We start from the raw sequence: 72,089 nt of genomic DNA on the forward strand, positions 1-72,089 counted from the left end.
TGTCTCAGGAAATTCCAACGTTAATGAAGCCGCCTGGGAAGGGAAGGGGAGGGTTCAGATAAATAGGAGAGAGTAGCACCCCGGAATATAGACAAAGTTACTTATCTTGCTTGGGATGACTGTTTTATCAGAGATTCCCCAGGGGCGCATCGACTGTGTGCACTGGCTGGGTAGAGATTGTCCCCCGAGGGTCAGGTCCGCATCCCGTGCTTGGGCTGTCTCAGAAGCCGTGGTTAGTTCCTCCGCTCCCAGTCCAAAGCCCAGCGCCAAGGTTCCCCGGCTGGGATGCCGCACTCCCGCCTCTAAAACCAGGTGCTGCCTCCCGGTGACTTTTCCTCCTGTCAGCAACATCTCTGCACTGTCTGCGTGCACTGGCTGGGCTTCCCCCAAGGTCACTTCTTGGGGCTAGGGCTGCGTCCCGTGTTTGCGCCATCAAAGGACACTGTGCTCAGCTCCCCTGCAACCAGTCCAAAGCCCGGCGCCAAGGTTTTCTGACTGGGATGCTGGCTCCAGGCTCCGAAAACAGTCGCTGCTTCCCCGTTGTTGTTTGTTCTCAGTCTCTGTCACTCAGGTCTACTCTTTAGATCTGTGTTTGATGGTCAGCGTTCGTAGATTGTCATGTATGTGATCAATTCACTTGTTTTTCCAAGTCTTTGTTGCAAGAGGGATCTGAGGTAGCTTCTACCTAGTCAGCCATCTTGGTCCCACCCCCACCCCCCGTAAGTAATGTATATACTTTTTGTGAATTTCAAAAGTTTTGTGAAGTTTAAGTTGTTCTAAATATTATCATCTAAAGATCATTTTCTATCAGTGTTTTGGGTATGTCATCAACACCTTTTTATTTCTCTAAATTTCTAGATAATTATGTGAAAAATGCAAACTCAAGCTTAGACCAGAACCGTCATATTTTCTAGGTCAAATCATGAAGAATAATTTCAAAATTTTTATGAAAATCTTATTCATATGAATCAATAAAGAATAAAAACTTGTCAGGCCAACAACCATTTAGAAAATATCTAATGAAGATTCAGAATTGTGCTGAATTTAGTTTTGAATTTTAACAGTACAAGACTCACCCCCTCATTCAAATAATGAATAATCTAGAAGATACTTGTATATTTAACTGCCTAGAAGACATGCATGTGTTTAATTTCTTGCTCTTAGTCTATCACCAGCAATAAAAATAATCACTTCTAAACAACTAAGAAATGGAGTAACTTGAACAAAATAGGTACCATAAAATAGTTATTTAGTCTGTTTTTAATATCAGTATAATTATGGACACCCATACCATGACTGATCAACTAAATTTAATGGCCTGCAAATGAAAGCTATATCTTAATATTTTCTAAAATCCCATATCATTTTTATAATCATACTTTGGTTATATTATACATGGAGTAGGCTTATATAGTGAGAAAGAATGAGAGCTATAGTAATAGAAGAAGAAAATATAGACAAGAATGAGGAAAGGCAGGAGTACAGGAAGGAAAGAGATCTAATCAGATAACAGGCAATGAATTAAATTTGGCTCTGGGATTTATTTTTCTTTTTCTTTTTTAAAATGTATTCTACTTTAGACAAAAGTTTACAGCTCAAGATAATTTCCCGTTAAAAAATTTTTACACATGTTTTGGGATCTTGGTTGGAATCCCCACAATGTGACAGCAGGCTCTTCCTTTCCACCATAGGTTCCCTGTGTCCATTCATATAGTTTCTGTTGCTTCCGGCCTTCTTATCTTGCTTTGGGGCAGGAGTTGCCCATTTGGTCTCATATATTTGATTGAACTAAGAAACACATTCCTTACATGTGCTATTGTTTGTTTTATGGGTCTGTCTAGTCTTTGAAAAGTAGGCTTCAGGAGTGGTTTCAGTTCTAAATTAGCAGTGTCCAGAGGCTACAGTCTCAGGGGTTCCTCCAGTCTCTGTCAGACCAGTAGGTCTGTTTTTTTTTTTTTTTTTTTTTTTTTGTAAATTTGAATTTTGTTCTATATTTTTCCCCTGCTCTGTCTGGGATTCTCTGTTGCTACCCCTGTCAGAGTGGTTGGTGGTGGTGGCCAGACACTATCTAGTTCTTCTGGGCTCAGGCTTGTAGAGGTTCTTGTTCATGTGGCTCCTTTAGTTCTTTGGGCTCATAGAAGGAAACCTTTAGTTTCCTTGTGTCTTTGGTTTTCTTCATTCTCCTTTGCTCCAGAACAGATAAGACAATTAGATGTATCTTAGTTGGCTGCTCACAAGATTTTAAGACCCTGGTCACTACTCACCAAATTGGAATGTAGAACATTTTCTTTATGAACTGTAATATTCCCGTTAACCTAGATGTCCCTGGAGACTGTTCCCTAGCTCTCAGCCCCAGCAACTGGGCCTCTCAAGGTATTTGGATATGTATAGGAAACTTCTATGCCTTTGCTTTCATCAAGTTGTGCTGACTTCTCCTATATTGTGTGTTGCCTTCCTCTTCACCAAAGTTGACACTTGTCTACTTTCTAGTTAGTGATTTCCTCTCCCCATCCCTCCAAACCCTTATAACCATCTAAGAATTTTTTTTTTCTGTGTGTAAACCTTTTCTTGAGTTCTTATAATAGTGGTCTCATACAGTATTTGTCCTTTCATGACTGTCTTATTTCATTCAGCATAATGTCCTCCAGATTTATCCATGTTGTGAGATGTTTCCAGGACTCATCATTGTTCTTTATTGTTTTGCAGTATTCCATTATATGCATGTACCATAATTTGTTTATCTATTTATCTGTTGATAGGCATTTAAAGGAAACCCTGGGGGCTTAGTGGTTAAGTGCTACAGTTGCTAACCAAAGGGTTAGCAGTTCAAATCTGCCAGGCACTCCTTGGAAGCTCTATGGGGCAGTTCTACTCTGTCCTATAGGGTCGCTATGAGTCGCAATCGACTTGACGGCACTGGGTTTGGTTTGGTTTGGTTTAGGCATTTAAGTTGTTTCCATCTTTTTGCTATTGTGGGTAGTGCTGCAACGAACATGGGTCTGTATATGTCTATTTGTGTGATGGCTCTTATTTCTCTAGAGTATATTCCTAGGAATAGAATTGCTGGATTGTGTGATATTTCCATTTCTAGCACCATGTCATTTACCAAAGTGGTTGTACCATTTTACATTTCCATTTTTAAATAGAGTAGGCCCAAGTAAACAGTAGGTCTACAGACACAAATAATATATGTAAGCATGCAGAAGACCCTTTCATGTAACCTGCTTTAATAGCCTCTCTGCCTCTCCTCTAATCACATCTACAGCTCAAAAGGGAATACTCCATGCCTCTGGTGGAGTCCTTGGATGGTGCAAAAGGTTGAGCATTCTGGTACTAACTGAAGGGCTGGAAGTTTGAATCCACTCAAAAGTGCTTTGAAAAAAAGTTCTGATGATCTCTTTCTGAAAAGTCACAACCATTGAAAACCCTATGGAGCACGGTACTACTTTGACACACCTGGTGTCTCCATGAGTTGGAATCAACTGAAGAGCAACAGTTTTTTTGTTTTTTAGTTAATACTAAAGGGATATATGTGGGCCTGTTTATGAAGAGTAATCTTCCTGGTATACTGAGACCTTTTGGAAGTTATTAGATACTGTATGTAGCCCTGTTAAGGAGTAGCCGAGAAGGACAATGATTAAAGAGAAAGCATCCTACTGGATAGCACCTTTGAAAAATGTATTTAATTTTCTAGTTTCAATGGAACAATAGATGATAAGAGATCACCATAGGCAGTAATTAGAGATTTGACAAGCTGGTCAGAGTCCCAGGTAAAGGCCAAAGTTACCCACAGGAGAAATGTTCTCAATAATCATGGTGATAAGTTAAATCTTCCTGTAGATTAAAGTTAGCCTTATTCCCAAACTAACTCATAATCTTCTAATGGGTGTATGTATAAGTGGCTAGGCAGATAGGATTTAGGCTACGTCTGGGCTAAACACTATTTTTTTTAGTTATGAATACTAATTTGGCTCTGGGTGCTATTGAGTGACCAATACTCCAACAGCAACAGACAACGCTAATTTTTTTTGGGGGGGTTTAAAACTTCAAGGGTTTAAGGGAGTTATGGACATAGTCATTGTTTTAATGACTTGAAATCTGAAGTTGCCTTCTGCTTATTGTTTGCTTCTCATGTCAATAAACTGATAGAGAAGGACGTCACTACATTAGTAGTAGTATTATTAGTAGTAGCAGTTGTAGTAGTAATAGTAGCAGCTGCAGTAGTAGTAGTGTTTGGATGTTGTCAAGTTGATTTCAACTCAGAACAACACTATATGACAGAATAGAACTGACCCATAGTCTTTTCTAGGCTGTAATCTTTAAGGAGCAGATCACTAAGTCTTTTCTCCTGTGGAGCCACTAGTGGGTTCAAACCACCAGCCTTTCGGTTAGCAGCTGAGCACTTAACCTGTCCAGGGATTCCAATTGTCAGTGGTTATTTGGATTGCTGTATCTGAATGAAGGCAGTGCAGGAGACTTGCCGGAGTGTTTCTTAGAAACCTCACGACCAGCAATATTATCCAATAAGAAAATGTGGAAATACAGGACCACTAATGAATTGGATCAGGTAGTTCACATCTTTGCACCAGGTTTAAAAAAAAATAATAAAATAAAACAATTGAGGTAGTGGTGGGTGTTGGGAAAAAAAAAGGAATGTAATGGGTGTACCCAATTTGGCCTCCTTAACATCTACAGATGAAGGGATTGTTGCAGTTCCTTCATGTTAATTGTATATCGTCCTCTCCTATGTCAAGTGCCTTATGTTAAGAGCAATAAGGGGAGCCAACATGGCACTATAGATGGAAACACCATGCCATCCCTCTGCAGCAAATACCTGAAAAACTAAGTAAAACAGAGACAAACATCAATCCTGGAACCCCAAGCATCACACAAAGAGATAAAGAACTCAGCCAAACACCAAATGGAACAAAAAACTGACAGAGAACAGAGAGCGAGGAAAGATAAGTGCGGAGGTCCCCATCAACTAATGCAGCATGGATTAGCCATGTTGAACTTCTGTCGGTGATTGACAGTCAGGGAGTATGGGAAAGCAGCTTCACGGAGCTCCCAGAAGGAGACGGAGCACCCCGTTAACAGCAATATATGCTTTCCTACCACCCATCCTTGTTCCCCCGCTGCTTGGCTTCTGCCAATTCCTAGCTGACTGCAGACTTTCAGCCGGCCAGGAACAGCAGGGTCCATGCCGCTTGAATTTTTCCCATCCACATTGGAGACCAGCAGACATAGAGTACAGCAAAGCAGCTTCACAGATCTCCCAGCAGGAGACAGAACACCCAATAAACAGTAATATATGCTTTCCCAACCCCCATCCTTCTCCCTCCTGCTCTACCTCTGCTGCTTGCCACCAGTCATAATCTTTTGGATGGGAGGATCTGGCTCTGTCCCCATGCCACTTGGATTCACCCCACCCAAACTGGCTGGCTCCATCACTGCCATTTGTTTTTTGCTGGTTTTTTTTTTTTTTTTGACTTGTTTTGGTTTCCTCCCTGCCTCTCACCACCTCCCCTCCTTTCTCTCGAATACCTGGCTCTGTGTGCCAGCTTTGCTTCTTCTTGAAAGGCTGTGAAGCACCACTCAGCAAGGGAACTGCTTCCCTGGACCGTGCCACCACACTGGTGGGATCCCTGGGGCCTTTTTTCTTTTGTTTTGTTTGTTTTATTTTCATTTTTGAGGCTTGGGGACCCCTTATAGCCAGGCTGTACTGCCCAGTTTGGGAGCCACGTCTCTGGTCTTTGCAGCCACACTGGTGGGACCTTTGGGAGGATTTCCTATTTTGTTGTTGATTTTTGTTTACTTTTTTTGTTTAGTTCTGTTTATTTTCTTTTTATTTTCATGGCTTAGAAGCCCCTTCTAGCCAGGCTGTACTGCTTTGCCTGGGAGCCACTTCCCTGGTCTTTGCAGTGGATCCCTGGGGACTTTTTTCTTTTCTTTTCTAATATTTATTTATTTTATTCTTTTTGTTTTTCTCGATTTCTCATCTTTCCACTCCAATGGCAAGCTCCATTAGCACTCTTTTTTTGTTTATTTGTTTTTGGCTCCTTTTTCTCTCTCCTCTCTCTATTATTTCCCATACCCATCTTAGCTCCACACATCACAAGCTCTACACATCACAAGCTCCCCCCTTCTTCCTGCCTATCTGCACTGTGTGCTGAACATCACAGCCTCAAGCAGCACTGGCATGGCCTACTGGAAACTGCCCTGCACTGATTCCCAGCCCACCCTGACGGCCCTAGTACATGCCACAAACAACTCATCCCAGTCGCTCCCCTCCAACTGGACCTACCCTGCTGCACCATAGCTGAGTGATGGGCCCTGTCCATTTCACAAGGAGGTGAAAAGTATTGTACCCACAGATAAGCAAACAACGAAGAACACAAAGCCTGCCTGCTCAGACATAACCAAATAAAACAAAAATGCAGGATTAAGCAAATTGGCAATCAATAAATGAAGAAAATAACTACTGAAGGTCCTAAAGACAGCAGACAATATCAAAACATGTTTAAAAAAAAAAAGGACAGGCTGGTTCCAGTAGGCATCCAAAATAAAACACCAGGTGAATTCTCAGTAGAAGAAAAGCCATTAGAACCACCTGATAGAGAGTTTAGATCTCCAATATTCAGTGCTAAGAGTTGAACCAAAAAGCAGACAAAAATGAGGAAAATATAAACAAATTTATGGAAAAGGCAGAGAAAGTAATGGAAAGACAAAAAAATGGAAGAATTCAGGGAAAAAAAATGCCAAAATAAATCCAAAACATACAAAAACAACAATTAGAAATCCAAAAGATAAACAAAATTTCAGAAATGGACAGTGTCATAAAAGGACTAAGGAGCAGGTTTGAAAACAGTGGACGACAGGATCAGTGAAATTGAAGACAAACATTTGAATATAACTTTGAGGAAAAATCATAAAAAAGAACAAAGAAAAGTGAAGAAACCCTGAGAATTATGTGGGATAAAATCAAAAACAAAAATTTACAAGTGATCAGAGTTCCAGAACAAGGGAAGGAAAAGGAAAACACAGAGAGGATCACTGAAGAATCATTAACAGAAAACTCCCTTAATATCATGAAAGATGAAAAGCTGACCATCCAAGAAGCTCAACAAACCGCATACAGGATAAACCCCAGATGAAAATCACCAAGGCATGTTATAATCACACTCGCTAAAACCGAAGACAAAGAAAGAATCCTGAGAGCAGCTGGAGTAAAATGAAAAGTCACATTTACAGAGGGGACACATAAGACTAATCTCTGATTACTCAGCAGAGACCATGCAGGCAAGAAGGCAATAGGATGACATATGTAAGACCTTGAAAGAAAAAAATTGCCAACCGAGAATAATATGTCCTACAAAACTCTTGTTCAAATAAAAAAATGATGGTGAAATTAGGACATTTCAAGGTAAACAAAAATTAAGAGACTATGTAAAAACCAAACAAAATTTACAAGAATTATTAAAGGGAGTCCTTTGTTTGAGAACAAACAACATCAGACCACAGCCTGAATCTAGGATGCAAGGTTGTACCAGTTAGATACTAATGTAGGGAATGAACATTCATCAACTATCCAAAACCAAAAGAATTACAACAGGGAACCAGAGAGGTTAATCTGTAAATGACAGCAACGTCAGAACACTAAAAGAGGGATTAATGGTGTAGGTACAGAACTTTCTAATGCAGAAAAAATCAAGGTGATATCAAGTAATAGTAGAGTGATTCGAACCTAGGACAATAAAGGTACATTTTGAGGTAACCACAAATAAACTTAACAAACATACTCATCGAAATAAAGAAAAACATAAAATCTCAGTAAAAAAATAATAATAATTATAATCCACAAAAACAAAAGAAATGAAAAAAAATCACGAACAAAAGAAATGCAGCACAGTAGAGTAAGAGGAATAAAGAAAACATCAGCTCCACACACACACACACACAAACACAAAAAATTACAAAATTACAGCAATAAACTCACACCTATCCTATCATAATTACACTGACTGTAAATGACCTAAATGCACCCATAAAGAGACACAGTGTGACAGAATGGATAAAAACAGGATCCATCAATATGCTGTCTACAAGAGACACACCTTAGAAATAAAGACAAAAATTTACTAAAAATCAAAGGATGGAAAAAAATATCAAGCAAACAGCTACCAAAAAAGAACAAGAGTGGCAATACTAATCTCAGATAAAAATGACTTTAAAATAAAACCCACCATAAAAGACAAAGAAGGGCACTATATAATGATTAAAAGGACAATCCATCACAGAGACATAACCATAATAAACATCTACACACCTGATGACAGGGCTCTAAAACACATAAAACAAACTCTAACAGCACTGAAAAGAGAAACTGACAGTTCCACAATAATAGTAGGAGACTTCACCACACTCTTGGTAAAAGACTGAACATCTAGAAAGAAACTCAACAAAGATACAGAAGAGCTAAATGGCACAATCAGCCAACTTGACATCATAAAAGTATACAGAACACTCCACCCAACAGCTACAAAGTACACATTCTTTTCCAATGCACATGGAATGTTCTCTAGAATAAACCACATCTTAGGCTGCAGAGCAATCCTTAACAAAATCCAAAACAGTGAGATAATACAAAGTATCTTCTCTGATCACAACGCCATCAAGATAGAAATTAACAACAGGAAGAACAAGGAAAAAAAAATCAATTACATGGAAACTGAATAACACCCTGTTTAAAAACCACTAGGGTAATCAAATGAGAATGAAAACCACTTGAATCAAATAAGAATGAAAACACACCATATCAAAACCTTTGGGACACAGCAAAGGCAGTCCTCAGAGGTCAATTTATAGCAATAGATGCACACATCAAAAAAGAAAGGGAAAAAATCAAAGCATTAGTTACACAACTCAAACAAATAGAAAGAGAACAGCAACAAACAAACAAACAAACAACAACAAAAAAAAAACCCATAGGCACCAGAAGAAAGGAAATAATAATGATCAGAGCAGAAATAAATGAAATAGAGAATAGAAAAAAAATAGAAAGAATCAACAAAACCAAAAGTTGGTTCTTTGAAAAAATCAACAAAATCAACAAACCACTGGCCAAATTGACAAAAGAATAGGAGAGGATGCAAATAACCCAAATAAGAAATGAAATGGAGGACATTACAACAGACCCAACTGAAATAAAAAGGATCATAATGGAATATTATGAAAAACTATATTCTAACAAATTTGAAAACCTAGAGGAAATGGACAAATTTCTGGAAACACGCTACCTACACAAACTAACACAAAATGATTTTGAAAATCTTAACAGGTCCATAAGGAGAGAAAAGATTGAAAAGGTAATTTAAAAAAAAAAAAAAAAAAAAAAACTCCCAAGAAAAAAATGCCCTGGCCCAGATGGCTTCACTGGAGAATTCTACCAAATATTCAGAGAAGAACTTAAACCAGTACTACCCAAACTCTTTCAGAACAAAGAAAAAGAAGGGATACTTCTGAATCCATTCCATGAAGCCAGCATAACCCTGATACCAAAACCAGGCAAAGACACCACAAAAAAAAGAAAATTACACACCAATATTTCCCATGAATATAGATGAAAAAATTCTCAACAATAGAATTCAGATCATAACAAAAAAATAATACAATACAACCAAATAGTATTCATACCAGGTATGCAAGGATGGTTCAACATTAGAAAATCAATCAATGTAATCTTCCACATTAATAAAAGGAAAGAAAAGAATCACATGATTATCTCAATCGGAGCAGATAAGGCATTTGACAAAGTCCAACACCCGTTCCTGATAAAAACTCTCAATAAAATAAGTATAGTAGGTAAATTTCTTAACATAATAAAGGGCATCTCACAAAACCAAGGGCTTGAAGCACTTACTAATGAAGATCGAAGACCACAGCCTTCAGTATCAATTACACCTCAACATAAAGAAAATAAAAATCCTCACAACTGGACCAATAAACAACATCATGATAAATGGAGAAAAGATTGAAGCTGTTAAAGATTTCATTTTACTTGGATCCACAATCAACACCCATGGAAGGAGCAGTCAAGAAATCAAAGGACACATTACATTGGGCAAATCTTCTGCAAAGGACCTCTTCAAAGTGTTGAAAAGCAAAGATGTCACCTTCAACACTAAGGTGCACCTAACCCAAGCCATGATATTTTCATTTGCATCATATGCATGTGAAAGCTGGACAATGAATAAGGAAGACCCAAAAAGAATTGATACCTTTGAATTGTGGTGTTGATGAAGAATATTGAATATACCATGGACTGCCAAAAGAATGAACAAATCTGTCTGGAAAGAAGTACAACCAGAATGCTTCTTAGAAGCAAGGATGGCGAGACTGTGTCTTACATACTTTGGACATGTTGTCAGGAGGGATCAGTCCCTGGAGAAGCACATCCTGCTTGGTAAAGTAAAGGGTCAGTGGAAAAGAGGAAGACCTTCAAGGAGGTGGATTGACACAGTGGCTGCAACAATGAGCTCAAGCATAACAATGATTGTGAGGATGGTGCAGAACCAGGCAATGTTTCATTCTGTTGTGTGTAGGGTCACTATGAGTCAGAACTGACTTGACAGCACCTAACAACAACAACATACAAAACCAATGGCCGACATCATCCTTAATGGTAATAGGCTGAAAACATTCCCCTTGAGAACAGGAACAAGACACCTGTGTTATCATCACTCCTATTTAACATTGTGCTGGAAGTTCTAGCTAGAGCAATAAGGCAAGAAAAAGAAATAAAGGGCATCCAAACTGGCAGAGAAGAAATTAAACTGTCCCTATTTGTAGATGACATGATACTATACACAAAAAACACAAAAGACTCCACAAAAAAACTACAGAAACTAATAGAAAGATTTGGCAGAGTCGCTGGATATAAGATAAACATACAAAAATCAGTTGGATTCCTATACACCAATAAGAACAATGAAAAGGAAATGAGGAAAACAATACTATTTATAATAGCCCATAAACTAATAAAATACTTAGGAATAAATCTAACCAGGGATGTAAAAGACCTACACAAAGAAAACTACCTAAAACTACTGCAACAATCAAAAAAAATCTACATAACTGGAAAAATATATCGTGCTCCTGAATAGGTAGATTCAACCTTGTGAAAATGACAATTCTACCCAAAGCAATTTACAAATAGTATGCAATCCCAATCTAAATACCAGCAACATTCTTTAAAGAGATGGAAAAACTAATCATTAACTTTACATGGAAAGGAAAAAAGCCCTGTATAAGTAAAACAATATTGAAGGAGAAGAATAAAGTAGAAGGACTGTCACTACCTGACCTCAGAACCTACTATACAGCTACAGAAGTCAAAACAGCCTGGTACTGGTATAATGACAGACACATTGACCAATGGAACAGAATTAAGAACCCAGATGCAAATCCATATGCTTATGGTTACCTGATCTTTGACAAATTCCACAGTCCATTGGATAGGGAAAAGACAGTCTATTTAACAAATGGTGCTGGGAAAACTGGATGTCCATCTGCAAAAAAAGAAATAGGACCCATATCTCACACCATATACAAAAACTAATTCAAAGTGGGTCAAAGACCTAAATATCAAGCCAAAAAAAAAAAAAAAAAGCTATAAATTTCATAGAAGAAAAAATAGAATCAATGCTAGAGACCCTAATTTGTGGCACTAGCTAAAGGATACAAGCCATAACCAGTAACACACAAACTCCAGAAGATAAGCTAGATAACTGGGCACTTCTAAAAATTAAACTCTTATGCTCATCAAAAGACATCACCAAAAGAGTAAAAAGACAACCTACAGACTGGTAAAAAATGTTTGGCTCTTATAAATCAGACAAAGGTCTAATCTCCAAAATCTACAAGGAAATCCAACACCTCTACAGCAAAAAGACAAATGAACCAGTTAGGAAAAGCGCAAAGGAAATGAACAGACAGATCACCAAAGAAGACATTCAAGAGGCCAATAGATACATGAGGAAATGCTCATGATCACCAGCCATTAAAAAAAAAATTTAGAGACATGCAAATCAAAACCACAATGAGTTACCACTCACCCCAGCATTACTGGCATGAATCAAAAAACCAGGAAATAACAAATGTTGGAAAGGCTGTGGGGAGATTGGAACTCTTATGCACTGCTGGTGGGAATGCAAAATGGTACAACCACTTTGGAAAATGATATGGCCCATTCTTAAAAAACTAGAAATAGAAATACCATATGATCCAGCAATCCCACTCCTAAGAATATATCCTAGAGAAATGAGTTATCACATGAACAGACATATGCACACCTGTGATCATTGGAGCACTGTTCACAATAGTGAAAAGATGGATACAACCGTAAGGCCCATCAACAGATGAATAGATAAACAAAGTATGGTACATACACACAATGGAGTATTATGCAACGATAAAGAACAATTATGAATCTGTGAAGCATCTCATAACATGGATGATTCTGGAGGGCATTGTACTGGGTGAAATAAGTCAATCACAAAAGGACAAATATTGCATGAGACCACTACTGTAAAAACTCATGAAAAGATTGACATACAAAAGGAAATGATTTTTGATGGTTATGAGGGAGGGGTGGGATGTGGATGGAAAAACATTAAATAGATAATAGATAAGTAGTAACTTTGGTGAAGGGTAAAACAATACACAATACTGGGGAAGCCAGCACAATTTGTACAAGTCAAGGTCATGGAAGCTCCCTAAACACATCTAAACTCTCTGAGGGACCTAATTGCTGGGCTGAGTGCTGGGGGGACCGTAGTTTCAGGGAACATCTAGCTCAGTTGGCATAACGTAGTTTATAAAGAAAATGTTCTACATTCTGCTTTGGTGAGTAGCATCTGGGGTCTTAAAAGCCTGTGAGTGGCCGTCTAAGATACTCCACTTGTCTCACCCCTTCCAGAGCAAGAAAAATGAAGAAAACCATACATGCAAGGAAAAGATTAGTCCAAAGGACTAATGGAGCACATCTACCAAGGCCTCCACCAGACTGAGTCCAGCACAACTAGATGGTGCCCGGCTACCACCACTGACTACTCTGACAGGGACCACAATAGAGGGTCCGGAACAGAGCTGGAGAAAAATGTAGAAGAAACCACTAACTCACAAAAGACCAGACTTGCTGGCCTGATAGAGACTGGAGAAACCTGAAGAGTATGGCCCCAAGACACTTTTTGATCTCAGTAATGAAGTCACTCCTGAGGCTTTTGCTTCAGCCAAAGATGAGATAGGCCCATAAAACAAAATGAGACTAAAGGGGCACACCAGCCCAGGGGCAAGGACTAGAAGGCAGGAGGGGACAGGAAAGCTGGTAATAGGGAACCCAGGGGCAAGAAGGGAGAGCATTGGCATGTCATATGGTTGCTACCCAATGTCATAAAACAATGTGTGTACTAACTGTATAAGGAGAAACTAGTTTGTTCTGTAAATTTTCATCTAAAATACAATTAAAAAAAAAAGAGTAATAGCGGTATGTTTTGCAATCACTGGAATGATCTGTGTATCTTCGGTACTTAAATCATTTGTGGCATATTCAAACTTTGACACATTGATGATTCAAATCAAAACTGGGCAATTGATTTTACTTTTGTGATTTTATACTAAGTAGCATGAGAAAAAATATGTCTGATTTGCAAAAATTGTAAATTGTTCAAGTGAATCTGAGTTAACATATTCATGATTTTAAGTTACTAAATTTATAAGCCTGTTTAAGTCTTGTGGAAGGTTTTGCTGATTAGAGTTTTAAACTTGCCCAGTTAGGTTTTGAAAAGATTTAATAGACTATTGAATAGATTACGTTTTAAAATGCCATTTAAAATGATTAATGAGATTTCATTAACTAAGTCCGTAAATGGGATTGAGAACCTAGTATGTTCAGCCAGGATTCCCAGGAAATCTCTTAGAGTTATAAACAGAGTAATATTGTTTTTAAGCAAAAGGAAAATAGGTTTTAAAATATGTATTGCAATAAATTAATATTAAATCCAAAACTTAAAACAAAACAAAACATTCTTATGGTGACTTTATAGAGCCGCTTCATAGGGGTGTCTTGACTGTACTCTCTATGAATGCAGATCACCCGGCCTTTCTTCTGTGGCACTGTTGAGTGGGCTTGAACCCCTAAGTTTTAGAAGTTGAGAGTGAAATGTTTGCACCACAAGGAAACCTTTAATATTAAACCCAGGACATGAATAGTGGCCATTTTTGTGCGCACACACACATGCACAAAAACCTTCTGGATATTAAAATATAATATTGCTTTTTAAGATACACTAATGCCTTTCCTTGACATAAAGAATAAAAATCCAAACTCATGACTGTAGCCTAGAAGACCTTATGATGTAAACCAGAAAACCAAACCCATTGCCTTCCAGTGGATTCCAACTCATAGGACAGAGTATAATTGCCCCATAAGGTTTCCAAGGATTGGCTGACGGATTCAAACTGCTGCTATTTTGGTTAGCAGCCAAGGATGAGTATGGTGTATAGATGACAATATTTCTACATTTATAAATAAACCAAAGACAGTTTACCCAGTAGTGGGTGCTCTTAAGGAGGGGTAAAGGTCATGATATACGCGATGGGATAGAGCGAGCTGGATAACCGCTTTTAGATCTGGGAATCAGGGAAAGCCTCTCTTAGAAGATGACTTTTTAGCTCAGACCTAAATAAAAGAAAGGAGTGGGCCATGTAAAGATAGGAAGATAAGCCAGGAAGAGATAATTTGCAGGGCATGGGGCCCAGTGTGACAAGGCATTTGGTTAGACGTAAAGAGGCCTGTTCTTCCCTTTAGGTTTTTTTTTTTTTCCTCCAGGTCTTTGTGCATGTCATTATAATGCTTTACTTTGTTGAGCCACCTTTTGAAATCTTCTGTTCAGCTCTTTTACTTCATCATTATTTCCATTTGCTTTAGCTACTCTACATTCAAGAGCAACTTTAAGAGTCTCTTCTTACATCCATTTTGGTCTTTTCTTTCTCCGCTGTCTTTTTAATGACCTTTTGCTTTCTTCATCTATCATGTCCTTGATGTCATTCCACAGCTCGTCTGGTCTTGAGTTATTAGTTTCAGTGTATCCAATCTATTCTTGAGATGGTCTCTAAATATAGATGGTATATACTGAAGGTAGTATTTTGGCTCTTGTGGACTTGTTCTAATTTTCTTCAGTTTCAATTTGAACTTGCATATGACCAATTGATGATCTGTTCCACAGTCAGCCCCTGGCCTTGTTTTGAGTGATGACATTGAGCATCATCTCTTTCCACAGATGTACTTGATTAAATTCTAATGTATTCCATCTGGTGAGGTCCTCATATACAGTCACCATCTATGTTATTGAAAAAAGGTATTTGCAATGAAGAAGTCATTGTTCTTGCAAAATTCTATCATGCTATCTCCTTTGTCATTTCTATTACCAAGGCCATATTTTCCAACTACTGATCCTTCTTCATTTCCAGCTTTTGAATTTCAATCACCAGCAATTATCAATTCATCCTAATTGCATAACTGATCAATTTCAGACTGTAGATGTTGGTAAAATTTTTCCATTTCTTCATCTTTGGCCTTAGAGGTTGGTGTGTAAATTTGAATAATAGTCGTTATTAACTGGTCTTCCTTGTAGGCTTATGGATATTATTCTATCACTAACAGAGTGGTACTACTGGATAGATATTGAAATGTTCTTTTTGAAAATGAATACAACACCATTCCTCTTCAAGTTGTCATTCCTGGCATAGTAGGCCATATGACCTAATGCTTAGGTTATTGATCTTCGTGCTTTCTATTTCTTTCTTGATGATTTCCCATTTTCCTAGATTCATACCTCGTACATTCCATGTTCCACTTATTATTGAATGTTTGCAGCTGTTTCTTCTTAAAATGGGAAGTGCCATATCTGCAAATGGAGACTCTGAAAGATTGACTCCAACCACATCATTAAGGTTGATTTTACTTTGCGTAGGCAGCTCTTCCCCGGTCATAGTTTGAGGTTTGAGTACCTTCCAATCTGAGGAGGTCATCTTTTGGAGCTATATCAGACAATGTTCTGCTGCTACTCATAAGTTTTTCATTAGCTAATTTTTTTTTTTTCAAAAATAGACTGTCAGTTCCTTATTCCTAGTCTGTCTCAGTCTGCAAGCTCAGCTGAAATGTGTCTGCCTTGGGTGACCCTGCTGGTATTTGAATACCGATGGCATAGTTTCCAGCTGCACAATGACAGCAAATCCCCACAGTATGACAAACTGACAGTTGCATGGGGAAGTATAACTCTAACATTAGTATACTGTAAAATGTAAAATATTTATAAATAGTTTTTTGAAAATATGTGCAAACTTGAAAATGGAAAATTTAAATGTTAAGGGAAATTTAAAAGAGTTATATACACACACACACATACATAATATACATAATATACATATGTTCATATGTTGTTGTCGTGGTTAGGTACCAATGAAATCAGTTCTGACTGATAGCCACCTTATGTACAACAGAATGGAATACTGCCCAGTCCCGGGCCATCCTCACAAATGTTACAGCCAATGTGTCAATTTATCCAGTTGAGGATCTTCCTCTTCTTTGCTTATCCTATACTTTACCAAGCATGATGTCCTTCTCCAGGGACTGGTCCTTCCTGATAATATTTCCAAAGTGCACGAGATGAAGTGTCATCGTCCTTGCTTCTAAGGAGATTTCTGGCTATACTTCCAAGACAGATTTGTCCATTCTTCCGGCAGTCCATGGTAAATTTAATATTTTCACCAACATCACACTTGAAATGCATCAGTTCTTCTGTTTTTCTTATTCATTTCCCAGCTTTCACATGTTCACATTTATATGAGGTGATTGAAAATACCATGGCTTGTGTCAGGCACACCTTTGTCCTTAAAACAATATCTTTGCTTTTTAACTTTTTAAAGAGATCTTTTGCAACAGATATGCCCAATACAATGCATCATTTAATTTCTTGACTGCTGCTCCTATATATATATATATATATATATACACACATATATATACCATGTCCATGGATTGAATGAAATTCATAATATTTGTTAAGATGTCAAATTCTCTGCAACATTATCTACAGATACAATGAAGTTCTAAAAAATTGTCTGTACAGTATATTCTTGCACACATTGATGAGGCAATTCTAAAATATATTAAAATGCAAATTATTTACAATTATCAAATGGAATTAAAAAAATAAGAATCTCCATCTCCTTAAATACTAAGGAATGCATTTCTAAGTAACCTATTTGTTTCAGTTAAAGTAATATGAAAAATTAATATAAGATATTAAAAGCCAGAATAATGATTTCTTTTTACACTATGCTGTGACTGAGAAAAGACACTTCTGGCATGCTGGTGATGTTTCTTTCTTGATCTATGTGAGTCTGCTTAGTTTCCAAAAATTCATCTGGCTGTACACTTATAATTCGTACCTTTTTATTGACATACTTCAGTAAAGAAACATACTTCTAATAATGAAATAATGAACATTAAAATAGGTATAAAGTTAGGAAGGAATAAAACTAGAAAACAATCCTATCAAATGCCTACTATTTTATCAGAAATTATTATAAATTCTCAAAAATTTAATAGTGTACTTTTGACTAATGGCATACAAGTAGGTGAACAAGACACAATAAAAAAATCAAGGAAAGATCCAAATTTAGGTGAAAAAATATTTTGTGTTATATTTCAAGTCAGTGGGGGAAATTAGATAATTTAGCATTTGAGGTTGAAACAACTAAGTCACAAAAAAAAATTCAAGTAGATCGAAATTTTGAACATGATAATTAAAATCAGAAACAGGGTAAAAGGAAATATTTGTGATTTTTTTTTTTTTAAATCTCAGATTGGAGACTTTTCAAAATGTCCTTCATAAGAAAAACTGTAACAGAAAATAGTTGAATATTTAGCTACATGAAAATAATTGTGTGACAAAAACACAGTAAGCAAAGTAAAAGACAATGGGATGTAATACTTGAAAAGTGCATAGCAGGCGAAGAGATAACTTCCCTAATAGACATGGACTTCTTACAAATTAATGAGGAAAGACCCATGACCCAGTTTTAAAAAATGGTCAAAGATATGAACAGACAGACCAAAGAGAATGAAAAACAAATTACACTTAGTAAACCTCTCTCAAAATAAACGCATCTAATGGCAAAAATTCAGAATTTTCATAACATGCTGTCAGCAAGAGTACAGAGATGCAGAAACTGTCCCAAAATTATAGTGTGGGAATGCAAATTGATAAAACCTCTAAGGACAACAACGTGGAAAATTTTACCAAAATCTCATAATCACATACTCTTAAATTCTACTTTTTAGAATTTAGCATACTGATGTACTAGCTCTCTTGCAAAATGATTCATATACAAAGTTATTGTAGGATTTGTCTGTAATGTAAATCATTAGAAGTTACTTAAGTGTTTATCAATGTGGGCCTATTTAGATGTAGATTTTTGCACCTGTGTCTGTGCGTGTGTACACACATCTGAAAGAGCTTCACCAAAAATAACAGGTGATAATGTTGCCAGAAGGAAGGATTTAGATTGTTGAGTAATAGGGTTAGAAGGAGGCCTTTCATTGTTTTGTTGGGTGGTAGCATTGGGAGAAGGAGCCCTGGTGGTACTGTGGTTAAGTACTCAGCTGCTAACTGAGAGTTTGGCTGTTTGAACACACTAGTCTCTAAGTGGGAGAATAATGTGACAGTCTGCTTCTGTAAAGATTTCAGCACTGGGAACCCATGGGGCAGTTCCACTCTGTCCTATATGATTGCTATGAGTCAATGGCAATGGGTTAGTTTTTTTTAATTTGGGTTGGAAATATTTCATTGCATACTTTTTTACAATCTTTTGAAGGCTGACTTACATGAATTCAAAAGTTAAAAGAAAAAATTAGGACTTTTTAACTTCACTGAATTGGTCTGTCTTCTATGTCAACTGTGGATGTCAAGGAATTTGGTTGAGAAGAAAAACTGATCACTGAATAGTGCAATCTACTGAGCTAGGAATAGTGTATCTTTCCACATTTTGTTTCAGAAGAAACCCAGAGCTAGTCTTTTCTAATTGAACATAGGAAACACCGATGGTGTAGTAGTTAAGAGCTAGGGCTGCTAACCAAAATGTCAGCAGTTCAAATCCACCAGGTGCTCCTTGGAAACTCTATGGAGTTGCTATCAGTTAGGAATCAACTGGACGGCAAGGGTAACTGAATGTAACAATACCCGAAGTTAGGGCCTGTGTATTTCATCAACTTTTGGGGGGAGAAAGAACAGTGTTAAAAATACCTTTATTTAAATAAGTAGTATTTTTTTCTGGCCACTCTCCAGAGTTTTTGTTTTCTATCATTTCTAGAAAGCTCTAAGTACTCAAAGAGAAGTTTACAGCTCCCTTTCCAGAACATTAGAGAAAGGGATCTAGATGAAGCCAGTTGTGTGATAGTTTACTCTGGACAGCTGCTTCAAGTATCAAATTAAATCAAATTAAATTAAAGTCCAGTAATAATTTAAGTGAAGCTTTATTCACATTGGATCCCTGGTGGTGTGGTGGTTATGAGCTCAGCTGTTAACCAAAAGATCAGCAGTGTGAATGCACCAGCCATTTCTTGGAAACCCTACCGGCAGTTCTACTCTGTCCTATAGGGTGACTCCGAGTTGGAATCAACTCGACAGCAATGGGCTTTATTAACACTGGAGAATTTACAAAGGGAGAAATATATGTAGATTCCAGAAACATAGGAAAAGTTACAACCTCTTTAGAATTATATATTAGAAAATTGCTTATTAAAATAATAGATAACAAACATTGCCATACAAATTAGCCAAGGTTATAATGTGGCAATACTTAGCTGGTGAATGTAGAAAGAGATAAATGCAAACCTTGTACCCTTTGTCTAAGTCATCAAGCAGTATCATATTTTTACAAAAATAACACTTGCTTTCTACATTTGATTTCCAATTGCACCCTCTCCTTGTGAAGGTGTTTTCATAAGCACAGATATGCCAATATTTTTTTACATATTGCTGTAAAAAATTAGCATAAAGTGCTTATGAAAATACCTGGGCCGGGGGGTGGAGGAGAGGGGCATGGTTGGATGGTCTATTTTATCCACCTCTACATTTTTATGCTTTAATTTCACCTTGCCCAATCTCCCCCTTACCTGGAATCAAACTTCCTGACCTACTTACTCTTCTTTGCATAGGCCAAGCACACTGTATCTACAGTCCTTTACCATTGCTCTTTCTCTGCCTTGATTACCTCCCCATCCATCATGGATCGAATAGTGTCCCCCAAAAGTATGTGCATCAATTTGGCTAGGCCCTGATTCCCAGTATTGTGTGATTGTTCACTATTTTGTCATCTGGTGTGATTTTCCTATGCGTAGTAAACCCTATCTCTACGATGTTAATGAGATGGGATTAGTAACAGTTATGTTAATGAGGCAGGATTCAATCTACAAGACTAGACTGTTTCTTCAATCAATGCCTTTTGAGATATGAAAGAGAGAAGTCATCAGAGAGAGCAGTGGGACCTCATACCACCAAGAAAGCAGCTCCAGGAGCTGAGAAAGCCCTTTGGACCCAGGGTTCCTGTGTGGAGAAGCTCCCAGAGCAGGAGAAGATAGATGACAAAGACCTTCCTCCAGAGCCAACAGAGAGAAAAAGCCTTCCCCTGGAGCTGCTTCCCTAAATTGGTACTTCTAGACTACTAGACTGTGAAAGTATAAACTTAGTTTGTTAAAGCTATCCATTTGTGGTATTTCTGTTATAACAGCAATAGATAACTAAGATACTCTCCATGGATTAAACCCAAAATGGATTACTCACTTAATTTATGTAGGTCTCTCATGAAACTTTTATTAGAAAGAGCTTCCCTAACTACCCAACAAAACAAAAAATGTCCCCCATAACAATATCTCTGCCCATATCTGACATGTCATGTATTTATTTGTTAATTTGCTAATTGCCTGTCTCTCTACTTTAAAAAGGAGCCCTGGTGGTGCAGTGGTTAAGAGCTTCGCTGCTAACTGAAAAGTTCAAGGTTCATGCTCCATGGGAGAAAGATATGGAGGTCTGCTTCATACAGATTACAACCTTGGAAACCCTAGGAGACAGTTATACTCTGTCCTATAGGGTTGCTGTGAGTTGGAGTCAAATGGAGGACAACAGGTTTGGTTATTTATTTATTTAGTTTTTGGTTTTCCACTTTTAAGTTCCCAAGAGCAAGTATATGAGTGTGCACAAGTGCATGTGTGTGCATCTGTGTCTGTGTGTGTGAGAAGTGTGAGCATGTGTGTGTGTTTATGAGTGTGTGTGTGGGCATGGGTGTGTGTGTGTGTTTTCATTGCTGCATGTCCCTAGAACAGTGCCTGGGACATAGTAATTGTTTAAAAAAAAAAAATTGTTTAGTAAGTGTATTTTCAATGAGTCAATGGACAAATAACACCCCATTTGGCAATATATCTTAAAGTAGCAATCTGTAGTGTAGACAAATACTTACAGAAAACATCAATTTCTATATTATTTATCATGGCAAATTATTGATAGTCTAATTTCCTGCAATATGAGACCTGTCAATAAACATAGAGAGCTGGACATCTTCAGGCAGGGGGCTTGCTGGCAAAGTGGACCTTCTAGACACTTGGAGAAGCTAGGCTTGCAGACCCAAGGAGCAAGAAAGCTGGGTACCTTTGGGCAGAGGTTTACTGACAGAGTCGGGTGCCCCTGGGCACTTATTAGCAGAGCTTAAGAGCTTTGTACCACTTGCATAGCAAAACAGAGGCCTGGTAGAGGGACCCAAGAGATCAGAGGGTCGATGGGCCAAGGACCAGAGAGAGGCATGCCTGTGGCATGGCTAAGAAGAGACTGATCTGATCAAAGAACTGTATCCTGAATATTTCCTGATCCTGAATTGTAACCTGGTACTTTCCTAATAAACCCCACAACTGTGGCATGGTCTGTGAGTTTTGTGTGGCCACTGCACTGAATTATTAAACCTAGCAGAGGAGCAGAGAGCGCCATGGAAGGGACAGTTGGTATCAGAATTGATAAAAAGATTGGAGGGTGAAGGTATGCCTCATCTCCGCTTCATAGGAATCAACTTTGGGCTGTTGTTCTTGATTCTACTTCCACCTTGTGAAGTCAGAGGGGGTCACATATCCACGCCACTATTTTTACACAGCCCCTGTGTCAATCAACCTTGTTGAAATTCTTCCTCTTTTTACATGACTCACTACTTTACCAAGCATGATATCCTTCTCCAGGGATTGGTCCTTTCTGATAACATGTCCAGAGTACTTGAGACGAAGTCTCTCCATCTTTGCTTCTAAGGAACACTCTGGCTGTACTTCTTCCAAGACAGATTTGTTCATTCTTCTGGCACCCCATGGTATATTCAATATTCTTCTCCAAAGCCATAATCCAAATGCATCATTTCTTTTTGGGTCTTCCTTATTCATTGTCCATCTTCACATGCATATGAGGCAAATGAAAATACTATGGCTTGGGTCAGGTGAACCTTAGTCCTCAAAGCGACATCTTTGCTTTTTAACTGTCTTAACAAACTGACAGACAAATGGCAAAATCTTCTATAGCATCCCCATAATATAACAGCTCATAAGGGGAGGTTTCTTTGCATAATATTTCCTCCCACTCTGTGTCCCCACCCCCTTTATCTGACAGTATAATGGTATAGATGGGAGCAGATGTGAGCAGAGAGTGTCAAGCTAACAAAAAGTATGAATAAGAATGTGTTGATTTAACATTGCTATCGAACACATGTTTATATACATGGAAAACCACTGGTATCTCCTACTTTATTTTGCACATCGGAAACTAATGTGTCTCAGTCCTTTCCACTCATGTTAAGCAAAATCATCAGATCTATGATTTTGTGATCTGTCCTTCAGCTAATCCTTCTAATTGATAGAAAAATTGAAATGAGCATATGTAAATTTAACTATGGAAAATGGAATGGCAATTTAAACATCAATCATCAATGTTCCTGTCAATTGTCTACCATTCTCAATGAAGATTCCTCTGCTTGCCTCTACCAAGTAATGATGGCATTAAAATTCTGGTCAAGCAGCCAAATTCACATTTTTGCTCTCTGTTAGAGTGCTTCTTGCACTAGGTGGTAATCTCCTTGACAGCAGCGGTTTTTACCTTACGTCTGATATTTACAGTTTTTTTGTAAATCACCAACGTATAGCACATGTTCTAAAAATATTTGATCAGTGAATGTTTAATGAATTTATGGAACCTAATTCACATTCTTGGATTTAGTAGGAATACCCCACCCCTAAATAATTGTCAGATGAACAAATTTAGTCAAACGTCTTAGAGGAATTAACACTGTGCTAAAAAAAAAAAAAAGATAACTTTTTAGGTTATACTATTTGAAGTTTACATGTCATACTGATGTAGAAATGTAAAAACAACTACAGATGTTGTTGTTAGGTGTCATTGAACTGTTTCTGACTCACAGCTACTGTGGGTACAGCAGGATGAAACACTGCTTGGTCCTAAGCCATCCTCACAATCATTGCTATGCTTGATCCCATTGTTGCAGTCACTGCATCTGTCCATCTCCTTGAGGGTCTTCCCTCTTTCACTGACCCTCTACCAGGCTTGACGTCCTTCTCCAGGAAGTGGTCCCTCCTGATTAACATGTCCCAAGTACGTGAGATGAAGTCTCACCATCCATCCTCACTTCTAAGAAGCATTCTGGCTGTATTTCTTCTAAGACAGATTTATTCCTTCTCTGGCAGTTCATGGTACATTCGCTCACTTTTCATCACCAAAATTCAAACGCGTCAATTCGCCTTTGATCTTCTTTAATCACGGAACAGCTTTTGCATGCATATGAGGTGTTTGAAAATACCATGGCTTGGATCAGTTGCATCTTAGTCCTCAAAATGACATCTTTGCTTTTTAACACTTAAAAGAGATCTTTTTCAGGGTACTTGCCCAGTGTAATATGTTGTTTGATTTCTTGACTGCTGTTTCCATGGGTGTTGACTGTAGATCCAAGTAAAATAAAATCTTTGAAAACATCAAGCTTTTCTCCATTTATCATGTTGTTGCTTATTGGTCCAGCTGTAAGGATATTAGTTTTCTTTATGTTGAGATGTAATCCATACTGAAGGCTGTAGTCTTTGATCTGCATCAATAAGTGCTACCTCTTCAGTTTCAGCAAACAAGGTTGTGTCATCTGCATATTGCAATATATTAATGAGTCTTCCTCCAGTCCTGATGTAGTGTTCTTCTTCAAATGGTCTAGCTTCTCAGATTTTTTGCTTAGCATAAGTTTGGGTAAGTATGATGAAAGTATACAACAGTGACACACACCTTTCCTGATTTTAAACCATTCAGTATCTCCTTGTTCTGTTTGAACAACTGCCTGTTGGTCTATGTACAGGTTCTGCATGAGCACATTTCAGTGTTCTGGAATTCCCAATCTTCACAATGTTATCTATAATTTGTTATGGTCCACACTGTCAAATGCCTTTGCATAGACAATAAAACACAGGTGCATATCTTCCTGCTATTCTCCCCTACTCTTTTATGGAAATAAGACATGGAAACATGCCCTTTCTGGCTTTTGAATGGTTTCAAGAGATTTAGTCCCAAATATATAAAATATCAAACACTACAGCCCCCTTTACAGTAGATGTTACCTGTTTCAAAATAGTTCCCACTGCAAATGACATTGGCATACCAGTTCTGTTTGTTATATGATTTATTTCTTCATACTTGCAATTACGAATCATCTTTGAAGGGACAAACACACACAATTATAGATTGGCAAGTCAAGTGTACCATTCAGATATTTGCCCCAACTTCAAAAACAAAGTATCACTTATGCCTAATGTTAAATTTTCTTCCAAAAAATAATTAATAAAATGAGTTTCCTCCTGTTTTTTGTACCACAGATTGTTTTATAAGGTGTTTGTTTAGGAGACCAGGAGAACTCATGGCCGTGAGTTCCCTTAAAGTTTTTAAGCTCTTGAGAATTTGCTGAGTCTCAACCATCATTTTTATTGCTTGTGGCAGTAGTTGTTCAAATTCTTCGAACTGATCCAATCACTTGAAAAAAAAAATTATCTTCCTGGTGTGACTAGAGCTGATAGAGATGCTTGAGGTCACAAAGAAATTGAAAAATGCAAGTTAAAAAGACAATCCAGTGCCAAAAAATCTGTTCTAGCTCATTCTGGACATTAGGCTGAAGACAAAAAAGTACATTAAAGGGAAATCCATTCCATTATTATTTTAAAACACGCTCAGTATTTTATAATTCAGAATGAGTACATTAAAAAAAGTGTATATATATTTTTCCAGCTCAACATTGAGTGGAAAAGACACATATAATTGAAAAGATAAAGGAAAAAAAAAAATCTGATATGTCAGAAACATAAATATTTTTAGAAAACTGACAGAGGACCAAAATGGAGACCCATAATAGTAGCATATCCATCAAATATAAAATATAGAAAGACATCCATTTCACAGACTTTCCAATTTTGTTATCAGACTAATCCTCAGGCTTACGCTGGCACAATGCTGTATGTCTTTCTCAGGGGCTCCTGCACAACCCGTAGTTAAGAATATAAAGGGGTAAATCAGAAGCTGTAAAACCGTATTGTGTTGGTACAAAAGAAGAGATCGTAGTTATTTCAGCTCCAAACACAGAGGATAAATGGTGCTTACATCCTGATGGAAGGTAGATATTTAGGTGACTGAAAATGTCAATTTGAAACCATTAGCCTTGAAGCCAGTTTACTTACAAACTGTGTGCTTGACGGTATGGCTGGAACAACACACAAAACTAGTATGTGTTCTGTCAGCCAGTAGACTCTGATTTAGGAAATCCAAAGAGGGAAAAATGATCTATTAGCAAAAGTATATTGCCAAATATGGAGGGAAATTCACCACGAGTACAAGGACTGTCTCATGCTTTTATATGGTGCTAAGCAACTGATTCTCTATTTCTCAGTCTCTATGGTTTTTGTGGTTATTTTTTTTTTCTGTAGGAATATTTAATATGTCACCAGAAAGTGACAATTCAAAAATGTAAGCTGCTCAGGTAACTTATTAAAACTGTAAAGATCATTTAGAATGCACTGAGTATTCTCATCTACTTTTAATCTTAATAAAATATAATATCTACACCATTATTTAAGAATGCACTAGTACTGTATTGGCAAAATGAGTTTATGCCTATCCTCATACTGTCTGTGGTATATGAGTGTGTGTGTGAAAGAGAGGGAGACCACTTAGAAAGTTCCTTGGATTGTGTACTAACATATTCATGTCTTGTGTGTTGTAGCATAATACATTATATTTGGTCACTTGGTAGCGCAGGCAGTTTGCTGCTAACCTAAAAGCACCATGGAAGGAAGGCCTGATGATCTCCCTCCGTAAAGATTACAACCAAGAAAACCCAGGGAGCAGTTCTACTCTTCATCATGTGGGGTTACCATGAGTCAGAATTAACTCAAATGACAACAGTTTTGTTTTATCTTGATGGGTTTGTATTATATTTAGGGAATTACAACAGAGAATTTAATTACTAAAAAGTGTAATTAAATAATAATATAAAATATTATTATTGAAATAATAAAATTATTATAATATACAATAATAATATTATTATTATAATAAAAATTTCTTTAATCTGTGAATTGATTTCATAAATTATATTCATTTCTATATACTCTCCCTGGGGGAAACATTGCTTAATATTTTGTAGGTAAATGACAGAAGCTATACCTTCAAGGTTTTCTACCTATGTTAATATGGAAGTAATATTTACAGCATCCTCTTTAATCTCTTGAAAAATAAAGGATAAAAGAGTGGAAGAAAAACCTCTGAATGTAAAATAGGAACAGAGGGAAATTTCTTGAAGTGTTTATAAGTGGACAACCCATCTCCCACATGTTGTTTCCATAGGGCCACAAACATGATACTAAATATAAGGAACTTTAAGGGACAGCAGGCCAGATTTATTCAACACTGATTTCCATGTACAAGCACTAACGTCTGCCACTGTAACAATAAAGAGTGTAGGGTATGCAGCCCTACTTCTGGATTTAAATCTGAGCTTTGCTGCGTACTACCTGAATGACACTGGTTGAATTACCAAACCTCCCTGGGCCACAGTATGCCCATCTGTAAGATAGGGCTAATAACAATGCCTCTCTCATAGGGCTGTTGTGAGGACGAAATGAATTCATATATTGAAAGCCTGTCTTGGAATCATACTGTGTTAGCTGTAACAATAACAACAACAACTACAATAATAATATTTGTGTTGTAATTAGGGGCCCTTATGTTGACTCCTACTCATAGCAACCCTACGTACAACAGAACGCAACACTTCCTGGTCTTGCACCATCTTCACAACCCTTGCTATGTTTGAGCACATCATTACAGCCATTATGTCAATCCATCTCGTTAAGGGTCTTCCTCTTTTTCACTGACTCTCTACTATACCAGGCTTGATGTCCTTCTCCAGGGACTGGTCCTCCTGGTTACATCTCCAAAGTACATGAGGAGCATTCTAGCTGTACTTTTTTCGAGACAGACTTGTTCGTTCTTCTGGCTGTCTGTAGTATAATCAGTGGTCTCTTCCAACACCACAATTTAAGTGTGCCAATTCTTTTCCAGTCTTCCTTTTTCATTGTCAAGCTTTTGCACGCATATGAGGCTATTGAAAATGCCATGACTTCGGCCAGACGCACCTCAGTCACCAAAGTGACAAACTGATAGACGGGTGGTGGAATGATATTTAGAATATTGTATCTACTTTAATTACTATTATATATTTTGTGTTTAAAAAATAAATTTGTTGATAATTTCTCACGTCATATTAAATGTATCTGATCAATGTAGAAAAATTGAAAAATTTCTAATGGTAAAAACGTAATTATATAGAAAATGCATCTCTGTACCAAAATAACATATTAATTCACATGCTTGTTTTGTATTTGCTCTTCTCACTAGTAGTTGTATCATGAAGTTATTTCCAATATATCCAAGTCAGTAAAGTATATAGTAAACATGCTGCTTTTAGTTAACCTGATCCTTTTTCTATTGGTCATTTGCCCTAAATGAGATAATCTACCATTCTGCTTTTAATTACCATCTACATTCTGATTAATTTGCAGATCTACATATTCAGTTAAGAATGCTACCGAATTACAGATTGATGGATAGATAGATCAACAGACAGATAAATAGATAGATTGATAGATAATAAAACCAACCAGTTGCCCTTGAGTCTATTCTGGCGTATAAGCACCGTAACTCTAATACGTTCAAAACTGAACTACTCATCCTTTCTCACAAGGATTCTCTCGTTTCCTTCATGTAACTGCACCAAACCTCTTCCGAGACCTGGAACCCAGGCAGCATCCTTCATTTCTCCTGTCTTATGGTCTACATTGTTTATTAGATACTTCTGATAGCACCTTCTGGAGAACCCTCAATTCCCCCAACTCCCACAGATTCCATCTATTTCTATGATTTAAGGGACAATTGTCTTTCAGCTAGTTTGCTAAAATAAACTTATAACTGTTCTCCTGACATTTCCCAGCTTAAAAACCATTCATAATCTGTGTTTTTTAATATAATAATGACATGAAAAAATATTGACCGATTACAATGTGCTATGCACCAGTTAAAATAATTTACATAGCTCATTAGTTCTCAAAACTAAGTCTTATGAGAAAAGTATTACTGTTACACCAATTTATAAATGAGAAAAGTGAGATGAAGAAAGTTTAAGTGACAGCCTATATCATGTAGTTAGAAGGTGGCAGGAAAAGTCAAAATCACACAATTAATATTTGAAAGCCATCATTCCTATGTGTTTCCCAGAAGTAAGCCTAATGTCCTTTCCTGTGGCAGTTCTGCCTTATTCCACCAAGGCTGAGCTGAGTGCCATAGGATTCTGGACCTCCCAAATTACAGCATTTGTCCAGTCATTTTCTTATTCATGGCTATTCACTCTGGATCTAATTATCTCCGTAAGGATGGATACTTTTGTTAGCTCTATTTGTCATTGTATCTTCACTGCTTCCTATGTTTCTGGCACAAGGTGGGAGATCACTCATTCTATTAAAATAATGAATTCATTGAGGATGCCCTTGTCTCTTTTCATGTTGGCTGACCGCATTTCTGCAATTTATTCCTATAACCACAACTCGTGTTAGTGAAACATATCACCAATATATCATTGCTGTCCAGTCAATTCTGAGTCATAGCGGCCATATACAACAGAGTAGAACCACCCCTTGGAGTTTCCAAGGAGCCCCTGATGGGTTTGAACTGCTCACCTTTTGTTTAGCTGTTGAACTCTTAACCACTGTGCCGCCAGGGTTCCAATATACCGATATAGGGATTATATATCTACTTGGCCCTCATATATCTGTCAGTTTGTCGTACTGTGGGGGCTTTCATGTTGCTTTGATGCTGGAAGCTACTCCACCAGTATTCAGATACCAGCAGGGTCACCCATGGATGACAGGTTTCAGCTGAGCTTCCAGGCTAAGACAGACGAGGAAGAAGGATCCGGCAGTCTACTTCTGAAAAGTATTAGCCAGTGAAAACCTTAAGAATAGCAGCAGAACATTGTCTGATATACTGCTGGAAGATGAGCCCCCCAGGTTGGAAGGCACTCAAAAGATGACTGAGGAAGAGCTGCCTCCTCAAAGTAGAGTCTATCTTAATGATTTGGATGGGGTCAAGCATTCGGGACCTTCATTTGCTGATGTGGCACAACTCAAAATGAGAAGAAACAGCTGCAAACACCCATTAATAATTGGAACCTGGAAAGTACAACGTATGAACTTAGGGAAATTAGAAATCATCAAAAATGAAACGGAAAGCATAAAACATTGATATCCTAGACATTAGTGAACTGAAATGGACTGGTATTGGCCGTTTTGAATCAGACAATCATATAGTCTACTATGCTGGGAATGACAACTTGAAGAGGAACGGTGTTGCATTAATTGTCAAAAAGAACATTTCAAGATCTATGCTGAAGTACAATGCTGTCAGTGATAGGATAATATCCATATGCCTACAAGGAAGACCAGTTAATACGACTATTATTCAAATATATACACCAACCACTAGGGCCAAAGAGGAAGAAATAGAAGATTTTTATCAGCTGCTGCAGTCTGAAATTGATCGAACATGCAATCAAGATGCATTGGTAATTATTGTTGATTTTAACGCGAAAGTTGGAAACAAAGAAGAAGGATCAGTAGTTGGAAAATATGGCCTTGGTGACAGAAACAACGCTGGAGAGTGAATGAATTTTGCAAGATCAACAACTGCTTCATTGCAAATACCTTCTTTTACCAACATAAACGGTGACTGTACACATGGACCTCACCAGATGGAGCACACAGAAATCAAATTGACTACATCTGTGGAAAGAGATGATGGAAAAGCTCAATATCATCAGTCAGAACAAGGCCAGGGGCCGACTGTGGAACAGACAGACCATCAATTGCTCACATGCAAGTTCAAGCTGAAACAGAAGAAAATCAGAGCAAGTCTAGGAGAGCCAAAATATGACCTTGAGTATATCCCACCTGAATTTAGAGACCATCTGAAGAATAGGTTTGACACATTGAACACTGGTGACCAAAGACTGGATGAGTTGTGGAATGATATCAAGGACATCATACATGAAGAAAGCAAGAGGGCATTGAAAAGACAGGAAAGAAAGAAAAGACCAAGATGGATGTCAGAGGAGACTCTGAAACTTGCTCTCGAACATCAAGCAGCTAAAGCAAAAGGAAGAATTCATGAAGTAAAAGAACTGAACAGAAGATTTCAAAGGGTGGCTCGAGAAGAGAAAGTAAAGTATTGTAATGAAACGTGCAAAGAGCTGGAAATGGAAAACCGAAAGGGAAGAACAGGCTCGTCATATCTCAAGCTGAAAGAATTGAAGAAAAAATTCAAGCCTCGAGTTGCAATAGTGAAAGATGCTGTGGGGAAAATATTAAATGACACAGGAAGCATCAAAAGAAGATGGAAGGAATACACAGAGTCATTATACCAAAAAGAATTGGTCGATGTTCAACCATTTCAAGAGGTAGCATATGATCAGGAACTGATGGTACTGAAGGAAGAAGTCCAAGCTGCTCTGAAGGCATTGGGGAAAAACAAGGCTCCAGGAATTGATGGAATATCAATTGAGATGTTTCAACAAACAGATGCAGCACTGGAGGTGCTCACTCATCTATGCCAGGAAATACGGAAGAGAGCTTTCTGGCCAACTGACTGGAAGAGATCCATATTTATGCCTATTCCCAAGAAAGGTGATCCAACTGAATGTGGAAATTATAGAACAATATGATTAATATTACACTCAAGCAAAATTTTGCTGAAGATCCTTCAAAAATGGCTGCAGCAGTATATTGACAGGGAACTGCCAGAAATTCAGGCCGGTTTCAGAAGAGGACATGGAACCAGGAATATCATTGCTGATGTCAGATGGATCCTGGCTGAAAGCAGAGAATACCAGAAGGATGTTTACCTGTGTTTTATTGATTATGCAAATGCATTCAACTGTGTGTATCATAACAAATTATGCATAACTTTGTGAAGAATGGGAATTTCAGAAAACTTAATTGTACTCATGAGGAACCTTTACATAGATCGAGAGGCAGTTGTTCAGACAGAACAAGGGGATACTGATTGGTTTAAAGTCAGGAAAGGTGTGCCCCAAGTTGTATTCTTTCACCAAACCTATTCAATCTGTATGCTGAACAAATAATCTGAGAAGCTGGACTATGTGAAGAAGAATGGGGCATCAGGATTGGAGGAAGACTCATTAACAACCTGCATTATGCAGATCACACAACCTTGCTTGCTGAAAATGAAGAGGACTTGAAGTACTTACTAATGAAAACCAAAGACCTTCAGTATGTATTGCACCTCAACATAAAGAAAACAAAAATCCTCACAACTGGACCAATGAGTAACATCGTGATAAATCAAGAAAAGATTGAAGTTGTCAAGGATTTCATTTTACTTGGATGCACAATCAACAGCCATGAAAGCAGCAGTCAAGAAATCAAAAGACACATTGCATTGCTTAAATCTGCCTCAAATGACCTCTTTAAAGTGTTGAAGAGCAAAGATGTCACCTTGAAGACTAAGGTGAGCCTGACCCAAGCCATGGTATTTTCAATAGTCTCATATGCGTGTGAAACCTGGACAATCAATAAGGAAAACTGAAGAAGAATTGATGCCTTTGAATTGTGTTGGCAAAGAATATTGAGTATACCATGGACTGCCAGAAGAACAAATAAATCTGTCTTGGAAGAAGTACAACCAGAATGCTCCTTAGAAGCAAGGATGACGAGACTGCATCTTACATACTTTGGACATGTTGTCAGGCGGGATCAGTCCCTGGAAAAGGACATCATGCTTGGCAAAGTACAGGGTCAGTGGAAAAGAGGAAGACCCTCAACGAGGTGGGTTGACACAGTGGCTGCAACAATGGGCTCGAGCACAACAATGATCATGAGGATGGTTCTGTTGTGCATAGGGGTGGCTATGAGTTGGAACCGACTGGACAGCACCTAACAACAACAGCAACATATCTACTTGGTGGATGTGGAATGGATAAAATGCTGGAGTAGTGGTCTACTATAAAATGGTTCCAAGTATCTTTGTACGGAATTCAGCCAGTGACTTCTTATCTCAGGTCTTAAGTTAATTAGTGGGTTTTACATGCTATCTTCATTTCTATCCTTTGTTTTTTTTTTAATTTTTTAATGAGGCCAGACTTCTATATTTAAAACTAGATATCCTTCCTTAACACAGACGCATTTGCTTGAGTCATGATTTCAGCTCTCTCAAAACTATAATTTGACATTACTTTAAAAGCTATTTAAGGGATTATGGGGTGGTGAGAGAAAAGAAGAGGTAAAGAAATATAAGAAGTTAGAAGGAAGTGAGGATCCCTGGGGAAAGAAAGGTTAAGGGCTTGGCTGCTAACTGAAAAATTAGTGGTTGGAACCCACCTGATAGCTCTGAGGGAAAAAGACCTGATGATCTACTTCAATAAAGGTAACAGCCAAGAAAACCCTACGGGGCAGTTCTATATTGTCACTTAGGTTTGCCATGAGTCAGAATCAACTCAATGGCACAAAAAAAAACAGCAACAGAGGAAAATGTAATAGTTATCATTTTACATTTATGGTGGTCAAGTTAATGAGGGGCAGGATGTAGAAGAACCATGCTCCTGAAACCCAGAGGAGGGCCCAGCTTCACAGATCCCTCTGGAGCCTAACCGTGCAGTTCCTGGGCTTGTTACACTCATTCCTCAGTCTTCCTGTCTGTGGTCCACGTTGTCAGCAGGGCTCTCACTGTGGGAAATAAAGGTGGGAAACCGGAGGGTTATGGGGAGTGAAGAATGGGAGCTATTTTCTTTCTTCTCTAACTGGAGCACGTTCATCTCTGAGGCTTTGATTTCAGGCTATCTCTGGTGACTGCAGCCCCAACAAGGTCTCCTCTCCCTGCCCCTCCAGGCTAGGTGTGAAAGAGTCTCTCTTCCTTTTTCTTTTCTAGTGTTTGGGTTGCTAAATTGTTCCCTTGGCTTTCTGAATTTTTTATCACCTTTTTAACTGACTCCCTGCATTGAAGTCCGTTATTATAAATGCTACTCTAGTGAGTTTAGTTTTCTCTTGGACCCTGACTTAAGGATGATTTGGCTTCCATTTTGTTGAGTAGAGTCTGAATTTGTTGAGGTCCATTCCAAGCAACAAATCAATTGTCCAATTTTGATGGGCTCAAACATCAAAAGAGAAGCCAATCAAGAAATATAACCAAATTAGAGATTGAGGGTGTTAAATTAGTCTACAGTGTGCAAGCTAATGGAGAGATGAGTTCAGACATTGCAACTAACCCAATGTCTGATAAAGGAGTTGGGAATAATTTGGAATAAAGGGATGAAAAGCCAACAGTTGAGGGATAAATAGGGCATCTTTGCAGGAAAACAGAACTGATGTTAAATTCTGGATTTCCACATAAATCTAACAAGTGTGGATATGTTATTCACACTTGTGAATAAACAATTTATGTGCAGCATGAGAATGACACTACCTCTCTTGCAAGACATTATTTGGAATTAATATTATTCACGGAACACTTACCATCATTTATGACAACTGGTAAGTGCTCAAATTTGGAGTGCCTTTTTGGTTACTACTGTACTTACTGTTAATATGAGAAAAGCTACTACTGTTATATATAATATGAAATTTTTTGACAAAAATCAGCAGTTTTGGTACTTAAACAGGTATAAGCAAAGTGAGACAGGCAAGAGTCAAATGGTTCTTGAGGATTTTAAGATAAATTTACAGGGCGGTCTTTGTTATCTAGTGCTGCTATATCAGAAATAACACAAATGGATGGCTATAACAAATAGAAATTTACTCTCTCACAGTTTAGGAGGCTAGAAGGCCAAATTCAGGGCTAAGCTCCAGGGGAAGTCTTTGTCTTTCTGTCGGCTCTCAGGAAAGGTCATTGTATTAATCTTCCCTTGGTCTAGGAGCTTCTCAGTACAGGGACCCTGGGTCCAAAGGACATGCTCCACTCCCAGAACTTCTTTCTTGTTTTTATGAGGTCACCATTCTCTCTGCGTCTTTCTTCAATGTATCGAGAGAAATTGACTCAAGGTCTTACCTAATCCTGTAGATTGAATCTTGCCTCATTAACATAGCTGCCTCCAATCTTGTCTCATTTACATCCTGGAGGTTAGAATCTACAGCAGAAAAATCACATCAGATGACAAAATGGTGGATAATCGCACAATACTGGGAATCATGGCCTAGCCAAGTTGACACACATTTTTGTGGGACACAATTCAATCCATAAAAAGGGTTAATCATGGGATTGATATTAGACATGGAGAAACCCAAAGAAAACAAAAATTTATTATCTGATAAAACCAAATGTAGTTTTAAAAAAAATCCAACAATATATTTTCTATGGTGTTTCTATTGAAATGCAAAGGAAAAAAAGTGTGGGTTTATTTTGTTTTTATTTTCTCTCCTAAGAATATTTTGATCATCTGGTAGATTCTAAAAGCCTTTGTTAAGAAAAGATTTTACCCACACTTTAAGGGGTATTGCAAAGTTAAAAGGTGCTTAGTGGCGAATAAGCAGCATCGTCAAGGGTGTGAAATCATGTCATATTAGCAAAAGTTGAAGGAAAGAAGGATATTAACCTTGAGAATATAAATCTAGACCAGGATTTCTCAAGTTCAGCACTATTGGCATTTGGGCTGGATAATTCTTTCTCTGAGGGACTGTCCCGTGCATTGTAAGATAGCATCACTGTTCTCTCTCCACTAGATTTCCAGGTGTCACATATTTCATCTGAGATAAACAAAAACTCTAGTGTTGCCATTGCCATCTAGTCAATTCTGACTCGTAGCAACCCTACAGGACAGAGTAGAACTGCTCCATAGGGTTTCCAAAGAGTGGCTAAAAGTGCCCTGGGGGGCAGAATTGCACTGAGTTCACTGAGGTAGGCAGACATATTTTTAATGCAATCTTTTATAGAATTTCTTTTTTCTTGCTAAGAATTACCTGTGTTCTAGAAGCAGTCCCCATTTCTTCTGAACCTGGTCCTTGCCACTTCCCTCCCCCCATAGTCATCTCCTACTACAACCAGGAATTCTCAAGGGACCAGACATTTTTAACATAATCATGTCTTCACTGATTACTTCAGAAATGAATGTCTAACCCAAGCTAGACCAGTCATAATTCCTTATTGCCCTGGGTCTAGTTAACTTCTCCAAGGGTTAGCACTTGACTCCAGCTGGACTGATAAGAAACCCATAGTCATCATGTTCTTTGATGTTTGTTTATTTACTTTTTCCCAGATGGATTCTTATTTTTTTTTCATACTCTATCTTTATGTTAATTCCAGTGAAATGCCAAAACATGTCATGGCTACAAATTTTCAGACATTCTGATCAACAATGATTTTATTACATAAACTAATATTTTACAGTGTTTAATACACCAGGACAATCTTTCCTATAGCATAGGTAATATAGCCACTAAAAAGAAGTACAACTCATAAACTACCATGCTAGTCTCACAAGGCAATAAGAATTAGTGGAATTATAACATTTGTGCTAAGAAAACACTTTCTAGCTTTGCTTTATGCATCAGTGGAAAATAAATTATTTCAGAGAAATGTGTCACAGGGTGCAATGGAACCAACTAACACTTTTGATTCAGTGATGATCTTTAAATCTCCAGGGTTTAGTAATGGTATGACTATCAAATGAACATAAGATGCATTTATTCTGAGAATAAGCCTCATTAAGATCGTCAGCCACATTTGACGAGCAGACTCGATTAGCTGCAAATTGGCTTTTCAGATCAGGAAGAAAGTATATCTAGTTCATGTTTAATTACTTGTCTCCAAAATGCAGCAAAATGGGTAAAAGAACATTTTCTTGGAAGGAAAATTTCTCAGTTTTTTTTTTTTTTAATAACATTATTTCTTTTTCCATGTATGTAGCCCAGTTCAATGCCACATGCATAGCAACCAAAACCAAAAAAGAAACCCAGTGCCTTCGAGTCGATTCCGACTCATAGGGACCCTATAGCAGATAATGAATACTGAATAAATTCATGTGGAATTGTTGATGATTTTTCTTTATTTCTTCATTTGCATACTTTCTTCAGTGTCTTAGTTATCTAGTTCTGCTATAAAAAATTCAACAAGTGGATGGCCTTAAAAAAGAGAAATTTATTCTCTCACAGTCTAGGAGGCTCGAAGTTCAAATTCAGGTTGCCAACTCCAGAGGAAGGTTTTCTCTCTCTGTTGGCTCTGGGGGAAGATCCTTTTTCATCAATCTTTCCCTAGTCAAGGAGCTTCTCCGTGTAGGGACCCTGGGCCCAAAGGAGGTGCTATTTCTTGTTGGTATGAGGTCCCCATGTCTCTGCCTGCTTTTCTCTTTTATATCTCAAAAGAGATTGGCTTAAAACACAAGCTAATCCTATAGAGTGAGGTCTGTCTCATTAAGGTAACTGCCTCTAATCCCACCTCATTAACATCATAGAGATAGGATTTACATACATAGGAAAATCACATCAAAGGACAAAATGGTGGATAATGCAAAACACTGGGAATCATGGCCTGTAGAAGTTGACAGATATTTTGGGAGGGAACAATTCAATCCATAACATTCAGCTTTTGCGGTGAGTCTAAAATCATAGTAGCCTATTTATATATCTATGATTGAAAATGTTAAGCTTAAGAACGAAGAGAAACTCCTGTTTTGAGATTTCTAGATTTTTTTCATTTTTAGGCCAAACACACACATTACTCAGTTTCGATTAAAATCTAAGGTGATTTTTCTCCTCACAGAATAATCAAAAGAGGCAATGATTTTTTTTTGCAGTAATAGGGACTCAATATTATGTCAACATTTTCTATAAAATAAAATAACAAAACCAATTAAAATATTTTAAAAAATTGAGATTCACACATAATGCAAATACCCATTTCCTGTTGCCAATGAGCATGTTGGCTCTGGAGAAAAGTCCTTGACAGCAATCTTCCCCTGGCTGAGGAGCTTCTCAGTGCAGGGACCTCAGGTCCAAAGGACAGGCTCTCCTGATTCTTCTTGCTTGGTGGTAGTGATGTTCCCCAGTCTCTCTGCTTGCTTCACTTTTTTATATCTCAAAAGAGATTGACTGAGGATACAACCTAATCTTGTAGATTGAGCTCTGCGTCATTAACATTAAGTCTCTAATCCTGCCTCATTAACATCATAGAGGTAGGATTTACAACACATAGAAAAATCACATCAGATGACAAAATGTGGGACAATCGTACAATACTTGGAATCATAGCTTAGCCAAGTTGACACACATTTTTGATAGTGAGTTTTGAAACAATTAAGAAAGGGCTGCTATAGTATAGTATATCTTATATACTATACTATATACTATAGAAAGTACTTTTGTTTGCTTGTTTAACAGATATAGTTTTAGTGCCCACAATGTGTGAGCAAATCTATTTGTTGCTGTGGATATAACACTGTGGAGTAGACTGGAGTTTAGCATTGTGATACCTGCCACCAGTGCCACATGGTCACTAGTTATGTTAGTGTCAGGCACTAAAACAGTCCAGCAGCTGAAAATCTAACCACTAACTAAGAATGTTTTCAAAATTAGTGTCTGGTAAGTGAATAAGCCACATAGGAGAAAAAGTAACCAAAGCAAGGTCCTCACAGGAGGGACTGAAGTTGGCTGGAGCCCAGATCCTTGAGAATCAACAATGATGTCTTAATCGAGGGGGGTTACTTGAAAATCCAGGAGATGGAACAAGTGAGCACATTTTAGTATTGCTGTGTCCAATGAAATAACCACTAAATCTCATGTGGCCGTAAACGTAAATTCAAGCTCCTCGTATCTACCTGTGGCCAGTGCCTGCTGTCGTGCACAGCTCAGATAGGGTATAGTTTCTTCACTGCAAGAAGTTCTGTTGCACAAACATATTGTAGAAGCAACTGAGAATCACACCAGATTCATCAGGAGTAGCAAGTGATATCCACCTTTAACCAAATTAGATTATATTGACTGAATAGCCAATTAACATTGCAAAGGTAAGGTTCTGGGTAGTAAAATATTTTTTAAGAGATGGGGAAAATATTAATAATTAATGAGAACTAAATGAGGAATGGGATGTTTGAAAGTACCGGAACTCCTATTATAAAAACATTAATCTATCATGGAAACACAAAGAATGTGCTTCAGAGAAGAGAGGCATTGAACATATACAGGTGTACATATCCACACACACACACACACACACACACATCTAGTCCTACTTATGTTTAGGAGAGAAATAAAGAAGAAAACATTGTTTTTCCTTTACACAGTTTCATTTGCAATGACTTTTGTTAATTTCTGTGCATATCTTAATGTTAAAGTGAAAGCCTGAAACGGGATGGTAGAAGGGAACTTGAAAGTTATCTGTAGTTTGAAATTACTGTAGGGAACAAAATGACCCTTAGTTGAAAAAAACTGGGGGGTGGGGGGTGGGGGCAGGGGTGTAACCAAATTCCTACATACTAACAACAACATCTCCCCACTCCTCTTATCAGTTTGTCCTACTGTGGAGGCTTGTGTGTTGCTGTGATGCCAGAAGCTATGCCACTGGTATTTAAATGGCTTATTTGAATACCAGTGGCATAGCAGCATCACCCATGGCAGACAGGTTTCAGCTGAGCATCCAGACTTAGACAGACTAGGAAAAAGGATCTGGCAGTCAATTTCTGAAAGGAGTTGGAGGCAGCAGTCAAGAAATCAAGAGACACATTGCATTGGGCAAATTGGCTGAAAGAGATCACTTTAAAGTATTAAAAAGCAAAGATTTCACCTTGAGGACTAAGATGCGCCTGACCTAAGCCATGGTGTTTTTTTTTTAATCGCCTCATATGCATGTGGAAGGTGGACAATGAATAAGGAAGACCGAAGAAGAATGAAGAATTGTGATGTTGTGAAGGAATATTGAATATACCATGGACTGCCAAAAGAACTAACAGCTCCGTCTTGGAAGAAGTACAGCCAGAATGCTCCTTGGAAGCAAGAATCGTGAGACTACATCTCACTTACTTTGGACATGTTATCAGAAGGGATCAGTCCCTGGAGAAGGACATCACGCTTGGTAAAGCAGAGGTTCGGCGGAAAAGGGGAAGACCTCCAATGAGATGGACTGACACAGTTGCTACAACAGTGGGTTCAAGCATAGCAACAACTGTGATGGTGGCGCAGGACTGGCAGTGTTTCCTTCTGTTGTGCATAGGGTCACTATAAGTCAAAACTGACTAGATGGCACCTAACAACAACAACAAGAGCTATTCTTGAACAAGATAAATGTCATAATATACATTGTAGTCCACCTGTTGAAGAAATGCACTTAGAGAAAGAGGAATAATTTTTAAACTATCAAGAAGGCAAATATGACGTCCCATATTATGACATCCATCTGATGTACTGTCAGGTCAACTTCTATAACATATTTTATTCCATTAATGTCTTTCTATCACTATATTTTACTTGGATCCACAATCAATGCCCATAGAAACAGCAGTCAAGAAATCGAGTGAAGTGTTACATTGGGCAAATCTGCTGCAAAAAACCCTTTAAACTGTTAAAAAGTAAAGATGTCCGTTTGAGGGCTAAGGTGCACCCGATCCAAGCCATAGTATTTTCAATCCCCTTACATGCATAGGAAAGCTGGACAATGCATAAGGAAGACCAAAGAAGAATGGATGAATTTAATTTATGGCATTGGTGAAGAATATTGAATACACCATGGACTGCCAGAAGAACGAACAAATCTGTCTTGGAGAAAGTACAGCCAGAATGTTCTTTATAAGCGAGGATGTCAAGACTTTGTCTCATTTACTTTGGACATGTTACCAAGAGGGACCAGTCCCTGGAGAAGGATGTCAGGCTTGGTAAAGTGTAGGGTCAGTGAAAAAGAAGACTGTCAACGAGATTGACATAGTGGCTGGAAACACAGCAACAGTTTTGAGGAAGGTATAGGACCAGGCAATGTTTTGTTCTGTTGTACATAGGGTTGCTGTTAATAGGAATTGACTTGAAGGCAACTAACAACAATAACAATATTTTTTTTCCACTGACGGAAGAACTGTTTTCTGTGGTGTTAAGGAAGGTCAACCAATGGCTCAGTTTTGACAAGTTCAGAGTGAAATGTCAATAGATATGTAGACGCGATGTCAAATAAGGATTCAGACACATGTTCCAGAGCTTCAGGAAAAAACAAAACAAAACAAAACTAGTTTTGATATTGAGAGTTGGGGTCCTTAATAAATATATGATATTAAAGCCCTGGAACTACACGAGGCTATGAAGATAAAACATGCAGACAGAAGAGAAAAAGTCATGTCCAAGCCCTGGGGACATACAACATTTAAAGCTATGAAAAAAATGAAGGAGTCAACCAGAAATCTGAGAAAGGCTGGTCAGTGATGGAAGAGATGATCCATAGTTTTGTATTTTGTGGGAAGCTTAAAGAAGAAGGCTTTCAAGGAGAATTGGTCTAATGTGTTGAATTAGCTGTTGAAGTTCGACTAAGAGGAAGAAGTGAAGTGATAGTCATGTTTGACATGTTTCCTGTGACAGAGCAGATGTAGTGGATTACAAGAAAGAAAAATGTACCTAATATGCACTGAGGGGATACTGAGAGGGGAAGAGGGTGAGACAGTGAATAGAGTGTACATTCTTGATGTAAAAAAAAATATATATGTATGAAAGTGCTTTTAACTCTAATGGCCTTTGCTTGCATAATTGAACACACTGAGATATTTAATAATTAGATAATTCTGAATCACCTTTGTGATAGGTAATAACACATCAAGATAATATTTATTTAAAGATACCGTTTGTACTTCGCTTTCATAATTTTCTTTATTCATGATATATTTGAGCACAATCCTTTATCCCTAATTAATCAATCGACCAGAGCCCTGGCTGGTGCACTAGTTAAAATGGCCAGCTGCTAACCAAAATGTCGGCTGTTTGAACACACCAACCACTCTGTGGGAGAAAGATGCGACAGTCTGCTTCCGTAAATATTCACAGCCTTGGAAACCTTATGGGACAGTTCTACTCTCTCTTATAGGGTCTCTATGAGTCAGAATCTACTTTTTGGCATTTGATTTGGTTTGGTTTTAGTTAATTGACACTAACTTATTAATTGTGTATCCTTCTTCACTAATTACTTTGAGAAATACCAAAATAAAGAGAAAATTAAACTATCCTTCAAGCAAAAAATTATGGTAGGTAGAGAGAAGTTAAAACTGATATTTATATCACTATATAAAAATTAAGTATCAATAACATAGGAGAAGAAACAATAAAGGCCTTTTGGAAATGAAATGTAATATATGAGATAGAGTTTACATCTATCTGACAGCAAAATCAGTGAAGGTCTAGGTGGACTTACAATTGAGTCCTGAAAGATATTTAAGATTTGGAGGAAGTCAAAACTGAAGAAAAAGAAAAATTGAAAAACAAAACATGAGAGTAAAAATCACTTAGTGGGTATGGGAAATGACTTCTCATTTATTCTAACTAGAACTCGAGGTGTTATCTTAATTATCTAGTGCTGCTGTAACAGAAATACCACAAGTGGATGACTTTAACAAACAGAAGTTTATTCTTTCACAGTCTAGTAGGCTAGAAGTTCAAATTTAGGGCATTAGCTCCAGGGGAAGCCTTTCTCTGCCAGCTCCGGAGGAAGGTCCTTGTTATCAATCTTCCCCTGAACTAGGAGTTTCTCAGTGCAAGAACCCTGGGTCCAAAGAATGTGTTCTGTTCTGGACACTGCTTTCTCGATACTGTGAGGATCCCATGTCTGTCTGCTTGCTTCTCTCTTTTGTATTTCGAAAGAGATTGGCTCAAGACACAATTGAATCTTGTAGATTGAGTCCTGTCTCATTAACTAAACTGCTGCCTATTCCACCTCATTAACATCATAGAGGTAGGATTTACAACACACAGGAAAACCACATAAGATGACAAAATGGCAGACAATCACATGATACTGGGAATCGTGGCCTAGCCAAGCCAAATTGATACACATATTTTTGGAGGACAAAATTCAATCCAAGACTGGCATATCATGGAAGGTATTTGGAAAAATTGCTTGCATAATTAATTTGAGGACAGGGTGAGGTGATAAGTTTTATTATTTTATATTGTCTTCTCTTGCTCCTTCTATGTTAAGGTTAGATTCTTTAGTTCTGCATTTTTTAAAATTTTATTTTGGTAAAATATATATAACAAAATTTGTTATTTTAACCATTTTTATGTGTACAATTCAGTGACATTAGTTACAGAGTGTTGTGTCATCTTCATCACTATCTACATTTTTGCAACTTTTCATCACCCCAAACAGCAACTCTATACTCATTAAGCAATAATTTCAGCCCAGTTCCCCCAAATCCCTGGTAATCTCCAATCTACTATCTCTATGGATTTTTCTATTTTATATAAATGGAATCATACGGTGTGTGTCCTTTTGTGTCTGACTCATTATCAAGGTTGGTATAAGTCATAACGTTTCAGAATTCATTCATTTTTATGGCTGAATAATATTTCTTTTTGGGTATATATCATATTTTGTTTTTACATTCATGTGTTGTTGATGCCTTTTCATTTTCTTGATAATGTGCTCTTATGCACATCAGTTTCTAATTTTGATAAAGTAAAATTTATCTTTTTTTTTTTTTTTGCTTTTGGTATTGCATCTAAAAATCCATTGCTAAATCCAAGATCATGAAGATTTACCCCTATGTTTTCTTCTAAGATTTTTGTGATTTTTAGCCCTTATATTTAGGTAAGTGAGACATTTGGAATTAACTTTTGTGTGTGGTGAGGTAAGGGTACAACTTCATTATTTTGCTTATGGAAGTTCAATTGTCCTAGCACCATTTATTGAAGAGACTATTCTTTTCCATTGGATGAACTTGGCACCCTTGTTGAAGATAAATTGGCCCTAGATTGATGTATGTATTTCCTGATTTCAATTCTATTCCTTTGGTCTATATGGTTATCTTCATGCCAGTACCACCATACTCTTTTGATTACTGTAGCTTTGTAGTAAGTTTTAAAATCTAGAATTTAGAATCAATTTGTTGATATCTGCACAATAGCTTGCTATGAGTTTGATTTGTATTGTATTGCAGCTATAGATTAAGTTGAGAATAACTGACATCTTAAGATTGAGTCTTCCAAACTAGAAACATGGAATATCTCTGTATTCATTTAGATCTTTTTTATTTCTCTTTTTAGAGTACTGTAGTTTTCTGTACATATTTTGATACTTTTATACCTAAGTATTTTATTATTTTGGTGTTACTGTAATTTTTTATTTCAAATATCAATTTTTGTTTGCTAGATAAAAAAATTTTTTTTTTTTTTTTAGATATTATATAAGAAAACAATTGTATCATGTAAATTAAACACTTATCATAGGAACTTGCTCTACTCACTTATTCACTCCAGGAGGTTTTTGTCAAGTCTTTGGAATTTTGTATGCGGACAATAATGTGGAAACATAGGCAGTTTTCTACAAATCTTATTTTATTTTCTTGTTGCATTAGGTAGGGCTTCCAGTAAAATGATGCATAAGAATGGGAAAAGAGGACGTTCTTACCTACTTTCAGTTTCTCATCATTAAGTATGATATGAGAGATGACTTTTTTTTTGTAGATGTTCTTTCAAATTTAAGGAAGTTCCCCTTTATTCCTTGTTTGCTGAGGTTTTATCTGTGAATATGTGTTAGATTTTGTCAACTGCTTTTTCTGCATCAATTGATAAGATCATATGATTTTTCTTATATGTTTCTTTTGTCTGTAGATGTTACGGATTACATTGATAGAGGAAGTGTAGTCCTGCCAACACCTTGATTTTGCAATATTGGCCTCCAGAATTTTGACAGAATAAATTTCTGTTGTTTTCGGTCACCCAGTTTGTGAAAATTTGTTGCAGCAGATATAGGAAACAAATACACACATCCATTATAATTAAAACAAAAAAAAATGGTTTTCTAAAGTTTACAATATACTTTTAACTAATCTAAGGACATGAAATACATTACAACTTAGAATATGCCTGATTGTTCCTTTCCTTATGTCATTGTTGACATTCATTATTTATGTTATAATTACCCATTAAGTTTCTATTATTTATTATTTTATACAAAGTTTATATTTTTGATCTATTAACAATAAGTAAAATAAAAGATTTATTTTACTTTAATTTATTCATTCTTCCGTAGTCTTTCTTTCTGTCTATTCTGTTGGTGACCTATATCATTTTTCTTTTCCCTAGATAACTTTTATCATTTCTTTCAGGGCAGATCTGCTTATAATGAGTTTCCTGAGTGCTTGTTTGTCTACGAAAGTTTTTATTCTTCTTCAATTTTGAAGCACTATTTCACTAGACATCGATTTCTAAGTGGGTGGGGTATTGATTTTTTTTTTTAATCTTTAATCATCAACCTTTTAATTATTTCACTAGACTGTATTTTTGCTTGCACAGTTTTGATAATTCTGCTGTAAGTCTTATTCCTGTTCCTCTATAAGTTGCTTTTTTTTTTTTTTTGCTACATTCAAAACTTTCTCTTCCCTTTTTCCTTTTCCTGAAGTTTAATTATGATGTATCTAGGTATAATTTATCCTACTTTGTGGAGTCTGAGCTTCCTAGATCAATGATTTGGTATCTGTCATGAAAGTTTTGGAAAGTTCTCTGCCATTATCACTTCGAATGTTTTGTCTGCTCTTACCTCTTTCTTCTCCTGTTGGCATTTTAGCTGCACATATGTTACACTGTTTGCAATTATCCCACAATGCTTTGGATGTTCTGAATATTCTGACATTTTAGGTTCTTTTTATCTTTGTATTTCTGTTTGGGAAATTTATATTGACTTATCTTAAAAAAAATACAGCTCACTATATTTTTTCTTCAGTTCTAAGGTATTGTGTGCACGAAGGAAATGATTAAAATATTTTTTATGCCTAGAAATATGGATTAACTGTCTTAATGCCTAGTGAAAGAAAAGAGCAAGTTATAGAAGAATATATACACTAATGTGCTATATTTATGAGGAAACAATAATCCAAATTTTATGGAAGTGGCAGCAAGAGAAATGTGTAGGAAAGGGCAACATGGGTAGATGTGCATCATTGTCAAAGTTTAAGAATGTAGTTGGTAATGGACTTGAGGGTGTTCCCTGTACATTGAGAAATACATACCTACATGCATACACAAATTTCTTATTAAATTAATGCAATTTAAAACTTATCTCTATCCATATCAATCAATAATATAATCTGAATATTACTAGTTATTGCCTCTTTTTAGCTTTCTCCTCTTCTATTTCTTTGAACATCTAGAATCTAAGTGATTTTTCTAATCTGCAAAGTGAGGCTGAGATAAAATTAGTTCCTGACTTTGGAAGGGAGAGTCTTTTAGGGACGAAAGAAATAAAATTTCTTTGGCTTCCAAAAAAAAAAAGAAGAAATTAATCTTTTATTACTCCTTGTTCCACGAAGCTAGCTGGCTTCTCTGCCAAGGTTTCCTCAGGGACTCCAATACTTTGTAGAGGAAATCCAGTTCCCTTTCAGGGTTTTTTTTTTTTTTTTTGAGCTCTTTTCCTAAGGGAATAACTTATGTTGCCTTCCATTCTGGGAAAATTTGCTTGATGTTCTACTGAAAAAAATTTTCAGAAAATATCACTTATGTACAATAAGAAATTACTAATGTGTAAATATAAATTTGGAAAATTATAGATTTCCAAATGTCCTCTACATGATTTTAGACTTCACACTGGTGGACAATTTGGATGCCTTTTCTGTCTCTTGAGGAATATTTTAACATAACAGGTGCATATTCAGATCCTGAAGTCAGTACTAGAATCTAGATTTGAAACTTAGATCTGCCACATATAAGCCTTGTGAACCAAAATAAGTTTTACACCCTCTTGTACCCCAGTATCTGCAACTGTAAAGTGGAGACAATAATTGCGCCTATATGTCTGGGTGCCTGTGAAGATGAAATGAACTAACAAAAGCAGAGCACTTAAAAAAATTCCTGGCAACATAGTAAGTCATGTACAATTATTTGCTTTTTATTCTTCAGAAAAAGTTTGATTTGTTTTAATCCGTTCAACAATTTGTATCAAACAAGTAACAAGTGTTGTGCATTGTGCTAGATGTTAGATGTATTGATGTGCAATTTATATTAGCCTCTTCCTACATGGAGAATACAATCTAGTAAGGAAGGAATTTGACCAGTTAACCGTGCAGGTTGTATAAAATATGTTTGGTTTGGTTTTGGTTTTTTGTAATATGTTACATTCAGATATGATGCAACTTGAATGAGGTTTGGAATGGATGTTTGCATCTAAACCCAACTTTTCTTCTCAGGACATCCACTCTGCCCCAAGGATGAGTGGAAGAGGTTATTGCCAACTGCACTAGTGCCCTGAGTACAAGATGTGGACTGAAAGCACTTCTGAACTGTGGGAAGACAGAGGAAACATACTACTTGGAGACTATTCTTACTTAAACATTACTTCATTTCCTTGTTATTTTTTACTCATGCATGCATGCATTCATTCTCAAATTATTTCTAAGGCTTTAACATGTACCAAAAAATATGTTAGCTGTTATCAGCTGTGAAAATATCCAACTCATTCTTCCAAGTACAAATTGAAGTTTGGGAAATCCTTAGACACATACCACAATAAGACTCAAAGCATTAACGTTAGTTCATAGAGTATAAAGTGTGATGCCATAAGAGGGAAATGGTATAAAAAAGTTCCTAGGCTATGCTTGTCCTCTACTGGAGGTGGGAGTTGGGGACACTTCTTCCCAAATCTGTGTGGTACTTTCCATAAGGAGAAACTCAATTAGGATAAATATCAATCTCATTCCTCCTTCCTCATTCGCTGTATCCGAGTGAAGTGTAATTCTTTATATGATTTGAAAACTGAATGAAAGAAAAACAAACAAACAACATCAGCAACAACAACAAAGCTGGGCAAGCTTGGTTTAGCTGTGCCTGTCTTCCTCTTAGGAGAAAACTCCATACCTAGAGCTTGCACTTTCATGAGCAATTTCACCATTCCCACAAGGGGAAGAATTCTAGCATTTCTAGGACTGGACCTTGGACTATGTGTTTGATTCTGCTTAAGTCTGAGGTCCAGATAACACATCCATTTGTTTCTTCCACTAAGTCGTGTGCTTAAAATTAACTTTTTAGGGGAAATAAAGCTAATAATTGGCCATTCATGTGCAATTCTTTCTTACTATTTTTCTAGTTGTCTAGAGCCTGGGAAGGGCAATGTGGTGATTATTTACTGAACACCCTCATGATTTTCCCCTAACAACCTTAGCATCCTCCTGGTTACTATCAGTAAGCTGAAAATCTCAAAATAAAATACATACATTTTAAGTTTAGTATCAAAGCTTAAAGGCAAAAGGAAGATAAATAATGGTATCAAGGTAAATTGATACATTAGTCAAGCAATTACTTGCAGTGATCGGGAGAAGGACTGAAGTGGCAGAAATAGCAAATTTTCTGAAACAGACATAAATCATCATATGATAAGCAGGGTAGAATTCTCACTTTCCATGCAGGAGACTGGAGTTTGATTCCCAGCCAATGAACTTCATGTGCAGGCTTGACCCATTCATCAGTAAATGTTTACAGGTTGCTATGATGCTGCACAGATTTCAAAAGAGCTACTAGACTAAGATGGACTAGGACAAAAGGCCAGTCAATCAACTTCTGAATATCAGCCAATGAAAACCCAGTGAATCACAATGGTCTGATCTGCAGTGGATCATGGGAAAGGCACAGCACCAGGCAGTATTTTGTTCCATCATGTATAGTGTCTCCATGAGTCAGGGGGGCCAACTCAATGGCACCTAACAACAACACAGGAGCAAATGGATGGGGCAAATTTCAGTTACCATGGAAAAAGGTATTGAGGAAATACTCAGAAAAATTTACTTTAGAAAGGAAGACATTTTTACTATACAAATTTTTTAGCTACTAAAAGTATTAAACATAACATGAACTCCATGAGATAAAACACCATTTATAACAAATTGAAGATACAATTGATAAATAAAATGATTCAAAGAGACCACATTGAAATTACGGAATCTAATAGTAACTACAGGGAAAATATATAACTCTGCAAAATGGATTCTTTAGATAAAACAACAATAAAAATGAGAAAATATTTGAAATTATCAATTGTCAGTTTGTCATACTGTGGTGGCTTGCATTTTGCTGTGCCACATGTATTTCAAATGTCATCAGGGTCACCCATGTTGAACAGGTTCAGTGGAGCTTCTAGACAAAGACAGACTGGGAGAAGGAACTGGTGGTCTACCTCTGAAAAAATTGGCCATTGAAAACCTTATGAATAGTAGTGGCATATTGTCTGACATAGTGCCAGTAGTTGAGCCTCTCAGATCAGAAGGCACTCAAAATATATCTGGGGAAGAGCTGTCTCCTCAAAGTAGAGTCGACCTTAATGATGTGGGTGGAGTCCACCTTTCGGTACTTTCATTTGCTGATGTGGCATGACTCAAGAAGAACAAGCTGCAAACATCCACTAATAATTGTAACACGGAATGTACGAAGTATGAATCTAGGAAAATTTGAAACTATCAAAAATGAAATGGAAAGCATACACGTTGAATCCTAGGCAATAGTGAGCTGAAATGAACTGGTATTGGCCATTTTAAATCAGACAATGATATGGTCTATTATGCAGGGAATGAGAAATTAAAGAGGAATGGGGTCATTGTCAACATCAAAAAGAATATTTCAAGATCTATCCTGAAGTACAAAGTTATCAGTGGTAAGAAAGAAAAAAAAATTGCCATGGAGTTGATTCCAATTCATAGCAACCATATAGGACAGAGTAAAACTGCACCATAGAGTTTCCAAGCAGCAGCTGCTGGATTCAAACTGCCAACATTTTTGGTTAGCAGCTGAGCTCTTAAGCACTGCACCACCAGGGCTCCTTGATAGGAAAATATCCATACACTTACAAGGAGGACAAATTAATATGATTAGTATTCGAATTTACTGAACAACCACTAATGACAAAGATGAGAAAATTAAAGATTTTTACCAACTTCTGTAGTCTGAATTTGATGAAACATGCACTCAAGATGTGTTAACATTTACTGGCCTTTGAAATGCAAAAGTTGGAAACAAAGAAGAAGAATTGGTAGTTGGAAAATACCGCCTTGGTGATAGAAATGATGCTGGACATTACATGATAGAATTTTGCAAGCCCAAAGATTTCCTCATTGCAAATACCTTTTTTCAACAACATATGCAGTGACTATACACATGGAGAAAGATGATGGAAAAGCTCAGTATCATCAGTCAGTATAGGGCCAGGGGCTTACTGTTGAACAGACCATCAATTGTTCATATGCAAGTTCAAGCTGAAACTAAAGAAAATCAGGGCAAGTCCACGAGAGCCAAAATATGACCTTGAGTATATCCCACCTGAATTTAGAGACCATCTGAAGAATAGATTTGATGACTTGAACACTAGTGACCAAAGACCAGACGCGTTATGGAATGACAATCAAGGACATCATACATGAAGAAATCAAGAGGTCATTGAAAAGACAGGAAAGAAAGAAAAGACCAAGATGGATGTCAGAGGAGACTCTGAAACTTGCTCTCGAACATCAAGCAGCTAAAGCAAAAGGAAGAATTCATGAAGTAAAAGAACTGAACAGAAGATTTCAAAGGGCGGCTCAAGAAGACAAAGTAAAGTATTATAATGACATGTACAAACAGCTGGAAATGGAAAACCAAAAGGGAAGAACAAGCTAGGCGATTCTCAAGCTGAAAGAACTGAAGAAAAAATTCAAGCTTCGAGTTGCAGTAGTGAAGGGTTCTATGGGGAAAATATTAAATGACACAGGAAGCATCAAAAGAAGATGGAAAGAATACACAGAGTCATTATACCAAAAAGAATTAGTCAATACTCAACCATTTCAAGAGGTGGCATATGATCAGGAACCTATGGTACTGAAGGAAGAAGTCCAAGCTGCTCTGAAGCTGCTCTGAAGGCGTTGGTGAAAAACGAGGCTCCAGGAATTGATGAAATATCAATTGAGATGTTTCCACAAACAGATACAGAGCTGGAGGTGCTCACTCGTCTATGCCAGGAAATATGGAAGACAGCTTCCTGGCCAACTGACTAGAAGAGATCCGTATTTATGCCTATTCCCAAGAAAGGTGATCCAATCAAATGTGGAAATTATAGAACAATATCATTAATATCACACATAAGCAAAATTTTGCTGAAGATCCTTCAAAAATGGCTGCAGCAGTATATCAACAGGGAACTGCCAGAAATTCAGGCCAGTTTCAGAAGAGGATGTGGAACCAGAGATATCATTGCGGATGTCAGAGGGATCCTGGCTGAAAGCAGAGAATACCAGAAGGATGTTTACCTGTGTTTTATTGACTATGCAAAGGCATTCGACTGTGTGGATCATAACAAATTATGGATAACATTGTGAAGAATGGGAATTTCAGAACACTTAATTGTGCTCCTAAGGAACCTTTACATAGATCAAGAGGCAGTTGTTTGGACAGAACAAAGGGATATCGAGTGGTTTAAAGTTAGGAAAGGTGTATGTCAGGGTTGTATCCTTTCACCATACCTATTCAATCTGTATGCTGAGCAAATAATACAAAAAGCTGGACTGTATGAAGGAGAATGGGGCATCAGGGTTGGAGGAAGTCTCATTAACAACCTGCATTATGCAGATGACACACAGCCTTGATCGCTTAATGTGAAAAGGACTTGAAGCACTTACTAATGAAGATCAAAGACCATCAGTATGGATTGCAGCTCAGCATAAAGAAAACAAAAATCCTCACAACTGGACCAATGAGTAACATCGTGATAAATCGAGAAAAGATTGAAGTTGTCAAGGATTTCATTTTACTTGGATCCACAATCAACAGCCATGGAAGCAGCAGTCAAGAAATCAAGCAACACATTGCACTGGCAAATATGCTGAAAAAATTCAAGCCTCAAGCTGCGATTTTTAAGATCCTATGGGCATAACAGTGAACGATGCAGGAAGCATCAAAAGTAGATGGAAGGAATATTCAGACACTGTATTAAAAAGAATTGGTTGATTTTCAACCATATAAGGATGTAGTATGATCAAGAACAGATGATACTGATGGAAGAAGTCCAAGCTATACTGAAGGCATAAGGCATTTGTGAAAGAAAAAAAAAGGTTCCAGGAATCCACAGAATACTAATTGAGATGTTTCAACAAATAGTGCAATGCTGAAAGCCCTCATTTGTCTCTGACAAGGAAAATGAAAGAGAGCTGTCTGGACAACTGACAGAAAGAGATCCATATGTGTACCCATTCCAAAGAAAGGTGAGCCCAAAGAATGATGAAATTGTTGAACTATACCATTAATATTACACACGAGTAAAACTTTGCAGAAGACAATCTAAAAAAGGTTGCCACAAGCAGTACATTGATAGGGAACTACTGCTGGAATTTCAAGCCAGATTCAGAAGAGCATGTGGAATGAGAGATATCATTGCTAATATCAGATGGGTCTTGGCTGAAAGGAGTTAATATCATAAAGGTGATTACCTATGGTTTATTGACTTTGGAAAGGCATTCAACTGTGCGATTGTAACAAATTACACATAACATTGCAAAGAATGGGAATTCCAGGACACTTAATTGTGCTTATACAGAACCAGTACATATACCAAGAGGCAGTAGTTCAAACAGAACAAGAGGATACTTTAGTTAAAATCAAGAATGTTGTGAGTCAGGGTTGTATTCTTTCACCATACTTATTCAATCTGTATGCTGAGCAAATAATCCCAGAAGCTAGACTATATGAAGAAGAATGTGGCATCAGGTTTGGACAAAGACTCATTAGCAACCTGTGATACACAGATAACACAATCTTACTTGCTGAAATCGAAGAGGACTTGATGCAGTTACCAATGAAGATCGAAGGCTAGAGCCTTCAGTATGGATTACATTTCAACATAAACAAAACAAAAAGGCTCACAACTGGACCAATAAGCAACATTATAAATAAGCAGGGAAACTATAGAAGTTGTCAAGGGTTTCATTTTACTGGGATGCACAATCAACACCCATGGAAGCAGCAGTCAAGAAATCAAATTACAAATAGCATTCAATAAATCTACTGCAAAAGACCTCCTTAAAGTGTTAAAAAGCAAAGGCATCACTTTGAAGACTAAGATATGCCTGACCCAAGCTATTGTATATTTAATCATCTCATATACAGGTAAACTCTTGGACAATGAATAAGGAAGCCAGATGCATTTCAACTATGGTGCTAGCAAAGGATATTAAATATCTTCCAGAGGGGAAAAAATATATTTTGGAAGAAGTGGAGCCAGGATGTGCCTTAAGCATAACTGGATATCCATATGCAAAAAAAAAAAAAAAAAAAAAAATGAAACAAGACCCATACCTCATACCATGCACAAAAACTAACTCAAAATGGATCAAAGACCTAAATATAAAACCTAAAACAATAAAGATCATTTAAGAAAAAATAGGACAATGCTAGGAGAGCTAATACATGGCATAAATAGTATACAAAACATTACTAACAAGGCACAAACACCAGAAGAGAAACTAGATAACTGGGAGCTCCTAAAAACCAAACACCTATGCTCATCCAAAGACTTCACCAAAAGAATAAAAAAGATTACTAACAGACTGGGAAAAACGTTTTTACCTCTGACATTTCCAATCAGTGTCTGATCTCTAAAATGTGCATGACACAGCAAAAACTCAACAACGGAAAGACAAATAACCCAATTAAAAAACGGGCAAAGGGTATGAACAGATACTTCACTAAAGAAGACATTCGGGTAGCTAACAGATACAAAAGGAAATGCTCACTATCATTAGCCATTAGAGAAATGCAAATCAAAACTACAATGAGATTCCATCTCACTCCAACAAGGCTGGCATTAATCCAAAAAACACAAAATAATACATATTGGAGAGGTTGTGGAGAGACTGGAACACTTATACACTGCTGGTGGGAATGTAAAATGGTACAAACCACATTGGAAATCGATTTGGTGCTTCCTTAAAAAGCTAGAAATAGAACTACCATATGATCCAGCAATCCCACTCCTTGGAATATATCCTATAGAAATAAGAGCCTTTACAAAAACAGATATATGCACACCCATGCTCATTGCAGCACTGTTTACAATAGCAAAAAGATAGAAGCAACCAAGGTGCCCATCAATGGATGAATGGATAAATTATGGTATATTCACACAGTGGAATACTAACGATCTATAAAGAACAATGAGGAATCCGTGAAACACTTCATAATATGGAGGAATCTGGAAGGCATTACACTGAGTGAAATTAGTCATTTGCAAAGGGACAAATATTGTATAAGACCACTATTATAAGAACTAAAAAATAGTTTAAACAGAGAACAAAATATTCTTTGATGGTTACGAGAATGGGGAGGGAGGTAGGGAGAGGGTATTCACTAATTAAATAGTAGGCAAGAACTATTTTAGGTGAAGGGAAAGACAACAGACAATACAGGAGAGGTCAGCACAACTGGACTAAAACAAAAGCAAAGAGGTTTCCTGAATAAACGCTTCGAATGCCAGAGTAGCAGGGGGAGGAGTTTGGGGACCATGGTTTTAGAGGGCCACTAGGTCAATTGGCATAATAAAATCTATTAAGAAAACGTTCCGCATCCCACTTTGGACAGTGGCGTCTGGGATGTTAAACACTAGCAAGCAGCCGTCTAAGATGCATCAATTGGTCTCAACCCACCTGGAGCAAAGGAGAATGAAGAATACCAAAGACACAAAGTAATTATGAGCCCAAGAGACAGAAAGGGCCACATAAGGCAGAGACTACATCAGCTTGAGACCAGAAGAACAAGATGATGCCTGGCTACAACCAATGACTGCCCTGACAGGGAACACGACAGAGAACCCCTGAGGGAGCAGGAGAGCAATGGGATGCAGACCTCAAATTCTCATAGAACAGACTTAATGATCTGAGTGAGACTAGAAGAACCCCAGAGCTCATGGTCCCCAGACTTTCTGTTAGCCCAAGACAGGAACCATTCCCAAAGCCAACTCTTCAGACAGGGATTGGACTGGACTATAAGATAGAAAATGATCCTGGTGAGGCGTGAGCTTCTTGGATCCATGTGGGCATCTCCTGTGTGGAGGGGAGATGAGAAGGCAGATGGGGACAGAAGCTGGCTGAATGGACATGGAAATAGAGGGTGGAGAGAAGGAATGTGCTGTCTCGTTAGGGGGAGTGCAACTATGATTATATAGCCTGGTGTGTATAAATTTTTGTATGAGAGACTCACTTGATTTGTGAACTTCCACTCAAAACAAAAAAAAATTTTTTTAAAAAGAATGTTCCTTAGAAGTGAGGATGGTGAGACTTCGTCTCATGTACTTTTGACATGTTATCTGGAAGAACCAGTCCCTGGAGAGGGATATCATACTTGGTAGAGGATCCATGAACAAGAGGAAATCCCTTAAGGAGATGGACAGACACAGTGGGTGTAACAATGGCTATTGTAAAGTTGGCACAGGATCTGGTAGGTTTTCATTCTCTTGACCTAGGCTCACTATATCTCGAAAATGACTCAGTGGCATCTAATAAAAGCTACATCACAGAATAGCCATAAAAATAAAAGAGATAAAAACAAATTTGAAGAGGATTATTTATCTGGATATAGGCCTAAGAAGAATTTGCTCATAAGTGATGTATTTGAAAAATAGACCAGAAAAAATTAAACTGAAAATATTCAGGAAAAAAAAAAATCATTCTTACAATGAAAGAAAAACTGAATTGGCAGATTCAAAGCCCTCACTAGAAAAAAAAAAAAAAGCATTAATACAGATCAAAAAGACTGAGACCTTTTCTGGTAAACTCATGGAACTTGAAGTTTAATAAAAGGTACCTGCAAGTATCCAAGGACAAGAAAAAGGAGATCACATTAAAAGGAAACTATGAAGATGATTTTAGACTTCTCAGCAACTTTAAATGACAGATGACAACACAGAACCTTCTAAGATATATAAAAAAGAGTTCTATGACCAGTTGATTTTCATCCACGGTAAAACACATAAAGAAGATGACTTTGACAAATCCAAGTTTTCAGGAAGTAAAGCATTCACTTACTCACTGTTAAAAAACACACTGGTGAATAAAGCCAATTTAATTAGAAGTATGTTGGAATAACCAAGGAAAATGCAAATATAAGTGGCGTAGTGGTTAAGTGCTACAGCTGCTAACCCAAGGGTCGGCAGTTCAAATCCGCCAGGCTCTCCTTGGAAACTCTACAGGGCAGTTCTACTCTGTCCTATAGGGTTGCTATGAGTCGGAATCGACGGCACTGGGTTTGGTTTTTGGTTTAATATGGATAATAATTTCATAAATTGAATTAAAAAAAAGTAACTACTTTTTCCAGTCTATTTTTACAGGAATATGACTAGTTATCAACATATAAAAATCCACGCATTTATCCACCTTCTTAGATTTGTTTACTCAGTGTCTACAAAGCCTCAGGCATCTCTTTTACACTGAGGATACTGCAGAAAAGAAAATAAGAAATGCCTACTGAACACAGCTCACATTCTAGAGAAAGGGAGATTTAAAGAAAAAAAAAGGTAAATTGTATAATATGCCAGAAGATGATAAATGTTACATAGAGAAAAAAAAGCAAAGTAGTGGAGTACAGAGTGATGAATAAGACTAAGGTTCCAATTTTAAGCTGGGTGGTCAGTGGAAGCCAAAATAATAAGGTATTATTAGAGCATATATATGTGCTTGTCCGCTTCAAAGACAGCCAACCTTGACCCTATCCCTAATCATTCTCTTTAACACCATTGAGATTGGGGTGAAGGGAATGGAAAGGAACCAAGGAGAATGGAGGGAGACAGCAGGTCTATGCCAATGAGCAATGTTTGCATTTACTTTTAGCTCTACTAGGGCACAATCAAGGGTCTGTCAGTTTGTCGTACTGTGGTGCTTGTGTGTTGTTGTGATACTGGAAGCTTTGCCATTGGTATTTCAAATACCAGAAGGGTCATCCTTCGTGGACAGGTTTCAGGGGAGCTTTGACTAAGACTAAGAGGAAGGATCTGGCAGTCTACTTCTGAAAGAAATTGGCCAGTGAAGACCTTATGAACAGCAGCTGAACATTGCCTGGTATAGTGCCAGATGGTGAGCCCCCCAGGTTGGAAGGCACTCAAAATATGACTGGGGAAGAGCTGCCTCTTAGACATAGAGTTGAACTTAATGACATGGTTGGAGTCAAGCTTTTGGGACCCATATATGCTGAAGTGGCATGACTCACAATGAGAAGAAAGAGCTGCAAACATCCATTAATAATTGGAACATGAAATGTACAAAGTATGAAACTAGGAAAATTGAAAATCATCAAACATGAAATGGAATACATAAACATCAATATCTTAGGCATTAGTGAGCTGAAATGGACTGGTATTGGCTATTTTGAATCAGACGATGACATGGTCCACTATCCTGGGGATGACAAATTAAAAAGAAATGGCATTATGTTCATCATCGAAAAAGAACATTTCAAGATCTATCCTGAAGTACAATGCTGTCAGTGATAGAATCATATCCATACATCCACAAGGAAGACCAGTTAATTGGACTGTTATTCAAATGTACATGCCAGCTACTAAGACCGATTAAAGAAACTGAAGATTTTTATCAAATTCTACAGTCTCAAATTGATCAAAAATGCAGTCAAGAAGCATTGATAATTATTGGTGATTGGAATGTGAAATGTGGAAATGAAGAGGGATTGGTATTTGGAAAATATGGGCCTGGTGATAGAAACAACACAGGAGACTGCATAACAGAATTTTGCAAGACCAACGACTTCTTCATTGCAAATACCATTTTTCAACAACATAAAGGGTGACTATACTCATTGACCTCAACAGGTGGAATACATAGGAGTGAAGTAGACCACATCCGTGGACAGAGACAATGAAAAAGCTCAATATCATCATTCAGAACAAGGCCAGGGGCTGACTGAGGAACAGTTCATCAATTGCTCATATGCAAGTTCAAGTTGAAGTTGAAGACAATTAGAAAAGTCCATGAGATCCAATGTGCTATCTTGAGTGTATCAAAATAGCACATTAAAGACTGTCTCAAGGATAGGTTTAACACATTGAACATTGATTACCAAAGACCAGATGAGTTATGGAATTACAGCAAAGACATCATACATAAAGAAAGCAATAGGTCATTAAAAAGACAAAAAAGAAAGAAAAGGCCAAAATAAATGTCACAAAAGACTCTGAAAGTTGCTCTTGAGCGTAGAGTAGCTAAAGCCAAAAGAAAAAATAATGAAGAAAAAGAGCTAAACCAAAGATTTCAAATGGTGGCTTGAGAAGACAAGTATAGCATTAGGATGAAATGTGCAAAAACTGGCATTTAGAAAAAAAAAAGGACGAACATGTTCGGCATTTCTCAAGCTGAAAGAACTGAAGAAAAAAAGGAAGAAGAAAAAAGCCAAGCCCCGAGCTGCAATGTTGAAGGATTCTATGTGCAAAATATTGAAGAATGGGGCATCAGGGTTGGAGGAAGACTCACTAACAACCTGTGTTATACAGATGACACAACCTTCCTTGCTGTAAGTGAAGAGGACTTGAAGCACCTATTGATGAACGTCAAAGACCACAGCCTTCAGTATGCATTACACTTCAATGTAAAGAAAACATAAATCCTCACAACTGGACCAATAAGCAACATCATGATCAACAGAGAACAGATAGAAGTTGTCAAGGATTTCATTTTACTTGGATCCATGACCAACTCTTGGCGGTCAAGAAATCAAAAGACACATACCATTGGTCAAATTTACTGCAAAAGACACTTTAAAAAGTTCAAATAAAAGCTGCCACTTTAAGGCCTAAGATGTGCCTGAGGGAAGCCATGGTATTTTCAATTGCCTCATATGCATTGGAAAGTTGGACAATGAATAAGGAAAACTGAAGAAAAAGTGATGCCTTTGAATTATGGTGTTAGTAAAGAATATTGAATAAACCATGCATTGCCAGAAGAAAGAACAAATCTGTTTTGGAATAAGTACAACCAGAATTGTCAGCAAAGATGGCAAGACTTCGTCTCACAGGCTTTGGACATGTTATCAGGAAGGATCATTCTCTGGAGAAGGACATCATGCTTGATAAAGTAGAGGGTCAGTGAAAAAGAGGAAGACACTCAATTAGATGGATTAACACAGTGACAGCAATATGGGCTTGAAGATGAAAATCATTTTGAGGATGGAGCAGGATAGGGCAGTGTTTCTATTGTACATAGGGTTGCTATGAGTCGGAACCAACTAGGTGGCACTTAGTAACAACAGAGCACAATCAGACAAATTAGTGCCCAAACAAAGCTTAGAACCTTGGTTCTAACATCATTTATTTTAGCTTTGGGGACTTTTTGATTCAGTAGCTATTGCCACTTTTCTTTAGGTCTTGATACCCTATTGTCATGGAAACTTCTTTTCCTTCTTCTGTACAAAGAACTGAAAGCAACAACCAAAGCAATATTTACTTGGCCTGGTTCTGTCCTCCCTCTTGCTGTTCAGTTTCTAAATATTTATTACCTGGTGGGGGATCCTTAATCTCTACACTTACCACTACTTGGATGAGAGCATTATTATCAAATTCTACGGAGTTTTTTTTTATATTCTCTGATCCAGCCCATAAAGACTTCATCCATTCTTTTCCAGAAAGCCATGTCTCTGTCCGCTGCACTTCTTTGTCTTCAAAATTCTTAAAATCTGTGAGGAATCTGGGAAAATACCCTACTTACAAGCCAACAAGGTGGCCTTCTGAAGTTTCATGGAAGCTGGAAGAAGACTTGACACTTCTGCCTCAGAGACAAAGGCCAGTTTATTACTCAGAGTAATAGCAGACTTGACGCACTGGGTAGGAATAGCAGTGTTCAGAATATTATCACTTTCTTGTGCCAGTCTTCTAAACTCTAATTTCCTCAGGCAGCCAGGTCCAGGCAAAGCACACACAGTGGGTTGAAGCAGAAGAGAGGAACTGTGAGCTGAGACAGTTCCAACCTTTTATAATGGACTACAAGTAAACCTCATAGAGTTTACCTTATTAGGAGACTCTGTTAGCAAGACACAAATTTTCCTCTTCTCTAGAAAGAGACACTATTTCTATTTGCCAAGCTCTTGCTGTACAATGACCCTAAAGAAGGTAATCTGGGACACAGAAGACATTGAGTAATGCAGGAAACGCAGGAAAAATCATCTTCCAACACTCTTCTGTTTCAGAAAAAGTTGCCTACAGAAAAGTCATGAATATGTGACTATGTTATCTTTTAAAAGCTGTATTAGGTTATCTTTTCATGCTTGGCTCTAAAATCCTTTTAGAACTTATCTTTTACATATGGTGCGAGGTAGAAGTCAAGGTGATTTTTCAAATATAATCATCAACATACCCAGCTCCATTAATTGAAAAGTCAGTCCTTTCTCCGCTATTCTGCAGTCTTGCCTTTATCTTAAACCGCTTACTATATTTATAGCGATTTTTCATTTGGTTTCAGGTTGTTCTGATATTTCATCAAATGTATTCATTCAATTTTTGTATGAAATCTATTAATTTCCATTGTACATAGGTTAAAAGACATGGGGCAAAAAACTCTTATTAACACTTTCACATCTTTTCCTTTTCAAATGCGAGCTTTTATCTCAAATGTATGTGTTCTTTCTTGGCAAGTGAAGAGTTACAAACCCACTGTTCATGCAAAATGTGTATGTGTGTCTTTGGTGGTGATGCAAAGGGGTCCTTTGTTCCAGTGATTCGCAGAGTCATTTGAGGTCGAAGAAACTGAAGCCCTGCTAATACACTTCCAGATAACTCAGAAATAACTAAAATGTTTCATCTCGCTAATCCCTAGTGTTTATCTGATTAATATCCAAGAGCAGCTTTGTTGGCCTAAAAGAATTGCTTGAGTTTAAATGAATCATTTATCAAGATTACAGACTGAAGAATGTAATATTCTTTTAATTTTTAATTTCAGTTTTAAAATCTAGGAAATTTTACGTAAAATAAAATCAGCTACTTTAGAGGAGTATTTGATTAATGTGTAAATGTATTTTTTGTATAAATGTATACATTTCTTATAATTTAGTCACATTTTCATAATTAGAGATCTCTGAGGATTTTAAACTGTGTTTGGTAATTATCTATGTTTGATTTTATTTTAAACTGTGAATTGCTTCCCAACTGAGCAAGTTTATGAGCTTGTCAAAAAACATTTCTAGGTATTTAGACACCATATATATATATGGCCAGTAAATTAAAGTTATAAATATAGTAAAACATAGTTTTCTGAAACATCCACACACTCTTTATGTATCTAATAAAAATAGCTTATATCTTTCAAATTAAAATAATAAATCTGAAATAAATTTCATATTTCTGGATAGAGATCTTAAAGCTGATCTATCACGTTCTCTAATACGCTCAAAACTTTCAAACCTAGTAAGCACTTCAAATAACAGGTTATTCCTAACTTAACAAAAACTGTTCGTGCAGCGTGTTTCACCTACTTCTTCGCCTCTATGTTTATCTCCATTTCTTCCCCCAAAGTTGGAAAATCACTTATCCCCTGGGGAAAGCAGATTTCTCATATCAAATGGCTGGGGTTACCAGGTCAGCTACTTAGGAAAGAGCAATGGTTATGACGTCAGGAAGGTCAAGGCTCCAATGAGGTTCTGGGGGCTGAATTCATTCCATTGAATCCTTCCCTGTTATACACTGACATAACACACTAAGGAATTTTTGTCGTTTTGACAAAATAAAAAAAAAAAAAATTGTGGACCGCATTGTTGAAAATGATTTCAAAGCATTTATTTTCTAGTTCAAGCTACTTCCCTATGTGTTTCATTTATCTTATTAGAATCAATATAAATCTGCACACACCTTTGAAGATGGTAACTAATTTTACAACTTAATTGAATTCTACATTGCATTAGAAGCAATTTATTTCTCAACGTTTTAAAGATGCTTTAATGGCATTCTTGTGAATTATAAACGTATCCCTTAACTTTATCTGACTTTCTGTTAACAATTTCGGTATCAGGGAAATAAAATTGAAAATAGAAATATAATTAGAAAATCAAGTTCTCTCCCTAGGCTTAATAAAATTTCACCAAGCTCTTTCTCAATCATTTTCAAAACATATGCAAAATTAGAATAATAGTTTTTATTCTCATATAGTTTTCTCAATGGAAAAGAATGCACAAGTCCGCTGGCCTACCTAACGTTACTGTTGTTGTTAGGTGTCACTGTGTTGTTTCTGACTCATAGCAACCCCATGTACAGAAGAATGAAGCACTGCCAGTCCTTGGACATCCTCACAATCTTTGCTGTGCTTGAGCCCATTGTTGCAGCCACTGTGTCAATCCATCTCGTCGCGGCTCTTCCTGTGTTTGGCTGGCCCTCTACTATACAAAGCATGATGTCCTTCCCCAGGACTGGTCCCTCCTGCTAACATGTCCAAAGTATGTGAGGTGAAGTCTGACCCACTAAAAGTGGTATTCTAACGTCAAAGAAGTGAAAAAAATCCATTCCACTTTATAACCTGTTGTGTCATGGGCAGTATATCTGCAGGTGTTAAAAAAGTGAATCATATGATCATAGTTGTGTATTTGAAAGACAAGCCTGGAAGCTGTTGAGGTTTCTGATGGGCATGCTTTCATCCTCAATTTATCCAACCTTTCATTATTGGTATTTGACAGTGGTGGCCACTTGCTCTCCAATGAAATACATATGCCCCTTGATTTACTTGAGACCATGCTTTCTGTCTTAGTCATCTAGTACTGCTATAACAGAAATACCACAAGTGGATGGCTTTAACAAAGAGAAATATTTTCTCTCACAGTCTAGTAGGTTACAAGTCCAAATTCAGGATGTCAGCTCCAGGGGACAGCTTTCTCTCTGTTGGCTCTGGAGGAAGATTCCTTGTCCTCAATCTTCCGCTGGTCAAGGAGTTTCTCAGGGATTAGGGACCCCAGGCCCAAAGGACACTCTCTGCTTCCGGTGCTGCTTTCTTGGTGAAATGAGGTCCCCAACTCTCTGGTTGCTCCCTTTCCGTTTATCTCTTCAGAGATAAAAGATGGTGCAGGCCACACCCCAGGGAAACTCCCTTTACCTTGGATCAGGGAGGTGACCTGAGTGAGAGTAGCATTACAATCCCCCCTAATCCTCTCAACATACAATTACAATCACAAAATGGAGGACAATCACACAATACTGTGTATCATGGCCTAACCAAGTTGATGCACATATTTTTGGGGGGACATTTTTCAATCCATGACACTTTCCTCCTGTCTCACCAGGCACTTTTCTATCTCCTCATAAACATATTTGACTTCAGGATATAGATATTCCTTGGACCTAACCCTGCGTTGATTTGGTTCTCTCTTTAAAATTTCACATATAACTTCAAAATAAAACTGTGTCATCCTTTAGTTCCATCGCACTCAATTCTGGACTAACATATTGATTGGTATTTGAAGTCATCTTGCTTTATATATTTACCTCATGCTACTACCCTCTTCAGTATCAATATTTTAGTCACACTGGTTTTATGGTCTCTGAACATGATTAATTCTTATAAGTCAGGTCCTCCTCTTCTCTTCTTTCTTTCAGCACCATTCATTCTTGATCATATGTTACCTCCTAAAATATATGAACATTGACCAATTGTTTTTGGTACAATGATTCTGTGTATTTCTTCCGCCTTCTCTTAATGCTTCCTGCATCATGTAATATTTTTCCCGTATAATCCTTTAATATTACAACTCCAGGCTTTAATTTTTTCTTCAGTTCTTTGAACTTGAGAAGTGCTGAGCATGTTTTTCCTTTTTGGTTTTCTAAATCCAGGTCTTTGCACATTTCAGTATAATACCTTAATTTGTCTTCTTGAGCCACCTTTGGAAATCTTCTCTTTAGCTCTTTTACTTCATCACTTCTTCATTTTCCTTAAGTTTAAGCTGCACTAAAATCAAAGGTGGAAAACAAGGCTCCAGGAATTGATGGAATACCAATTGAGATGTTTTGAAAAATGGATGCAATGCTGGAAGGTTTCACTCATCTCTGCCAAGATATTTGAAAGACAGCCAACCAACAGGAAGAGATCCATATTTGTGCCCACTCCAAATAAAGGTGACATGACAAAATATGGAAATTATTAAATAACATTATTAATATCACACACAAGTAAAATTTTGATGAAGATCATTCAACAATGGTTGCAGCAGTATATCAACAGGGAACTGTCACAAATTCAAGCTGGTTTCAGAAAAGGATATGGAACCAGGGATATCGTTACTGATGTCAGACGTGTCTTTACTGAAAGCAGAGACCACCAGAAAGATGTTTACCTATGTTTTATTGATATACAAAGGCATTCAACTGTGTGGATCATAACAAGCTATGGATAACATTTTTAAGAATGGGAATTCCAGAACACTTAATTGTGCTCGTGAGGAACCTGTGCATAGACCAAGAGGCAGTTGTCTGGACAGAACAAGGGGATACTCAGTGGTTTAAAGTCAGAAAAGGTGTGCATCAGGGTTGTATCCTTTCACCATACCTATTCAATCTGTATGCTGGGAGAATAGTCCAAGAAGCTGGACTATATGAAGAAGAACAGGGCATCAGGATTGGAGGAAGACTCATTAACATCCTGAGATATGCAGATGATACAACCTTGCTTGTTAAACTGAGGAGAACTTGAAGCACTTACTGTTGACGATCAAAGAATGCAGCCTTCAGTATGGATTACAGCTCAAAATAAAGAAAACAAAAATCTCACCAGTGGACCAATAAGCAACATCATGATAAATGGAGAAAAGATTGAAGCTGTCCAGGATTTTATTTTACCTGGATCCACGATCAATGCCTGTAGAAGCAGCAGTCAGGACAATCAAATGACACATTGCATTGGGCAAATCTGCTGCAAAAGACTGCTTTAAAGAGTTCAAAAGCAAAGATGTCACTTTAAGGACTAAGGTGCACTTAACCCAAACCATGACGTTTTCAATGGTCTCATATACATATGAAAGCTGGGCAATGAATAAGGAAGAATTGATGCCTTTGAATTATGGTGTTGGTGAAGAATATTGAATATACTGAGGACTGCCCCTTCCCCACTTCTCTGTCAGTTTGTGGTACTGTGGGGCCTTGCATATTGCTGTGATGGTGGAAGACATGTCACCGATATTCAGATACCAGCGGGGTCACCCATAGTGGACAGGTTTCAGATGAGCTTCTAGACTAAGAAAGACTAGGAAGAAGGACCTGATAGTCTACTTCTGAAAAGAATTAGCCAGTAAAAACCTTATGAATTGCAGGGAAACATTGACATAGTGCTGGAAGGTGAGCTCCCAGTTTGGAAAGCATTAACACCAATGGAAGCAGCAGTCAAAAAATCAAAAGACTCATTGAATTGGGCAAACCTGCTGCAAAGGACCTCTTTAAAGTGCTGAAAAGCAAAGATGTCACCTTGAAGACTAAGGTGCGCCTGACCCAAGCCATAGTATTTTCAATTGCATCATATGTGTGGGAAAGCTGTGCAATGAAGAAGAAAGACCAAAGAAAAACTGACGCCTCTGAAATGTGGTGTTGGCAAAGAATATTGAATATACTGTGGCCTGCCAAAAGAAGAAACAAATCTGTCTTGGAAGAAGTACAACCTGAATGTTCCTTAGAAGCAAGGATGACGAGACCCCGTCTTACATGCTTTGGACATGTTGTCAGGAGGGATCAGTCCCTGGAGAAGGACATTATGCTTGGTAAAGTAGAGGGTCAGCAGAAAAGAAGACCCTCAATAAGATGAATTGACACAGTGGCTGCAACAATGGGCTCAAGCATAATGAGGAAAATGAGCATGGCACAGGACTGGGCAGTGATTTGTTCTGTGGTACGTAGGGTCACTATGAGTCGGAACAGACTCAACGGCACCTAACAACAGCAACAATAACATGGACTGACAGAAGAAGGAATAAATTTGTCTTGGAAGAAGTACAGCCTGAATACTCCGTAGAAGCAAGGATGGCAAGATTCTGTCTCAAGTACTTTGGACTTGTTATCAGGATGGACCAGTCCCTGGAAAGAGATATCATGTTTGCTAAAGTAGTGGGTCATAGAAAAAGAGGAAGACCCTCAAGGAGAATTATTGACACAGTGTCTGCAAGAATGGGCTCAAGTATAACAAGAATTGTTAGGCTGGTGCAGGACCAGGCAGTGTGTCATTCTGTTGTACATAGGATTGCTAACAGTAACAGCCCCTTCTCTTTGTACTGCTGCTTCTTTACGTTGCTCAGGGTTACCACAAGCGTGCTTTAAAGCAACCTCTCTTTCTTCATTTATAGGTTAACATTCTATTTGTTTTGTTTACAGGAAATCATTTTATTTGTACTTTTTCCAATTTTCCCTACTCTGGAGCATATGCTGTATAAAGTTAGTATTTCCGAAATTCAGATTTGACATTAGACACCAAGGTCAGAAATTATTTGCCTCTGGTCACATTATTAGTTAGAGGAAGAGGAGAGCTGAGTGAAACACCTTGTTAAATTTTCTTAGTGATGCTGTAACAGAAATACCATCACAAGTTTGTGGCTTTAACAAATAGGTTTTTTTTTTTTTTTTCCCACAGTTGAAGAGACTAGACTTCTGAATTCAGGGCACTGCCTCTAGGGGAAGGATCTGTCTGTCAGCTCTGGGAGAAGATCTTTGTGTCTTTCAGCTTCTGGTCTTGGATTCCTTGTTGATCTTCATGTGGAGTGTACTGTCCTGGTTTGTCCTAGCTTCTGTGTCTTATCTGCTCTTTTTATATCTCAAAAGTGGTTGGCTTAAGTCACACCCTACACTGATGTAGACTCTTTACTATAACCAACAGTACTCTATTCCTAGATGGGATCATACCCACATCTATAGGGGTTAGGAATTAGGACACATATTTTGGAGGGACACAATTCAATCCATAACAGGCCCCTAACTCTCAGCATGCTGTTCTCTTTACTCCTCCTCTCTACCCACAAGCTGAACATTCAGAGGAGTGGGCACCGCAAGGGTTAGTAATGGATTATTGTAACTCTTCCAAATATGACATCAGAGCATTTAGATTTTCATAGGTTGACTTTTTGTAACAATAGCATATTAGGGAGGGAGGATATAGGCTAAAATATCATATTCGAGAAACCAAAAAATGCACTTGTTTTAATCAAGATTTTTATCCTTAACTGTATTGCATTTCCCATTGGCTTAAACTCATAGGTAAGCTCTCAAAACCTTTCCCCTTAATTCACAACTCTGATCAATTTTAAATATGATTTCTCCTTTCTGTACAATTTTCAAATTTCAACTCCCTATGAGTAGGGACATTTCATGAACAAGTTGCTATGGGTGAGTAAAGTTCTCTCTACAGATTTTGTGCTTATGGGTATTATTTATGTTCTACACCTGTATTTATTTTATGTAAGGGAAAAATGCATTTGTAAACATTTAAGGGTAGCAGTACAGGGAAATAAAGATGGCCACTAGCATATATATTTTATACCTACTTGGATTATTTTGCGTGTTGACTCAGAAAATGAAAACCCATTTTCATTTAAAGTGTGAGTGTAAATTAGGTGATAAAATGACTTTGCAGAAGTGATCCAAGGAGTTATTGGAATATCTGATATTTCAAGAAAATATATTTTCTTCTACTATTGACTGGTTTGATTATTACGTCACATTATATGAATCTGAGAGTTATTTGTTAGAGTTTATGAGTTCCTTAGAGGCTGGGACATTTGAATTTCCAGATTATCTAATGAGTATCTAAATTTCAGCTTCCTTATTAAACACTTTCAGTGTTACTTATCGCATAAAACTTTTTTTTTTAAAAAGAAATTTGTCCTGAGTTAATGACAATGCTTATCTGAAATGATGATCACTAGATTTCTATGTGGCTTTGTCCACACGGAACATTAGTATTAATTCTTAGATTTAAGGGTTTGGCCTCTGACACAATGCTGACTATTCCATACACACAAAACATAGGTAATATTTTTGTGAACATGGTGTCTTAAATATATTCTGTGCTCTTCTTCAAATATATTAGTTTGAATTTGGTCAAAAAGAAATTTAAGGTATTCTTCAAGACTGACAAGAAGAATGTGGTCTTGGTATCATCCTCATCACTATTTCAGCCTCTGTACCTAACCATCACCAGAGATATTCTATGTATGTCCCTTTTTTCTTTGTTTCTTATTTAATTTAGTGTCCATAACATGCAAACAGCAGCACTGATAACAACTTAAAAACCATGTAGGGTATTTGGATTTTGCTAGAGGGGAGCTTTTATTTTATTTTTTCTTTTTATTTGTGTAATGAGAATAGGAATGCATGAGCTAGGCAGCTCCAACAGAAAGAATCATGTATTAGAGAGAGATTCCTAAAGGTCTTCCATTATTTTAATGTAGTACGTAAGTTTCTATGGCATACCTTCCCAAAGTTTCTAGATTAGTAGGGTTTTGGGTTGGGTTAGTCTTCCATTCTGAAAAAATTCTATTACCTGAGTTACATAATGTTTGGTTTTTGTTTTGGCATCCAAAAAACACCTGAGAAACTGAAACAGTTTGGTCAATATTTTATCAGAATTAAAAAAAAAAAAGACGTCCACATGAATGAACTGGATATTAACACCCATTGCCATCCTGTTGATTCCTACTCATAGTAACCCTACAAGACAGAGCAGAACTGCCCCATTTGGTTTCCAAGGCTGTAAATCTTCATGGAAGCAGACCACCACATCTTTCTCCTGCAGAGCAGCTAGTTGGTTAGAACCGCCAAGATTTCGGTTAGCGGATGAGCACTTAATCACTCTACCACCAGGGATCCTTTAGAAATTAATAATTGCCTTTATAAAGAAACAGATGAAAAAATAGAATTAGGGAAATTATGACTATCAAATAAAACAATGAAACAGGACATGTGAAATATATTTTCATCAAAAGAAGAAATACATAATAATAATAATAAAATCTCTCTGAGGGTGTCTATGATGAGTCTATAAAATTTGTGCTGGTTAAAGTTGAAACACAGACCTATTCCTAGATGGGATCGTCTCCACACGTATAGGAGTTACACGTGGATAGGCCAAGGACAAAAGTCCCTAGAGTGTAAAAGTATGGGATTTCAGGATATAAGACAAAATTTTTAACTAATATTATTTTGGGCTATATAAGCTAATACACTCTAACTTGCTTACTTTACATATAATGAAATTAAATTTCTATAATATTGAAAGAATATTACAGGGTGGCTATGAGTCAGAATCAACTTGATGACAACAGTTTTTTTTTTTTTTACTATTATAATTATTTTTAGACAAACTGATATTTAATGTCAAGTATTGCACTTTAATAATTAATTTACTTTGGAGAAAACCAAATTAATCCTTTTTCTGATGTAATGAACACCAAATCCCACCCTGATGATAAATTTGGTAAGTAGAGTAACATACATAAGCAAGCAGATGGCTAACAAAGACATTTCTACATGCGTGTTAAATTGTTTAGAACTGAGGATTATATAAAACTTGTCTTTGTCAAGTCATTCCAACTTCAACTAGTAAGTGAGAAGTTATTCCTTAAGTAGTTGGTGTGAAGGAATATTCACCTGTAAGAAGCCAAGTGCCACCCTTTAGACTGGAAATAAAAATACACATTGATGTTAATTTCAATCCTACTGGCTTTTTTTGGTCATAATCTAGGAGAGAGACTTTTTAATTATTAATGGTAGCTTCTCCTCAAACCTATTTGGCATGATCTTTGAGTGATCATAAAACCTTAATGTTCCTTTGGACGGCAGATAATATATCAATTATTCACGTATCTATTATAGTGAGGATGGATGTGAAGGGAACAGTAACACTTTTAAAAATGTCATCTAGAAATGTGTTTCTTGTAACTGAAGGTTTCTATGGAATTCTGTAGCAGATAGCTGATACTTTTGTTATGATACTTAAGTACCTAATTCTCTTTTAACGTCTGCTCTCTAGTCTATATTTGCATGTCTTTGCTTATGTATGAATTTAAAGTACATTGTTGAAATTTCTTAAAAGTCCACACAGGCACTTGCTTAGTCAATATGTAAAACACAACTTCAATGTGAAAGATTTTAATTTCAAATGAATATTTTTTATTGGAACGCTGTTTGCAAATAACACAACAGATTATTTTCTCCATCAAGAGCACCACTTCTCATTATTGTTCAAATTTCCAACATATTGTCATTCATTGAATGTGGATAATTGGATCTTATAAGAAAGGTAAGGGGGAGGCAGTTAAAGAGAGTCTTCTAATTTAAAAGGCTAAGTAGGCTATGTATGCTTTCATTTAATTACTCTGATTACAGATTATTGTCACGTGAGTCACTGATGACTCTTTACAATCATATTAGTTATGTTAATTTAATTTTCACTTATTTGTAATAGACTAACAAAAGGTACATGGGGCATAGGTTTACGTATCTATTCAAGATAACTTCTATGAAAATGTTTAATTTTTTTCTTCTGCTTAAATAAACATGTCTTTGGACACAAAGTTATAATCTATTCAGGGTCAAGTAACTGGGATCAAGTAGATGTTGTAGTACTATGAACTAGCATTGTATTATGCACAGTATGCACAGTGCTTAAAAATTGTCCTAAGTGATTATTTTATAGGCAGGGAAAATAAACATCAGGGTCATTAATAAACGTGCCTAAGGCAACACAATTTGTAAGTGGTAACATGGGATATAAACTCAGTCTTGACTACTTCATACCATCTGAAAGTTAAGATTTTGCTCTGAAATGCATTCTATTGATAAGCCCTACCGTCATCCTCCTGGGCAACCCAATAGGCTTGGATCCCTTGCGGTCGGGTGTGGTCATATGATGAACTCTAGCCAGTGGAATGCAAGCAGCTGTGATGTGCATTGCATCTACACCTAGCCCATCAAACCCTCCCAGATGCGATTTCTCCTACCAGTCGATTCATACAGAGGGTCATGGCAAATGTTAAACTATAATTTGGAAATAGAGACAACACAAACTTGAAGTCTGAGTCTTTGAATTACTTCTTTAAGAAGAAATTTAAGAACTAGGGCTGCTAACCAAAATGCTGGCAGTTCGAATCCACCGGCTGCTCTTTGGAAACCCTATGGGGCAGTTCTACTCTGTTCTATAGGGTCACTATGAGTAGGAATTGATTCGATGGCAGCGGGTTTGATTTTTTTTTTTTTTAATTTGAAGCATATCTTTTGGTTTCATATGAGAGTAAAATAAATTTTTATCATGCCTGAGCCATTATACATTTTCTGGATTTTTTTTTTTTTGTTATAACACCTGTGTTAACTTTACTAATACAGTTTCTAATATAATCATTTATGAAAACACTCAGCTTCAGCTGTGAACTTGTTTGTTGTCGTTAGCAGCTGTTAAGTCATCTACAACTCATGGCCACCTTATGTATTACAGAATGAAATGTTGCCAGGTACTGTACCATCTCCATGATCTTTGAAATATTTGAGTCCATTACTGAGGCTATTGTATCAATTCTCCTCAATGAGGGTTTTCCTTGTTGTCGCTGACCCTCTACTTTACCTAACATGATGTCCTTTTGTAGTGATTTGTTTTTCCTGGGGATGTGTTCAAAATAAGCAAGATAAAGTCTCGAATCCTTGCTTCTAAAAAGCATTCTGTTTGTATTTCTTCTAAGTCTTATTTGTTGGTTCCTCTGGCAGTCCATGGTGTGCTTAACATTCTTTGCTAACACCCCCATTTGAATGTACCCATTCTTCTTCCACCTTCCTTTTTTTCATTGTCCAGCTCTTGCATGCGTATGAGGTGATCAAAAAGACCAAGACCAAGACCAAGGCTTTGGCCAGGTGCATCTTAGTCATCAAAGTGACATCTTTACTGCTTAGAACTTTAAAGAGGACTTTTGCAGCAGATGGAAACTATATTGTTAGAGCTTAATAACATGGTGGTTGGAAGGACATGCAAAATTAAAATGAATTTATAGAGTAAAAGTGAGAGACATTAATTAAATATTTATTTTAAAATTAAACCATCAATGCAAGAGTGTTTCCATGGTCTGCAAAGCACTGTTTCTCTGTCATATAGTCCAGGTACAAGACCTTATCAGCTATATCATTTATAAATATTTTCTCCCTTTCTGTGATTGTCTTTTCACTTTCTCAATAGTGTCCTGT

The sequence above is a fragment of the Loxodonta africana genome, chromosome 2 (assembly GCF_030014295.1).
Source record: "Loxodonta africana isolate mLoxAfr1 chromosome 2, mLoxAfr1.hap2, whole genome shotgun sequence".
NCBI classification, from domain to species: Eukaryota; Metazoa; Chordata; class Mammalia; order Proboscidea; family Elephantidae; genus Loxodonta; species Loxodonta africana.